Source organism: Mustela lutreola, chromosome 1, assembly GCF_030435805.1.
Source record: "Mustela lutreola isolate mMusLut2 chromosome 1, mMusLut2.pri, whole genome shotgun sequence".
NCBI lineage: Eukaryota > Metazoa > Chordata > Mammalia > Carnivora > Mustelidae > Mustela > Mustela lutreola.
Window position 1 is genome coordinate 22719802 of NC_081290.1, and position 72089 is coordinate 22791890.

At 42.4% G+C, this 72089-nt stretch overlaps 1 protein-coding gene, 1 long non-coding RNA gene and 1 pseudogene across 2 annotated transcripts; 1 reads left to right on the forward strand and 2 right to left on the reverse strand.

Moving 5' to 3' along the window:
- The first annotated feature begins 5099 nt into the window (after positions 1 to 5099).
- Positions 5100 to 12913, forward strand: SPINK2 (serine peptidase inhibitor Kazal type 2). The gene is made up of 4 exons (XM_059160520.1): positions 5100 to 5226; positions 6076 to 6128; positions 10683 to 10792; positions 12596 to 12913. The coding sequence occupies exons 1-4, from the start codon at positions 5172 to 5174 to the stop codon at positions 12639 to 12641; spliced, it is 264 nt and encodes an 87-aa protein (XP_059016503.1). The 5' UTR covers positions 5100 to 5171; the 3' UTR covers positions 12642 to 12913.
- LOC131823771 (uncharacterized) lies at positions 7040 to 52275 on the reverse strand. Its single transcript, XR_009350662.1, has 3 exons — positions 51886 to 52275; positions 51683 to 51757; positions 7040 to 7784 (listed from the first exon to the last, which is right to left on the reverse strand). It is a non-coding gene; the product is annotated as an uncharacterized LOC131823771 (long non-coding RNA).
- Positions 17456 to 22667, reverse strand: LOC131823763 (importin subunit alpha-1-like; annotated as a pseudogene).
- Positions 52276 to 72089: the final 19814 nt, after the last annotated feature.

Consider the following 72089-nt stretch of genomic DNA (forward strand, 5'->3'; position numbering starts at 1 on the left):
TTCTATCACATATATATATGATGGGTAAAGAAGATGTAATACATATGTTATATCTTCTTTATCTATTCTTCCACTTCTGGACATTAAGATGGCTTCCATACCTTGTCTTTTGTAAATAACGCTGGTATGAACATAGGGCTGCATATGTCCTTTCAGTTTGTGTTTTTGTTTTCTTTGGATAAATACCCAGCATATAGATTGCTTTAGGTAGGATGGATATTTTAACAATATAAACTTCCAATCAGTGAGTACAAACTATCCATTTCTTTGTGTCATCAGTTTCTTTCATTGTTGTGTTATAATTTTCAGAGTAGTGGTCTTTTACCTCCTTTGTTAAATTTATTCCTACATATTTTATGCTTTTTGTGCTTTTAAAATTCTTTTTGATGTAATTTAAAAATCTAGAAGTTTCACATTTTACATTTTACAAATCCATATCTTATTGGAACATAGCCATGCCCTTTATTTGAGTTTTGGTCTATGTCTGCTTTTGTACTCTAACGGCAGCCTTGCCTAGTTGCGACAGAATACATGATCCTCAGAACTCAGCCGGGCATGGTGCCAGGTGGGAGTTTAAAACTGCATATTGTCTTCTCTTCCCAGTACTCGAGCTTGCTAAAATCAAAGGGTGGGATCCATGACTGTGCCAGTCATTATTTTAGGTCAGCTCTGAAACCACCCTTTCTGGACCCTGTGATGCCAGAATTCATTTCCACGTTGCCAGCTGGCTTCCTGAGGTTTCCAGTAGGATGTGTTGGGAGGACCCCGCAAGGCAGGACCCAGGAGAGACTTGATCCCGGCTTGCTGGCTCTTTATTTCAGCTGTGCCCTCCCCGCCCCCTACCCCTCAAATTTCCCTTCACTGGAGGTAGCAGCTGTTTCCAGCCTCTGGCTTTGTCTCGTGCCTTAGACTCAGACGGCCTCATGGTGCTCCCTCACACCCGTCAGCACTGGGCTTGCAACATCCCTACTCAGAGTCTGCTTTCCCGCGACTCTCCTCCAAATTTCTAGATAATCTCAACCTCTTCTTTTCCCCCAGACTTAGGGGTGACACTTAAGGCTAGAATTTACCATCTTTGTGTGCTACCTCATGGTTCCCTTTCTGCTTTTTTGAGTTTTCCAGTACTGGCCTGGTCAATCTCTTATGTTAAATTCTCTTTGGGGGAATTTCTAGTGAGGCTTTTGTTTTCTAGACTGGACCCTGACCGATACAGGGACTATTTCATAGGGCCAACATCTGACAATTAGGCATAGGAGGCAAACAAGAAATGGATCTGCCAAGTCACTAACTTGCTGTGCCTCTTTGGCAAAATTATTTCTCTTTCTCCAAACTTCTCATTAAGATTTGCTGAATAGTTACCAAAATCTATATTCAGAATTAGTAAATAACTCAAAGGGTGCTTGCCTAGGGAGGAAAAAAAATCAGTAAGTCAGTATTATTCTCCAGTACTATATTAGTTGTTGTTAGAGCGTATTAATGCATATGTTTCTTTCAGAATAACCATTCTTTTTAAAAAATTTCTTAAAATTAAATCTTTTAAGACAAAATGATGCATTTGCTTATTTATGGATTTGTTTATTTATTTTATCACATACATAGACTAGTTTGCTAGGGTTGCCATAACAAAGTACCACAGACTGAGTGGCTTAAATAACAGAAATGTATTTTCTTGCAGTTCTGGAAGCTGGAAGTCCAAGACCATGGTGTTGGCAGGCTTGCTTTCTTCTAGGCCATTCTCCTTGGACTGCAGATGGCTGTCTTCTGGATCCTCCCAACATTATCCTTCTGTTGCGTTTGTGTCCTGATCTCGTCTTCTTGTAAGTAAGTACACTAGTGGTACTAGATTAGAATCTACCATAACAACTCTCCCTCCCGGGTTTGAATTCTTGTGTCCTGGATCCTCTGTCTTCCTCTTTTTGGTCTGTTTCCTTGTTGTGATGTCAGTTTAATGTTTCAGGGATTCACTCATTCAGCAATCATAGACTGGGCTTGGGTCAGGCACAGTGTTAGGCACAAAGGACAGGCAAGTAAGAGAAACAGACAATGTCTCTGTGTCCAGGCTGCAAGGGCTCTGTGGCCTTACAATGGCCAATGTGATCTGAGATAGGAGAAGGTGCCCCGTTGCCTAGGCACAGAATAACTGCCCTCTTTACAAAGGTCATCGTGGAGAATGTGGAAAGGGACTAAGAGGTACTGGATTCTGCCCTGTCTCAGCACATTTATGTACGTTACCTCATTTCATACTCAGAAGATCCTACTATCATAACACCATTGTATGAGGAGAGGGCAGAAGCGGAAGCTCTGGGGTGTAGAGCTCCTTTAGTGATTTGTAGAGCCAGTCTTTTCGCAGCCATGTTATGTGATGCTGCAAAAACACATACAAACCCAGGAATTAAGCTTTAACTCCTCCTTAACCCAAAGAGCCATTTTGCATATGCGCATTGGTGATTTGTTTTATTCTGACCACCCTTTCAGGTCAGGTCCTGATTCCCTAGGAATCCCTCATTTATTTATTCAATACTTGTCAAGCTGCTGGGATTCAGATGAGGCACTCTTCTAGGTGCTGGAGGTAAACTAGTAAACCAAAACAGAATTACTTCCCTCTTGGAGCTTAAACAGGTAGAGAGTGTCACAAAGTTAAAAATAAAAAGTCAAGATAAAATTCTGTGGCGGGGAGGTAAGGAGAAGAGGGAGGGAGGAGTACTAATTTTTTTTAAAGATTTTATTTATTTGAGAGAGAAAGCATGAGCAGGGGAGGGCAGAGACAGAGAGAAGCAGACTCCCCACTAAGCGGGGCTCAGTCCCAGGACCCCGAGATCATGACCCGAGTTGAAGTTGGACGCTTAACTGCCTGAGCCACCTAGGCGCCCTACTAACTTTATGATCAGGGAAGTCATTTCTGGTGTGAGGCTGTTTGCGCAGAGACAAATGGAAGGGGAGGAGGAAGCTATGTTGGCGTTGAGGCAGAGGGAGCAGCAAGTTTGAAGGCTCCAGGATGGGAGCAAGGAGGCCAGTGTGGCCGGGAAGAGTGAGTCAGGCACGAACAGTATGAGACCAGCAGAGGTGGGGGCACCTGGATGGCTCAGTGGGTTAAAGCCTCTGCTTTCGGCTCAGGTCATGATCCCAGAGTCCTGGGATCGAGCCCCGAGAGTCCGGGCTCTCTGCTCAGTGGGGAGTCTGCTTTCTCCTCTCTCTCTGCCTGCCTCTCTGCCTGCTTGTGATCTCTGTCAAATAAATAAATAAAATATTTTTAAAAAGAGAGAGAGAGAGAGAGAGAGAGAAGAGCAGAAGCTTTGGAGACCATAGTAAGGACTTTGGTTTTCACTCCTAGCAAGGTGGGAAGACATTGGAAAGTTTCGACAGGACCCTCATAAGACATTTTGGAAGTCTCATAGGCTGCCTCCTGCCCATACCTGGCTTCCTTTTTATACCAAAACTCACAAGAGTTATCTAAACTCTGTCTCAACTTTTTCACTTCATTCCTTTCAACCCTTGCTATGTGGGCCCTGGACCCCATCACTTCTCTGAACTAGTCCTTCTTAAGGCTGTCAGTGACTGACTACATCCCTCAGTCTGCCAAATTCTCAGCTTCATGGCAGCAGCGGACACGGTTGCACCCCTCCCCCGTGCTCTGTAACCCCAGACTCTGGCCTGGTTTTCTTCCTCCTTCACAGCTTTCCTCTCCACATGGTTCAAACCTCTGCATCCAGGGGTGCCCCAGCGCTCTGATCTGGATCCCTGCAATACTTTCTTGCTGGGCGTTAGACCTAGGATTCTGAAGTACCTTTGACATGCTGACGTTTTCTTCAATTGTATCTCCAGCTCCAACTGTAATTCCAACTGCCTTGTCCACATGTCCACCGGATCTCCCACAGGCACTGTCTCCAAATGGTCTCCATCACAGGGACCTTCCACCCTCACTCCCCGGGGCTGCTCACAACAAAAGTCCAGCAAACATCCTTGGTTACTCTCTTCACGCCACTTGGTTCCACCTCCAGAGTCAATCCTGAATCTGACTTCTCACCAGGGCATGCCACGCATTAATTTAAGCCTCCACCATCGCTTGCTTGGATTACCGCAAAAGCCACCTGATTTGTCTCCCTGCCTCCGCTCTTATGTATCTCTTGTCCATTCTTCATCCAATCTATCAAAGCACATGCCAGATCAGGGGCCTTCCCAAGCTTAAAATCCTCCATTGGTTTCCTGCTGCAGCCAGAACAAGTCCAAATTCCTTATCGTGGCAGGTACCTCCACACCGGATGTTGGCCTTGGGGCCCATCTCCCTTCCCCCTCCCTCTAATTCACCAGCAGCGGGCGGCTGGGCTGAAACCCTGAGCTGTCTGCTCCTGCTTCTGGGTCTCCGCGCTGGCTTTCCTTGAGCCTTTCCTCTTCACCAGGCTTCCTTCTCCCATTTCAGCTTTCAGCTCAAAAGCCACCTCTGGGGGTGCCTGGGTGGCTCAGTGGATTAAGCCTCTTTCTTCGGCTCGGGTCATGATCTCAGGGTCCTGGGATCGAGCCCCGCATAGGGCTCTCTGCTCAGCAGGGAGCCTGCTTCTCCCTCTCTCTGCCTGCCTCTCTGCCTACTTGTGATCTCTTTCTCTTTAAAAAAAAAAAAAAAAAAAAAAAAGCCACCTCTGAAAGGCTTTCCCGGACCTCCCCGGCGGAGTCTTTCCCCTTCTCCCACCACCTCTAGCACTTAATTCGAGAAATTACTGCCTGGATTCACTTGTTTCCTGCGTCTCCCCATCCCCAGCACCTACACGAGAAAACCTCCAGAGAGCAGGGGCCTCCCCTGTTTAGCGCCCAAACACCGCCTCGGACGGAGTGGATGCTGAAGAAATAGGGGCTGGCTGACGGAATCTGTAATTCCAACTCTGTAGTTGTTCCCCAAAGTTGTTCCCCCAGGGGCTCCCACGAGGTTCTTGTTTGCGGCAAGGAGAGATCGCGCCCTCAACAGCTCACTCCGATCCTGGGCGGGAAGGAAGGTGCGGGGTAACGACGGCCCCTCCCCTCGCGTCGCCCCTCCCCGCCCCCCGCCTCTCCCCCTCCCTCCCAGCCTGCCCGTCGCGGGTCCCACGCGGGCGCGCGGTGCTGGGCGCGCGGTGCTGGTCGCGCATCGCGGGAGCGGGCGGCGCTCAGACGGCGCTCAGACGGCTGACCGCGGAGGGAGCATGGCGCTCTCGGCCGTGCGCTTGGTGCTGTTGCTCCTGGCCGCGGACTTGGCAGGTAGCGCTCACCGCTCACCCGCCTGCTCGGCCAGGACGGGGTAGGGGGCGGTGCGGAGGACCATCGGGAAGTGGGTCTGGCCCCCCAGCTACCCACCCCGGGATCCCGGCCCCCTGGCGGCCCTCCGCACACCCGTTACTGGCGGTTCCCGCGGCCCGCGGTCGTCTAGGAGTGCGAACGTGGGGGGCGTGCAGGGCTGGGGGGTTGCGGGGGAGGCAGCGATGCTCTTTGGTTCCTGCCTGGCCTTGGCTCCCGGCTGCTCCGCAGTGACCCCCTGCCGTCTGCCCTTTCTCCCTTGAAGCCGATTTTCTGGAGGCCACTGTCAGACGTTGGTTTTTTACGGACACAGGGGCCCCCACTGAAGCTCTGCAGGAGAGCAGGGAGAGGGCTGGTGACCGCCGAGTGCGTCTGGCGCGCTGAGGCTTAGGAGAAAGGGGCTTGAGGCCCGCCCCATTACACGCCGGTTTGAAAACCGAGTTAAAACCGTAGCCCTTAACGTTAAGTGGTGCGTTTGTTGCCCCGAGCCCCAGAGGAGAAAAAGATCGAGAATCAGAGTTACTTCTCTTTTATTCCAAAGCTCCGAAGTTCTATCTCAGGCGTTAGGGTGGTGCATTACAGAACCGGTGCCAAATGTTCCTTCGCTGTGCCTGCGGGAGCGGTGCCAGAGGACGCCTGAATACCCTTATCTGGGGGTGTGGGGGTGGGCGGTGGGGGCTGTTCAAAGAAGCTAGGCATCTGAGACAACGGGAGAGGGTGGGCCGGGATGAACAACAAGCTGGATTTTAAAAGCCCCTAATGAGTAAGAATTGACCTTGACCGTGTACTTGAAGGTCTGTCTTCTTCTTGCAGCCTCTTTGGACTCTTTGAGCTCGGAGTTTGATCAGCCTTCGGAATACAGAACAGTAAGTAGGAAACCGCCTGTATTGTTTCCACTCGTAGGGAAGACCAGATGGGTTGGGTTGGGGCTAGTTTTCAGGCCGGACCTGCCACTTTTTTTTTTTTTTTTTTTTTTTTTTGACCTTCCACTTCTGAAACTGTTGACTGCCTCTTCAGAATTCAGATTCTAAGGCAGATCTTTTCATGCAGATCAAAATTGTAAATTTTGGTTGAAAATAGCTCAGTCCTTGAAGCCCTCAGCACGTAGTTTCCTTTAATAGTTTCTTTGATGATTCAAAAGGTCCTTGGTCTAATGGTTACGTCTTGTACTAGACATTTTATGAACATTATCTAAATAATAATGTCCACAGAGTGTCCTGACTGCAGCCTGTCTTTCTTCCTGTACCTTCCACTGCTTTCCCATAGCTTGTGCTCTTCTATCCTTATGCTATTGGCACACTGTTTTTGTTTTATTTTTATTATTGTTTTTAAGATTTATTTATTCATTTTAAAGATTTAATTACTTATTTGTCAAAGAGAGGGAGAGAAAGAGCGAGCACACGAGCAGGGGAAGCAGCAGCAGAGGGAGAAGCAGGCTCCTGGCTGAGCAAGGAACTAGATGCAGTCCCAGGACCCTGGGATCCTGACCTGAGTGGAAGAAAGACACTTAACTGACCAACCAAGACACCCAGGCGTGCCATTATTTATTCATCTTAGAGAGAAAGAAAGGGCATGGTGTAGAGAGGCACAGAGGGAAGAGAGAGAGGGGAAAGCAGACTCCCTGTGGAGTGGGGAGCCTGATATGGGGCTCCATCTCCCCAACTCTGAGATCATGACCTGAGCCGAACCAAGAATTGGACACTTATGACTGAGTCACCCAGGCGCCCCTTTTTTTTTTTTTTTTTAAGATTTTATTTATTTGTTTGACAGAGAGAGATCACAAGCAGGCAGAGAGGCAGGCAGAGAGAGAGCCAGGAGGAAGCAGGCTCTCCCCTGAGCAGAGAGCCCAATGCAGGACTCGATCCCAGGACCCTGGGATCCTGACCTGAGCCGAAGGCAGCACCTTAACCCACTGAGCCACCCAGGCACCCTTGTTTTGTTTTTAATTCCAGAGTAGTTAACATACAGTGTTATATGAGTTTCAGATGTTAGTGCTACACCATTTTAATTACTGTACCTTTGTAGTAAGTTTCAAAATGGGGAAGTGTGAATCTTACAACTTTTTCTTCAAGATTGTCTTGGCTTTTCAGGGTCACTTGCATTTCCATATGAATTTTAAGATCATTTTGCCAATTTGCAAAACAAAGCAGTTGGCATTTTTGATAGGGATTGCATTGAACCTATAGAGCCATTTAGGGACAATTGCCATCTTAAGAAAGTGAAATCTTTTGATCTATGTATATGGGATTCCTTTTCACTAATTTAGGTCTTTAATTTCTTTCAGCAATGTTTTGTAGTTTTTGGTGTTTAATTCTTACACTTCTTTTGTTAAGTATGTTCCTAAATATTTTATTCTTTTTAATGTTGTTATAAATGGGTCTTTTTTCTTAATTTCATTTTCAGATGCGTCACTGCAAGTGTATAGAAATACAACTGATTTTTGTATATCGATCTTGTATCCTGCAGCATTGTTGGACTTCATTTTTAGTTGTAGTCGTTCCTTTTGTATTCCTCAGACCTGTCTATATAAAAAGAGAAATTTTGTATAAATCAGAAATAGTTTTATTTCTTCCTTCCCAATCTGATGCCTTTTATTTATTTTATTGCCTAATTGTCTTTGCTAGAATATTCTATATCAGGTTGAAAAGAAGAAATGAAAATGGACATCCTTGTCTTATTCCTAATCTGGAGGGAAAAGCATTCAGTCTTTTACTATTAGATATAATGTTAGCTCTGGGTGTTTTACAGGTGGTTGAGGAAGATGTCTTTTCTGCTTAGATTGTTGAGTTTTTATTATGAAAGAGTGTTGGATGCTCCTTTAAATTAAACTGCTTTGCTCTCAGATCAAACACTTCCCTCACCACTGTGCTTTTGGTTAGTCTGCTCTATTTCCTTGAGGTAGACATTCTCCCAAATCCCTCTGATCTACATTCTATCTGCCACCGTGTATATTTCTTTTTTTAAAATTATTTTATTTATTTTTTTTTCCATGTGTATTTTTTGTTTTCTTACTCTACACTGAACTTCTTACAGGCAGGACTCAATTTGTCTTTGTCCTTGTTTATCATCTATCTTAAAATCTTTTCCATTTATCAAATACACAAACAAGGGAATATATCTGGTAAAGTATTTAAGAACTTTTCAGAAGAAAAGATTCAGAGTATAAAGCTCAGAGAATTATCTAGAAACATAGCACATCCTTCTACAGAAATTAAATTGATTCTAAGGAGTAAGTAAAAACGTGATGTGGCCCTCTTCCAGAATGAGAGTGTCTTCAAAAGCTCTGAGGAGCAGACTACCATGGGTAAACTCTCCTCTATAATTGGCATGTTGTGAGGTGTAATTTAGAGCCTCCCTAGATGGTGAACCTATTCTGAATTTATATATATATATATATATATATATATATATATATAATAAAACTAGGGTTAATGGGGGCATAATATATTAATGAAATTATTTGACATCATTGATAAGAGTGAAAAGTATTTGTTCATAAAGCCTCATGTCTCAGCTCAGAGAAAATCCAGGAAGTGAGTAACCTGAATTTAATAAAGTTAAATGGTAGATAGTCAAAGCTGGCTTTGAAATCATGAGAATTAGACTGAAAACAGCCTGGGATACCAACACTGTCTTCTCGCTGGATAGATCCCTTGGGGAATCTGAGAGACATCAAAGGTTTTCTGCTTAAAAAACAAAACAAAATAAACAGAACTTCCTCACCGGCCTGTTAGTCCTCCTCCAAATCCTTATATTAGTCATTCTTTGAGATGAAAGCATTTGAAAACTTCTGTTGAATACTAAAAAACCCTAAGATCTGCAGGCTAAATAGATTGATTTTGATTAGTTGTTTATCTAGTCCATCAGAGAATGTCTTCACATGATCGTTCCTCTGTTGGTGACTCTGTATTTAAATCCCCCCTTTTTTTTTTGTTAAAAGATTTTATTTATTTGACAGAGAGAGATCACAGTAGGCAGAGAGGCAGGCAGAGAGAGGGGAAAGCAGGCTCCCTGCTGAGCAAAGAGCCTGATGTCGGACTTGATCCCAGGACCTTGAGACTGTGACCTGAGCTGAAGACAGAGGCTTAACCCACTTAGCCACCCAGGTGCCCTCAAATTTTCCCTTTTTATAAGGATACCAGTAATACTGGATTAGGGTCCATTCTGCTGACCTCATTTTAACTTGATTCTCTATACAAAGACCCTATGTCCAATAAGGTCACATTCTGAGGTACTGGTAGTTATGACTTTAACATCACTTTTTGAGTGGGTACAATTCAACCCATAGCAACCCCTAAGGAAGGTCCAGTTATGAACCTGCTGCTTTCTTTGGTGCTGTTACATGCTAATACCTTAAAGGTCCAGACTAAAAGATTAGATTCTTGAATTTGTCTTGATATTATGCCAAGGGATTAAGGTGGAACGTAACAGCATTAATGTGGAGATAGTAGTAGGATGCAAATTACAAAGTTAAAGGATTGGAAAGTGAGTATGGTGTCCTGTCTTGGCCTTTCATTTCAAAATCAGCCAGGGCGCCTGGGTGGCTCAGTGGGTTAAGCCGCTGCCTTTGGCTTGGGTCATGATCTCAGGGTCCTGGGATCAAGTCCCGTATCAGGCTTTCTGCTCGGCAGGGAGCCTGCTTCCTCCTCCTCTCTCTCTCTCTCTGTCTGCCTCTCTGCCTACTTGTGATCTCTCTCTGTCCAAAAAAAAAAAAAAAAAATCTTAAAATCAGCCAGACTGGGGCACCTGGGTGGCTCAGTTGGTTGGGCATCTAACTTTTGATTTTGGCTCAGGTTATGATCTCAGGGTTGTGGGATTGAGCCCCGCACTAGGATCTGTCCTGAGCATGGAGTCTGCTTGAGATTTTCTCTATCTCCCTCTCCCCCTCCTACCTCCCCTCCCTTTCTAAAAAATTTTAATTTAAAAATAATAAATGAATGGGACGCCTGGGTGGCTCAGTTGGTTAAGCAGCTGCCTTCGGCTCAGGTCATGATCCCAGCGTCCTGGGATCGAGTCCCACATCGGGCTCCTTGCTCAGCAGGGAGCCTGCTTCTCCCTCTGCCTCTGCTGCCATTCCGTCTGCCTGTGCTGGCTCTCTCCCTCTCTCTCTCTGACAAATAAATAAAAAAAAAAAAAAAAAAAAAAAAAAAAAAAAAAAAAAAAAAAAAAAAAATAATAAATGAATAAAAATCAACCAGACTGAGGTCCTTTTCTTACATATTAGGCATTAAACCATTGCTTCAATGTTGCATCTGGGTTTTTTTTGCATTTGAAAAATCATTTTGTGTGTGGCAAATAGAAATATTTTTGTAGGATGTTTCTAGGAAATCTGGGAGACTTGAGACTTTGTCTTCCCCTCCACTATTTTGTGAAAAGAATGTCTTAGTTCTGTAATTTCTGTCTTCCTTTCTCTTTTCTAGCCAAACTGCAATCAGTATAAATTACCAGGATGTCCCAGAGACTTTAGCCCTGTATGTGGAAGTGACATGTCCACTTATCCCAACGAGTGTACTCTGTGTATGAAAATCAGGTAACATAATTTTACAGTACAGACTAGCCAAGTTTTCTTTAGTCTTTTTCTTGATTTTTGATTGCTTAGGAAGTAGCAACTCTTTTCTTGAATGTCAGAATCATATGTGACATAGTAGTTCTGTTTTCAGACAACATTTAAAAAGACAGAATCTTTTAGTGTATTTTCTAGGTCAAAGCTAGAGAATGGCATTTGTGATTAACCAACTATAGACTAGATAATCAGGCTATGTTACTAACCATGGATGGGCAGTTTCTCCAAATTAGGAGTATATTTAATAGTTAAACTTGTGAAATACTAAGTAGTTTTTATTTATTTATTTAAAAATTAAAAAAAAGATTTTATTTATTAGAGAGAGAGAAGGAACGGGAGAAGGAGCAGAGGGAGAGGGAAAAGCAGACTCCCTGCTGAGTGGGGATCCTGATGCAGATGTCCCTAAAAAAATTTTTTTAAGTAGGTTCCAAACCCAGTGTGGGGTTTGAACTCATGACCCTGAGATTAAGAGTTGTATGCTCCATCAGCTGAGGTGCCCCTTGAATAGTCTTTTAAATTCAGAGGCATGTGCAGGTAACCTGTACCTCCTTCATTATGAGTTGGGACATAGGTCTTAACAATTCTACCTAGGAGAATACTAAGTAGTATGTGTTCTACCTGATGTCCTTCATGTCCCAACAGGGGACTGTGACTCCTCCCGTAGGGGTAAAGCAGGGCGAATCGCAGGATTAGGCACATTTCAAATAACCACGTAGTGCCAATTTTAAATTCATGAATTCCTCAGTTTATTGCAAATTTTATCACACAAATTAGTCACACAAGAAAGTTAGTGGAGGGGTCCCCTGGGTGGCTCAGTCGGTTAAGTGTCTGCCTTCGGCTTGGGTCATGACCTCAGGGTCTTGGGATGGAGTCCTGCCTCAGGCTCCCTCCTCAGAAGGAGGCCTGCTTCTCCCTCCCCCACTCCCCCTGTTTGTGTTCTCTCTCTCGCTGTGTTTCTCTCTGTCAAATAAATACAAAATCTTAAAAAAAATTTAGTGGAGGGAATTAAGAAGCCCCTCTGAAGAGGATCCAGGAGGGCGTCACAAGGCGAGCAGGGAGACACCTGTCCTGCGACAAGCTTTGGCCTGGATTTCAGGCAGGTCACCTTCTATGCTGACAGAGCCTCCAGCAGCATCTGTCTTGACGTAGCATCTTCACACCTACAGCTTGGGTGGTCGATCAGCCTTCAGACGTCTGCTGGACAGCTCCCTTGCGTGAGAGTCAGCTTAGTTAGGTGTACTAGTTGTAACCAAGAGTCTCTGCCACATCAGCTGGGCCCACTTGGTCTTAGCACACGTTTTTCAAGCAAGTTCTTACTCATGTGTTGGTCACAGAGCTAATGTGTATGGGCATGCCCTAGGTCCTACGTCAGACATCGACAACTAATACGGGAGTTCACATTGGCCACTGACACCCTATGTCATCTTACTCTAGCTTAGCCTAATGTGTTCCATGGGAAGGAATCATATCCAAAGTATCACGCCAGGACAGGGTATTCTGCTTTGTAGATTGGGGGTCCATTCTCTGATGTCAGTCTTTGGTGAGTTACCTCAGTCTTCTCGGAGTGATTTTTCTGAGGTTAGTGCCCAGGATTAGGAAAAAAAAATGATAGAGTTGAGGCTTTCACACTCACTGTGTACCAGATTTAGCTTTAAAAATGATTAAGTCAGCATCCCCTGAGAGGAAATCTATGGGTCTTCTTGGTACAAAGGGCAGGACAGTTTCAGTATGATGGGTAATAAGTATGTCTTATGGTTGTTCAATTTGCAGGGAAGAAGGTCATGATATTAAAATAATCCGGAGTGGACCGTGTTGATGGAGCAGTTTATAGAAGAGAACTCGGAGGAACCACCTTCCACAGTATGCTAGATGAATTCCATTTCCCCTTTTCTCTTTCCTATGTTCCTTTGCATGGGATTTCTTAGCCCATGGGAGGTGTGGAAGAGGGCTATGTGCAGTGACGGATAATTAAAACAAACACAAAAAAAACCCCTTGTTTCTTGGCTTTTGCCCTTTGAGTTAAGCTTATTGCCTAGTGCCCCTGTGCATTGCTTTATTTAGCTGGAATAAAATCAGCCTTGTCTTCAAGTAGTGCTGTTCTCTGTTGAATACCCGTTCTTACTCCGCAGCCTGCTGGTGGCTCTTCTCGCAGGCAAAGATGACTTTCATGAGGGCGAAGTGGAGTCTTTGTTTAGAGGGCAAGATTTATTCTCTTTCCCCCTTCCTACACATCTTTCAAAGTTAAAGTATAGGTACCTAGACAGTGTTCTGCACTGGGCACATGCCTGTGAAATACTTGGAGCTGACTGTAACCTGAGCTGGTGAAGTCCAGGATCATGCAGGTAAAAATATTTCCTAGATTCAGTATCGTCTTCCAATAGTTTCCCATCAGGGCTCATGCAGATATTTGGGTTTTCACTCCTTTTAGAGCAGTGGTTCTCAGCTCTGGGGCGATTTCCCCCTCAGAGGACGTCTCTCGATACCGTCTGGAGGCATTTTTGGTGTCACTATTGAAGGGTGGGCACTGCTGACATCTAGTGGGTAGACGCAGGGGATGTTGCCAACCATCCTACAGCACCCAGGACAGCTCCCAGCAACAAAGAATTTTTCAGTCCAAAGTATCAGTAGTACTGAGATTGGGACATCCCGTTTTCGAGTTTGATACAAAATAAGAATAAACATTAGCAATAATAAAGGCGATGGCGGATTACTTTATTTTTTTAATTTTTAAAAAGATTTTATTTGTTTATTTGACAAAGAGAGAGAACACACAAGCATGGGTAGTGGCAGGCAGAGGGAGAGTGACAGGACAAGCAGGCTTCCTGCTGAGCAGGGAGCCTGATATGGGGCTGGATCCCAGGACCCTGGGATTGTGACCTGAGCCAAAGGCAGATGCTTAACCGACTGAGACACTCAGGGCTCCGGTAATTTTTTTTTTTTAAGATTTATTTATTTATTTATTTATTTGAGAGAGTACAAGTGGGGTGGACGGGCAGAGGGAGAGGGAGAAGCAGACTCCCCGCTGAGCAGGGAGACTTTTGTGGGGCTGGATCCCAGAACCCTGAGATCATGACCTGAGCCCAAGGTGACCTGCAACTGGCTAAGCCACCCAGGTGCCCCTTATCTCTGTTTATTTTAGCATAAAGAGCTTCATTCTTAGACTAGCTTCACCTCCTGTGTAAGAGACAAAAATCTGAAGTTCTAGATTCTGTCCTAGCAACTTCCTGAACTAACAGGAAATCATTCTTTTCCACGAGCTCCAGGTAAAAAAAAGAATCTGAAGTCACAGCCCCTAAAATTGTACTACCTGAAAAGAAAATGACTCTTCTGGACAAAGACTCATGATTGGTTCATTACACATCCACGCTTCAGGCCGATTGTTGTGGCCACAGGAAGTAAGGTGGTGTAGGGCCTGTTCAGCTGACATGGTACACTGGGTGCATTGTTCCCAGAGGGAAGAAAGACGAAAATCCAAGAGAAAAAAAAAACCAACAAATGTTAACTACAGGTTGTTTACAACTTCTAATGATTATAAAACTGTTTCAGAGAACGTTCCTCTACACACATCTTTGTCATTTGAATATAAACGTATTTACACATAAGATGAAGATAGCTCTAAAAAATTTTTGAGAGAAATTTATGCTTGTGTAGTACACATTAGTCATTGGGTGTACCCAGGACCTCTCCCTTCTGCCCTAAAGAAGCATGGTGACCCCTCACCATGGAGAAAGACTATAGTAAGAGGGCATGAGGCCAACACGCCGAGGAAGCAGAGACGGAAGACTCAGAGCATCTTGGTAAAAGTTGACATTCTGGGCTAGGGCTGAGGGATCCCTGTTTCCTGCCTTGCCAAGGTTTAGGCTTAGTTGGTCAACTTTTCCTTTGATTTTGTGAGCTGGCCCACTGTCCATTCAATATTCCCCACTACACACCTTTTTTTTTTTTTTTCTTATAGCACTGGGAGTTGTGTTGTTATCACATAAACTCTTCTAATAAATTCAAGCAATTTGGAAACATATAAAGTAAAAGGGTCTCTCTCTTTTAGTCTCATTCTTTTTTTTTTTTAAAGATTTTATTTATTTGACAGAGATCACAAGTAGGCAGAGAGGCAGGCAGAGAGAGGAGGAAGCAGGCTCCCTGCTGAGCAGAGAGCCCAATGCGGGACTCGATCCCAGGACCCTGAGATCATGACCTGAGCCGAAAGCAGAGGCTTTAACCCACTGAGCCACCCAGGTGCCCCTCTTTTAGTCTCATTCTTCTCTTATCCGCTCCTCCTACAATGACATGGAAGGCTTTTATAGTCAGAAAGAACTAATAATAATGATTTCAATAAATAATTTAAAAAAGATTCACCAGTGTAAAAATGTGTTAAAAGAATTTTGCTGCAGTATTGGTTTTATGACATTTAACTGTTAATACTTCTATGCTTTTTTGTGTAAATTTTTGTCTATTATCTTAAAGCATATATATACTTATATATATCTCCTATAAACTTGTTTTTCTTTTTAATATTAGGTTTATATTTATATTAATATATGTAGTTTCTTCTTTTTATTTAATTTTATTGTTTTTTTGAGTTTATTTATTGAGAGAGAGAGAGAGAGAGAGCGCGTGCCTGCGTGACAGGGATGGGGGGAGGGAGAAGCAGACTCCCTCCTGAGCAGGGAGCCCTATGCAGGGCTCCATACTAGGATCCTGAGACCCAAGATCATGACCCAAGCTGAAGGCAGTTGCTCAACCGACTGAGCCACCCAGGCACCCCTGTAGTTTCTTTTTTCTTAAAGCTACACAGTATATTATATTATTGTGCTATTATTTATCTAGTCTCAATTGAGCTGTATTTGGATTGTTTATTAGGATTTTCTTGGTTGAGAGTGGAAAAACCCCAACTTCAACGCGTCTAATTAAAGGGAGAAGTGGTTCCTGGATACAGCAGATTGACTAAGCACATGGGCTCAAAGTCACATACCTGCATTCATTGAGCAAGTTATGATTTAGCTTTCTTTCCTCCTCTGTAAAGTGAGGATGATAACAGTACCTATTTCACAGTGTTGTGAGGAGAAAATAATACATGTCAGGTGCTTAGCACACCTGAAACATTGGCTATTTTATAGAAAACCATACCTTTAAAAAAAAATCAGCCTGCTTTTTTGACTTACCTGGCCCTATAACGAGGTATGATGTATATTTTCCCAAGTCATTACATAGAGATCTACTTCCTTTGAAAAAGAACTGCATTATCTTCTATTGTATGGGCATACCAGAATTTACTTACAATTCCCTAGTGATGGACATTTAGGTTGTCATTTCCCACCATAACAAATAATGTGTCAGTGCCATTTTGGTACATGTATCCTTCTTTATTTGTGCAAGCAATCTTTAGGATAAACTTACAAGATTGGGATTACTTGGTTAGAAGACAGGCAGATTTAAAATGTTGAAAGAGGGGTGCCTGACTGGCTTAGTTGGTAGAGCATATGACTCTTGATCTTGGGGCTGTGAGTTCAAGCCCCATTTTGGGTGTGGAGACTACTTAAAAAAAATGTTGAAAGAGACTGCAAAATTTCTTTCTGCAAAGGTTATACTTATTTATGTGCCTTTTTTGTGGTAAAGGGAGTACCTGGTCTTTTTTCACTTCCATGGTTGTGTAATTGAGGCAGTGCTGCCCCAAAGATGCTCAGAGTCATATTACAAATTCAGATTTGTGACCCTTTATTAAGTAATTCCTTAAAAAATATTCTCTTAAAAATATTCTGATTATAAAAATGATATGTTGTCATTAAGTTACCCAAAGTGAGCAGTGAAAAGAATAATAGTACAAGTGTATGGAGAGTTCCAGAATAGAATCTCCCAGAGGTTAGAGAGCTTGCCAGTCTTACTCATCATGGTATCTTCCGTGCTTTAGACAGTGCCTAGCACAGGGTGTATCTGTTGACTGAAGGAATGTTTGGGAGGCCTCATGAAATAATGACAACAAAACCACTAACCTCCCTGAATTTCCTTCCTTCGCCCCAAAAGGCAAGACAATTCAAACACACAGCTCACGCCGCACAAGAGAAATAAGCTTTTGGATTCCTGCCCAACACTGAATTTAATTTGTGTCCTTACGTTACTCTGAAAAAGAGAACAGCATTAAATGCCCAAGTAATCTTGAACAATTCTAGGAGCATGTCTTAAACCTGGTTTAGGACTTTCTTTTTTTTTTTTTTTTAAATTAAGTATCTGCTCATCCACTGCTGGATGCCATAAACATTTGCGGGTTTCTATTACGTGCTGGGCACTGGTGTACAATGATGAATAAAACATGCCTCTGCCCATTGCGGCCTACAGGATCGCTCTTGTAAGTTTCTCTGAGAAGAGAGCACACAAAAAAGGGCACCAGGTGCAAGCATGTTAAATAAAAATGTGTATTATCCCTGATCAGAGACTTTGAGATGTTATATTTAAGAGTTTAATATTCAGTAGACTTTTTTGATAAAGCTATGTGGGTTTAGGCATTATTATTTTTCGTGTATGCATAATACTGGCCATTTGCAATCACCACTAACTGGATCATTTAAATGACCAAATTCCACAATTCCCATAGGTCATCTCTATAGAAGGAAGTTTTATTTTTCTCTGTTGAAAATGGTTAAAGGTCTACATGCATTTTTTTGTTTTCGGGTGGAATTTAATCTTTATTTACAGGACACTGCAAGACAGGAGATTTCATACAGAAATCAGAAACCCACTTAGAGGGCAGCTTCCTACAGTTTGTACAGTTTGGAACTGGTCAAATAGAGTTTTGTTGTAAAAAGTGCTGCAATAACAAAACACATTTAAAAAGAGTTCTTAGAAGAGAAACAGTAAGACAAACTTCTACCAAACAGAGCACATAACAACTTTCTGCCTCAGCTGTATGATCTAGAAGTTAAAGTTCCCAGGAGTGCGACCCTGAACTTGGGACGGATGGCCTTCAGAGATAGTTTCTGGCACAGCATTCTGATCTTCCTCTCCCACTACAGAGAAATCCTTCTCAATCAAGTTTAAGGAAGCTTCGTACAGATTCCTTTTCATGGTTTTGTAGAGCCTCAGTTTTGTCCAAACCTCCACATTCTTCAATCATTACACTAGGTTTCTCAGTTTCACCTAGTTTCTCAGCAGCCTGAAAGATGTTGGAAATGGCATCCAGAATGACCAGAATAATTTTGGTATTCTTTGCAGTTAAGAGGTTCATCAACGGTTCTATTATGCTACAGTGAATGAGGTATACAATCTGTTCAACTGTCCCACCACTTGTATATCTGGTCACAGCCCAGACAGCTTCCTTTTGTGTCTTAAAGTCTGCCTTAGAGAGAACACCAATGAGGAATGGGACTGATCCATGATTCACGACTTGCTGGATCTGATCCTCGTGGCTGGCTGTAATGTTTGACGTTGTCCACGTGACTTCCTTCTGAATATTAGTTTTCTAGCAGGGTTCGCGAGCAGGCTGGGAAAGACAGAAAGTGCTCCTGCATCTAGTACAACCTGAGTGTTCCTCTGTCCCAGTGACAAGATTTCCTATGGCTCTTAGTGCAGGAGTCACAGTGGGCAATTCAGTAGCTCCTAGAAACTTCACAAGCTGGGGCACAACTCCTGTTTTCCCAACCGTTTCAGTCCGTTCATTTGGACCATCAGGAAGGCAGGAGATGGCCCAGCAGGGATCTGCTAATACTTCTGTATCATCATGATGCAGGAGACGAACTGAGGTAGGACGAATCTGCTCAACAGCATCTAAGGGGCGTGCAGGATTCTTGTTGCTACAAAGGTTTGTGTCCGAGGAAGGTTACGGTCGTAGCCACATGCTAAAGACAGATGACGTATCAGGAACTTCAAGGAGAGCCAGTAGCGGGCCAACTGCACCGTACTGGATAACCTCTCAAAAACCTGCGATGTTGGGGCGCCTGGGTGGCTCAGTGGGTTAAGCCGCTGCCTTCGGCTCAGGTCATGATCTCAGGGTCCTGGAATCGAGTCCCACATCGGGCTCTCTGCTCAGCGGGGGGCCTGCTTCCTCCTCTCTCTCTGCCTGCCTCTTTGCTTACTTGTGATCTCTGTCAAATAAATAAATAAAATCTTAAAAAAAAAAAAAAAAAACCTGCGATGTTTCCTAGAGCCCAGACAGCTTGTTCACCGATGTGGGCGTGGGAAGATGCCAACAGGGAAAGGAGTGCTGGGCTAGCACCTCCATCTGCCGCAGCCTTGGTCTGTTCTGATGGCCCGGAAGCAATGTCAGTGGGAGGCCAAGCAGATTCATACTGAACGGGACTACCATCAGTTCTGCCCACAAATTTTGGAATCAATCCAGCCCGGATTATGTTGTATTTTTCCCTAGGAAGCAGTTTCCTAGCAGCTTGAGTAGCCTGGAGTTGGCTTTCTACATTGTTGCTATTTATGCCCTTGACTGTCATCAACAGACTGTTCTACAGTGCCCTGGGTGTTGGCGGGTTTCCTGCAGTGGAGGGGTAGCATCATCGGGAAACGAGCTTATGTTTCTCCTTTTCAGCATCTGGTCATCCTTCTTAGCTGTCCTCAGCGCCACGTGAACTTCTCTCTACGCCGCCTCGTTTCTGTACTGTCTTTCCACTTGTTCTTGAACCTGTTAAGGTGGGCAGCTGGTGAATTAGCATTCTCGTTGGTGGACATGGTTATGAGACAAAAGGAGAAAGCTACACAGCCGGCTCAGGCGTCCACTGGAGGCAGTCTGGGGTGTGCTGGCTGCGGGTCAGTTGCCCTCAAAATGTCCACCACCAATCACCCCAAAGATGGTATCTACATGCATTTTTTTTTTTTTTTAAAGTAGACTCTGTGCCCAGCGTGGCACCCAACACAGGGCTTGAACTCAGTACCTAAATTGAGATCAAGAGTTAGACGCTGAGCTGACTGAGTCACCTAGATGCCCCATCTACATTTTTTAAAAAGTGACATACAGGAAGTAGGTGGCCTGTGGGACTTTCTCTCTGTAGAATAAAGAGATCTACGGGTCAAAGAAATGGAGAACTACTGTTCCAGGGCTCTTTGGAAATAGCCTCTTAGTCACAAGGTCTCCAAAGAGAATAAAGGATCAGATAAAGCCACAGAGTGACCTTGAACTTCCTCTAAGCCCATTCCAGTTCTTAGCCACGACTCACTCTGACACCATATGTTTGTATTTATGTTGTATTGTACACACATCTAGATGATACAGACAAGAATTAAGATAAAGAAGAAAAGGAACGTGGAGAAATGGACTCCTTCTCAGCTAGTTCTGGCTTGCCCAGATCTGTGCCTTTGTTTCTATCTTCTCCAAAGTGGGGAGGAAGCAACATATCTACACAGCATTTAGAAATATGACACACCACACTGGATCATTTAGACTGCCAAATTTCCGAATTCTGGGGGCCCTGGGGGGCTCAGTCGTTAAGTGTCTGCCTTCAGCTCAGGTCATGATCCCAGGGGGATCATGGGGATCAGTGGGGAGCCTGCTTCTCCCTCTCCCACTCCCCCTGCTTGTGCTCTCTCTCTGTCAAATAAATAAATCTTAAAAAATCTGAATTCCACAGTTCATCTTTGGAACAGAGAATTTTATTTTTTTGTCTTGAAAATGAGATAATATTCAATTTAATGGGTCTAACAGTTGTATTTACCACTGTGTAATTCACAGAATTGGAACTATAGGCAAATTTTATAAGGCTCTATGATCTAAAGTGCTATCCTTTGTGTCTTATATTTTTTTGAGAGAAAAAGACAATCTGTTTCTTGGCACTCTAGTAAACTCAAAAGTTAATTTTCTTGTTGTAGAGAGAGATCATGTTTACATAACATTTATGATAAAATTAGATTTCATAGTTCTGTGGCTTTTTTTTTCCCTATCCCCAAGTAAACTTAGGTTGCCTTATATGGAAAGAAAAAACCATGGAAGAAATATATCCAAACGTTAACAAATTAAATCAATCTACATGAGTTTTTCTTCAAGAAGTATACACTACTTTGATAATTATAACAAAACATGCCTTTTAAAAATTCATGGGGAAGAAGAATTATAACCTAAGAAGCCATGAGATGAAAGGAAATCTTATTTGAATCAACAAATGTAAGAGCCAGGAATAGCCCACCAATAATCTTTTACAGACTTTTGTCGAATGTTCTTCCCCGTCCCAGAGTAATTCCTGGCCAGTGCTGAGACACAAGGGGGCAGTGGCTTCCTGGGAACGGCCAGCGGCTTGGGAGCTCAGCCAGAAATCAGTTAAGTGACGCGTTTCTCATTTGGTGCCACTGGCCTGGGAGAGTCAAATTTCACTTGCCAACTGCTTATTACAGCGTCTTTTCCTTTGATTCTCTGAAGACACATTTCTTCGGGGAAAAAACCCAAAAAACAAAAAAACACCACCACCAACAACAAAAAACCTGAGTGAATGGTCCATTTGGGATCCACATGGGGTCAAGGACCTAAGTGTCAAGATGGGAAATAAAGACACATAGAAACAGTTTTCCCCTCTGGAGGAGGAGTTAGCGAAACATCCCCAGATTGTCTGGAGAAGCTGGAATTTGAAAAGATGCCCCAGGAGGAGGGTTAGCTGACTCAGCTTAGCTGACCCGAGCAAACAGCTCTGACACGGAAACTAGCCTAAGAGAATTTAGGAGACCCCTTCTCTGTGGTGGGCAAGTATATGAGGAACTTTCCCAACTTTCTTCCCAAGCTTTTCTTCTGCACCATCCCCCTCTGGTAGCCTTCATCCTGATGAAAACTTCTACCCTTGTGAGCTTTTGCATTACTTCTGATAAGGCACAATATCTAATATTTCCTTGGCTATTTTCAGTTTACAAAGTCTTCTATATTTTAGGGGCACCTGGCTGGCTCAGTTGGAAAAGCATGTGACTCTTGATCTCAGGGTCACGAGTTTAAGTCCCATGATGGGTGTAGAGATTACTAAAAAAACCCAAATAAATATAAAAAATAAAACAGTCCTTTATATTTTAGTAGGCATTTTCATGTATGTTTTCACCCACAATTTGAAATGTTTTGACTTTTGACCCTCACTTTAGTGAATTTTATTACTGGAAATAAGAACATCACCATAAGAAACCTAATATATATTAAAACAAACAAACAAACACAACAACAACAGTGAAAGTCTGGGGACCAAGTGCCAAGGCCATTGCATTGGCCTGGCAACACGGACCAAGCTGAAGAATGGAGATGCTAGAATCTTGGCTATGGAGTTCCCCAACGAATTCTTCTCTGCAAAGGAAGAGACAGGCGGCACCAGAGAAGCATTTTCCACTCAAATACTTTCAGAGGCATCCATGCTCATGAAATTGGCAATGAATATCTGTGAGGCAGATGACCCTAGCTTTCCATGTTGTATTAGTCTTTGGAGGAGTGAAGAAATCCGTTGTTTGCTATAGGGTGATTTCTTAGGAGAAGCTGTCCTCATAAACCAAATATTTTGATAAGCTGCAAAAAGTCTGAGCTATGCAGAAAACCTCTCCAAAGGAGCATTTGCTATTAAGTTTTTAGGACTCTGTGGTTTTACATAGTTAATAAATGCCTGTAACCATATTCGAACTTTCTTGTTCGACTTTTTACAATTAGTTTCATCATGTTTGTGATAAGCATTGTGCTTGTAGGAAATAGGGGTTCAATTCATGATGGCTTCTCTTTTGTCGACCAGCAATGATTTGCTATAAGTTGGGGGTTGTTGGGTCTCTGTTTTATGGTTTAGGGAACAGTCTGAAACAGGTTAAATCACCTTGGCTCCTGGCCAACTAAAGAGCACAGCGTGTCTTCTGACTCCAAATGTAGTGTCCTTATTTTATTATTATTATTTTTAAATCATTGTGCTCTCAAAATATCTAACTCAGTGGGGTGCCTGAGTGGCTCAGTGGGTTAAGCCTCTGCTTTCAGCTCAGGTCATGATCCCAGGGTCTCGGGATCGAGCCCCGCATCAGGCTCTCTGCTCAGTGGGAAGCCTGCTTCCTCCTCTCTCTGCCTGCCTCTCTGCCTACTTGTGATCTCTGTCTGTCAAATAAATAAATGAAATCTTTAAAAAAAAAAACAAAACTAACTCAGTGAAGGGAGTCCTTTTGGCAGACCACCTCGGCTTCCTCTCTCTGTGGTGGATTTGGTGGCTGCCGTTTTCCATTCTGAACATACAAAACCACAGCCCTGAAAGAGTTTGGTGTTTGCAGTGCTGCTGAGTGAGGTGCTTCTTCCTTAGACCCAGCTGGGAAAGGAAGCTGGTGTCCAAACAAGCGGCAGCCCTTGGAGGGGGAGGTGGAGTTAATATTTGTTGAATGCCTAGGGTGTCTGATCACAACATAGGGTACATCTGTGCCTCTGTGAGCCCTCTTTCTCGGGCCCCTTGGCTGAAATCACAGACAGAGAATAAAATAAGCAACAGACTGATGAGTGTAATGTGAAGCATGGGAAGTTGTCGCTGTCGTTCTACAGAAACCGTATTAGCAGCAAAATAAATCACAGCAACTTGGCCACATTTTATACACTTAACTAAAATATAGTCTCAATGTTAGGTCCATGAAATGGGAGCTTGTAAAGCTGGGATGCACACTTTTTCTGTGCTCTTTTGAACCGAGTCTCTCTCTTGCTTTTTTCTTTGGCTGTTTTTTTTTTTTTTTTAAGCTTTATTTATTTATTTATTTATAAAGATTTTTATTTATTTATTTGGCACATAGAGATCACAAGTAGGCGGAGAGGCAGGCGGGGGTGGGGGGTGGTGGGAAGCAGGCTCCCCGCTGAGCAGAGAGCCCGATGTGGGGCTCGATCCCAGGACCCTGAGATCATGACCTCAGCTGAAGACAGAAGCTTTAACCCACTGAGCCACCCAGGCGCCCCTACGCTTTATTTATTTGAGACAGCAAGAGCATGAGCTGGAGGAGGGGCAGAGGGACAGGGAGAACCAGACTCCCTGCTGAGCATGGAGTGCCTCCCCCAGTGCTCTATCTTCTGACCCTGAGAATCATAACCTGAGCTGAAACCAAGAGTCAGATATTAACTGACTGAGCCACCCAGATGCCCCTGAGTGTCTCGTCTGGAACAGATCTTCCTTTCACTTTCTTCTGCTCTCTCTCTCTATGGTTTCCCCCAAATATATACCTCACCAGCCTTCTACCAATGTCTGAACTTCCATTCATCATCAGTGTTTTAATCAAGTGTCATCTCTTCCACATTCTTCTTCTAATGTGCAAACATCCCACCGAAAGGTAATGTGCTAAATTCTTAATGCAGAAATGGCTAGTTCTAGGCAAGTTTTGTGGCACGCTCCCAGCCTGTGGGGGATGTTACTAATCTGTCAGAGCTTGCTTTCTCATGCAGACCGGGGTTAGAACCCTCCACACAGCACGGCTGGCAGCCTCTACGGCTAATCAGAGCTGGCACAGGGGCTGAAGCCTACTTGGCATCCCTATCTTAGCAGTGTGATCTCAATGAGTTGCTAATATAATATCCCCTTGGTCAGGGTTCTAGAAACCAGGAAACTGTGAATAATAAGGGCATGAGAGCAGCTATTAAGGTCAAACTTGTCCTACATCACAGTTTCGCCCCAGGCTCCTTGCCTGATACCATTTAATAACAGAAATAAGAAATCAGGGTGGCAGACCTACAACACAATACTTTTAACAACATACACTTTACAACAGTGGACTCTTTTCCGTCCTTCCTACATGGATAACTATCCATCTCCGGATAGCTCATTCATCAAGTCTTGAGCACAGAAATTCGCCTATCTCTGAGCCAAGGGAGGACCACACATGGTGGGCCTGAAATTGCTAAGTGGAAAAACGTTAAGCAGCTACCGCCAAGGGGAGCTTGACAGTGTCACCCAGAAAATAACAAGTAAATGTCTCTCGCACACTTGGGGGAGATTTTCCTGGTCCTTCAGTGTCGCTTGAAGAACTGCCTTGAATTTCTCCTCCTAAACAAAAGTCAGTCTGAACTATCCCCATAATAGAGAAGCACTGGGAAAAACCATACAGAAAGAGAGAAGCCCTTTTAAGCGAGTGGCAGCTGCAGCTGGGCCGTGACATAAAGCACTGAACATGAATAAAACTCCTAATAAATATTAACAGCAGGAGGTAAAGCTGTGAGGTCATTTAAAGCTGTAGAGTCATTTCTGGTCTTGGTCTGACATTTAACCTATTGAGAGAGAAAAATCTTTGGTGGCGACCAGAAAAGTCTTGACAATCGTTCTTTCAAAATAAAAAGATTTTGATGTAGCTCTTAAAAAGTATTAGCAAAAAATATAGACTGAGGGGACGGAAAATGGGAGGGCGGCCATAGTTGAGGCAGGAATATTTACATTACCTTCAGCTAACTAAAGTTTCATTTATTCCTTAGTGATGGGTAGTCATATTTTATGTGTATAAAAATTATGTTTTTGAGTCATATTTTATTTTATTTTTAATTTTTTTAAAGATTTTATTTATTTATTTGACAGAGAGAAAGATCACAAGTAGGCAGAGAGGCAGGCAGAGAGAGAGAGGGAAGCAGGCTCCCCGCTGAGCAGAGAGCCCAATGTGGGGCTCGATTCCCAGGATCCTGAGATCACGACCTGAGCTGAAGGCAGAGGCTTAACCCACTGAGCCACCCAGGCACCCCTCACTTACTCATTTTTTAATAAATATGTATTGAGTCTCATGCCAGGGATGGGGCTGAGTGCTGTAGATATTCATTGTTATGAATAAGGACTAAGCTGGGCTATGTCACGGTTGGTACTGTGTATTCAGCCAGACTGCCTGGATTCGAATTCCACCCAGGGGCGCGTGGGTGCCTCAGCTGATTAAGCATCTGCCTTCGACTCAGTGGGGAGCCTGCTTCTCCCTCTCCCTCTGCTGCTCCCCCTGCTTGTGCTCTCTCTGTCTCTCTTTCTCTCTGTCAAATAAATAAAAATCTTTAAAAAAAAATTCCAACTCTGTCACTCGTCAGCTTGGCAAGCTAAATAACTACTTTGTGCCTCAGTTTCCTCATCTATAAAATGGGACTAGACATCGGCTCTATCCAGTAGGAGAGATGTAAGGATGAAATGAGTTAACATGGGCACCTGGGTGGCTCAGTGGGTTAAGCCGATGCCTTCGGCTCGGGTCATGATCTCAGGGTCCTGGGATCGAGTCCCGCATCGGGCTCTGCTCAGCAGGGAGCCTGCTTCCCTCTCTCTCTCTCTCTCTCTCTGCCTGCCTCTCCATCTACTTGTGATCTCTCTCTGTCAAATAAATAAATAAAATCTTAAAAAAAAAAAAAGAAATGAGTTAACATTAGTAAAAAGCAGTGAACACCGTCTGGCACGTTGTATATGTTGTCAAATAAACACAGCAGTCTTTGAGTAGCTCACCGTAGTGGCAGATGAAGAGTGACATGTAACAATGCAAGTTACAGAATAGGTAATAAGTGCTCTAACGAGGTAGAGTGAGGAGCTGGACTGCCTTTGCTGCACGACAGAACACAGTAAGCCCTCTGGGGTCTAAATGGCATGTGTTTGTTCCATACCGCTCCCTTCTGTAGATCCACGCTGGAGAAAACCCAGCAAGTTTTTATCACTCCTTTTTATAGCTGCTACCATGACAGCAACGTCCATTATGCTAATGAATAATTACCACGAATGGTTTTCAAAACCCTTTCTATCAAATTTAAATGATACTGAAACTTGTTTAGGGGACCACCTGCTAGAACTTTATAGGGCACAGGTGCAATTTATGTGAAAACAGGATTGGGCAGCTGTTCCGCAGTTTCTGCAGCTGGAACCCTGGGTGGGGCAGCATGGGAATTAGCCGTGGCAATGACCTATAGCAGAAAGGTGGCGGACGTTTGCATTGAGACGCTCGCTGTGTAGGGGTTGAAGGCGGACCGCCCAAGGTGAGCCACTTTGGCAGGAAGATTATTTTGAGCTGAAGGCAATAGGGGCCCTACAGGCTCAAGAGAAAGTTTTGTTCCTCCCTTAACTACACAGAAGAATCTAAGCTGGGAGCCTTTCCCAGAATAAGGGTTATCAGCAGGGATAGAGTGACCCATCTCTGTGGCGGGACAAACATCTAATTACCAAACATCTCCTCTTCCAATTGCCTTGTGAAATGCATTCCTGTCCTCTGCAGTCCCAGACCCCCACCTCCTTCTCCTTAGTTCAGAATCACACATATACCTTTTTGTCTATCTTTGGAACTTCGATGTCCGTGTGGATTCCCCAAATGTTGGCTATTACATTTGATTTTCTCCTGTTAATCTGCCTTGTGTCAATCCGATTCTTAGCCCAGCTAGGAGTCTTGAATGGGACAGGAATTCATTCTCCCTGACATCTACTTTATTTATTTTTTATTTTTATTTTTAAAAGATTTTTATTTGTTTATTTGAGAGAGAGAGCGAGCAGGAGTGGAGGGAGCAGCAGAGGGGGAGGGACTAGCTGATTCTGTTCAGCAGATGCGGGGTTTGATCCCATGACCCTGACATCACGACCTGAGCCAAAATCGAGAGTCAGACGGTTGGCCCAACTGACTGATCCACCCAAGAGGCCCCCTGACATCAGTTTAAAACAGAAGGTTCCACTTCCCAGGAACCCTTTCAGTCTTGGGCAAAAATGTAAAATTACAACCCTTCTGATAGGAAAGGAAAGCTTTAAAGAAGAAACACAAAACTAACAATGATAGATGTCAATTGTATCACAAAAAAATAAATTAAAAAATGTACATTGAAAAAGCATTATTTCAGACTTCATACAAGAAGAAAGAAAGAGGGGCACCTGGGTGGCTCCATGGGTTAAACCTCTGCCTTCGGCTCAGGTCATGATCTCAGGGTCCTGGGATGAAGCCCCACATCGGGCTCTCTGCTCAGTGGGGACCCTGCTTCCTCCTCTCTCTTTCTCTCTCTCTCTCTCTGCCTACTTGTGATCTCTCTTTCTCTGCCAAATAAATAAATAAAATCTTAAAAAGAAGAAAGAAAGAAAGGAAATGTAACTCTTGGGTCCTTTGAATTGGTGATAACTGGGAAGTACAGGAGAAATCAACAGACATTTACAGACTTTCTGCTGGGGGGACACCCACGTGTTCCTGTGCCTGATAAGCTACAATCTGATTCGGGGAGCAGGAAATAAACTGGCATAAAGTTAAATCAAAATACCTTTACATATCAGTTCAAGATAATAAGAGAAATGATATTACGAGATGGCTAATGGCCAAATGAGTTTCCCGTTCTAGAAATGCTTTGGGAATGGAGGTGAGAGGAAAGGATGAGTGTTCACTGGGAGCTGCAGCATTCATGGGAAACTCCTAGAGTGGTTCTATTTCACGATGGTCCGGGACAACTGGTGGGACTTTGATACACAGAGATGAGGGGAGGAGCCATCATACACATCATACGGAGATGGTACGGCACAGGAAAACCCACAGAAGTGGGACAAGCCTCAGGCGAATGCAGGGGATGCGAGGCAGTGCAGGGAGAGGAGAGGACAGAGGAGACACGCCATGAGATGAAGTTAGGAGTCACACAAAATTCTGCACTAACACACACAGCTCTGAAGCTTTGATTGGAAAACCATCTGTTAAAAGACCAGTCTCCCTGTGTGAAGAAATACTACCTTTCCCTCTAAAGCTATTTCTAAATATATATCTATATTATTATATACAATATAGATATATATAGATATCTATCTATCTATATACAACTCAACCATCAAAAAAAGAAATATGTCCATTTACAATGATGTGGGTGGAACTAGAGGATCTTATGATAAGTGAAATAAGTCAATTAGAGAAAGACAACTATCATGATCTTATATGTGGAATTTAAGAAACAAAACAGAGAAGCATAAGGGAAGGGAGGGAAAAACAAAACAAGACGAAACCAGAGAGGGAACAAACCATAAGAGACTTTTTTTTTTTAAATTTTATTTATTTATCTGACAGAGAGAGAGAGATCACAAGTAGGCAGAGAGGCAGGCGGGGCGGGGGGGTGGGGAGAAGCAGGCTCCCCGCCGAGCAGAGAGTCTGATGCGGATCTCGATCCCAGGACCCTAAGATCATGACCTGAGCTGAAGGCAGAGGCTTAATGCACTGAGTCACCCAGGTGCCCACCATAAGAGACTCTTAACCATAAGATACAAACTGAGGGTTTCTGGAGGGGAGGTGGGTTCGGGGATGGGGTAACTGGGTGATGGACATTGGGGAGGGCATGTGATGTAATGAGCGCTGGACTCTATATAAGACTGATGCATCACTGACCTCTACCTTTGAAACTAACAATACACTATATGTTAATTAATTGAATAAAAAAAAAGAGTCAAGGAGAAGGGGCTCTGCAAAGGTATGAATGCCAGGAGGCATGGCTCATGGTGGGTTACAAATATGACAGCCTACACACTCCTTCTTAGGCTTCTACTGCAAGGTTCTTTGGTCAAAATCCTCTTTCACGGCCCAGAGATTTTACTTAACATTTAAGTTTATGCATCTCTGCTTGGAGGAAGAAGCCAGCCAGCAATTTCCCCCCAGGGAGGACAGAACCTAAACAGGAAGTTAAGTTTGTTGAGTCCTAAAAGGGACAGCTGTGTAAAGACCATGATCAAGGCCCTGAAGCTGGGTAGGTGCCCAAAGCCAGGACAGAGTATCCGGAGAGGGAATCCAGTATTTGGATTTGAACCACAGGGTTCCTGTTCACATCTGCTGGGAAAGGTACTACAAGCAGAGAATTCCCCTAGTGATGCACAGAGCCCTGGCCCCCGGACATTTGAGCACTCCCAGGTGTGAAGTCAGACTCCACAACACTTAGGATGGGAGACCAGAGGAGTTGGCAAGTCAGCTGATGCCAGGTGAATGTTTCCCATATGTCATTCTGCAGAATTTCATAAGATCATTGACAACTTTCTGCACTGGCTCCTTTTTTGTTTTGGTCTTCCTCCTCCACTGCCCCCCCCCCACCTTTATTCAACATACCAGGTGCAGACTTGAGTTCAACAAACACCAGTCTTAGAATAACATTCTCATCAGCTCTCTATATAGAGCTCTTCTCTTCTTACAATTTACTTTTCCCCACCCACACCAGGCATGAGCCATGCCTAACTGCAGCCCTCCCACTCGGATGTGATTGAGATGTGGCCCTGAATACACATATATCCTTGAAACACATGTGTTGTGCTACATATACACAAGCAGGAAAAGGGAGGGGGAAGTGTATTAAGGGGTCTGCCAGGTGAGCCCTTTCCCCCTTTTGATGAGCTTTGTAGATGTCCTGCTCAACTTCCGCCTCCAGCTCGCCAGCCAGAGCGTGGCCCCCCACCTGTTCCTATGCGTCCACCTGAGAGGCTGGGAAAAGTGACAGACCACATTTACTGACCTGAACATATTGACATTTGCAGTTAAAGTGAAGCTTATTAGTGACAAAGAAGGGGTAAAAATGGCTGTGGGTAGACACGTATCTCCTTTTGTAGGCAGGAAGAAGGGACCGGCAGAGGTTTCTGTCTGGGGAGAGGGGCAGTGCCTATGCAAGGACAGAAGCAAGGAAACAGGAAGGCTCGGGCGAGGAGCCTGGTTCGGCTTCATTCCATCCGCATTCACTTCCTTAGGAGCGGAGACGATAAAAAGTGACCACAAAAGACATTCACTATAAATGTGTTTTCACCCTAGGGGGAACATGGCCAGATGATCTTGAGATAATTTTAGAAACAAGGGAAGAGCAGGGAGGTGGTGGGATGGACGGTTTCTGAACATGAACGGTAAGGGGAAGGGCGACTTCCCTTCACATTTGCCTTGCTTTCTACCTTCCTTACAAGAGCAGCTTGCCTACAGTGAAAAATATCCCTGCTGTGTTGTTTATTTATTTTTTTAAAGATTTTATTTATTTATTTGACAGACAGAGATCACAAGTAGGCAGAGAAGCAGGTAGAGAGAGAGAGAGGAGGAAGCAGGCTCCCTGCTGAGCAGAGAGCCCCATGCAGGGCTTGATCCCAGGACCCTGGGATCATGACCTGAGCCAAAGGCAGAGGCTTTAACCCACTGAGCCACCCAGGCGCCCCAGGTGTGTTGTTTAAATGCAAATATTTCTAAATTAAATCCCAACCCAAAGATAGTAAAGAAACCTTTGATGAATACTTTGTAAAAGCCACTGTGTAAACCCATGTGAAGGAGAAGACCGCTAGATATTTCAAGATGCTAAACTAAAAGAGAAAAATTCATGGGAAAAGCTCTCATGCATTAAATATACACATGTGTATGACACGTTTAAAGACTGGGATTGTGATGGTTCATTGTATATGTCCACTTGACGGGTCAAGGGTGCCTGGGATTAAATCTATTTCTGGGTGTGTCTGGGTGTTTCTGGATGAGATTAGCATTTCGATTCTTTGACTCAGTAAACTGAAGGCTCTCCCCAGTGTGGGTGAACATCAACCAGTCTGGTGAGGGCCTGAATAGGACAAAAGACAGAGGAAGAAGGAATTTACCTTTTATTTTTTCTGCCTCACGGATTAAGCTGGGACATCTCATTCACCTTCGCCTGTAATAGACTGGGCTTTACATCACTGGCTCCTCTGGCTCTAGGCCTTGAACTCCAGCTAAAAATGATACCACTGGCTTTCAGTCTCCAACTTGCAGACTGTAGATGGGACTTCTCAGGTTCCATAATCTTGTGAGCCAATTCCGCATGAGAAATTTCCACAAATCTATATCGATATCTGTCTTACTGGTTTTGTTTCTCGGGAGAAGTCTAATATAGTGACCTTTGGGGGGAACTGCTGATATTTCCATTACCCTGATTTTGAGATACCAATTCCGGCATTGCGAATGACTCTTGATTTCTTTTCAGTATTTTTTCAGTCTTGACATTAGTGTGGATTTATTCTTACACATTTATTTATTCTCGCAGCTGAAGTTGTCTCTCAGGCACAGGGAAGGGATGTCGCACCCCAGTGCAGTTTCTCCCCCCTGTGAAAATTGCCAGGAGGAATCCCTGAGGGCATGCTTACTCACTGGATTTCAAGCTCTAGCATTAAAGTTTTGCCCACTTAATACTGAAATAACCTGGTGACGAAGCCTCTAGAAGGATTTCCTCGTCTCCTGGCAAGAGCTACTTTACCATGCTAACCAAGAGGCTGAGCTGTCGGCAGAGCCATCGGCAGAAAGGATGAAGATCAAAGGGGAAGTAGAAAGTTCCATCTCTTACATTTTCTCCCTGACTCCATGTCATTCTAAGGTGCTACATTTCCAAAGACACTTAAATTACAATCCATGACTGCACACCTATTTCTGAGCTACTCCAAGCAGGTACATAACTTATTCAGTAACTGGACAGAAACCCAGCTGTGAGATAAACTTGGAAAGACACAGATCCTCTTCACCCCATTTGAGAAGACACAAGTAAATGAAGAGAACAATGGGCTACTCTGGCGGTCAAACCTTTCAGGGAATTCTGGGACACAGATTCAGAATCTGCCTGTCACAGCCCAGCCAGAGCCATCACTATCTCTGCTTTGGTGAAAGCAACTTCATAGAATAATCGGATTGGGTTCAGCAATATCTTCTCATCAGAAAATCCAGGCCTCTCAGTTGCTGGCCTCCATAAAATCCATTTGACTCCAACAAATCTATTTTTTCTCCTTGCTCTTGGCCACTGGGTATATGTATCTAATTTCTTTAAGCCAACTTCTATGTATTACAGTCTCATAATTACATAGTTCCCTGCATCCCAAGCCCAGGAAACAATTTGGCGAGTTGGCCTGTGTCCCAGGTTTACTTCTACTATAGTCCAACTCAGTTTTCTTTTTCCTTAGAAAAGCACCAGGTAGGAGCACCTGGCTGGCTCAGTCAGAGGAGTATGTCACTCTTGATCTTGGGGTCTCAAGTTTGAGTCACCTGTTGGATATAGAGATTATTTAAATAAATAAACTTAAAAAGAAAAGAAAAGTTGGGGGGGGGGGAAGCTCCCACTAATCTAAGACAGAAAACCACTGGCAAGCCAGACAGAGCAATTCCTATAGTGCCAATGGGACTGTGAGGAGGGTCGGGGGGAGGGGCAGTCTTCTTTGTTCTCTTTGTCCAGTCTTCCCAGATCCAGAGCCAAATTCCATTCTTGCAGAGGTACAGTAGGTCAAAGGCAGAACTGCAATGTCCACACAATCTGCATTCCAGATTTTTCCATTCTGACTCTTCTTTGTATGCCTGGAATACCTTTCTCGATCTCTAGATACCTGTTAATTACTCTCTTCTTCTCTACCTTACTACCTCTTACGTAAAAAATTCCTCAACTTTTTGGTCGCTTCAAGCATTGATAGCAATTCAAAGTATTATATCTCCCAAATGTGCCTCCATTTTAGTAAGGATCAAAATCTCAGGATTTTGATTAAGGAATAGAGTGCTGACAATTGAATAGCAGGCATCACCTGCATCACCTGAGGGAAGGGGCTGCTTGAGTCCCTAAAAATCATACCATGGAAGCAAAGGTATAACCCACCCACACTAAAACCAGTCCTGTCTTTAGGCTTTGGGGCAATAATGTCTGACTTTGTCTTGGGTTAGATCCTGAGCTGATTGCTCAGCCCCTAAAGGATTTCTCTGTGATCTTGTAACCTTATAATTTCCAGTGACTAAGAACACAGGTGTCTTTTCCACGGGCTATCTCTCCCTTACCCTCATCATCTCTTTGTCTCTGTCCCAAATACAAATGAAGTCTTGACTAAACAGATTGGACACAATGGATTAGTTTACCCCAGAGTGTTTGTCATCGTTGACTATGAAGTTCTGCTAGACATCAAATGGATGAATCCATTGAACATACACTGAGGCACTCTGTACTTCAAGCCTTGTGATAAGTACTGGGGAGCCAGAGATGAAAAGACATAGTCCTTGCCACGAGGAGTAGATAGTCTACTGGGTAGAGAGGCACATGAACAGGTTAAAAACTGTCATAACCTGTGATGGTTTGTATTGTGTGTCAACTTGACTGGGCCATGGGGTGCCCAGATATTTGGTCAAAATAAACATTATTTTGGAGTCTGTGAGGGTATTTCTATAAATAGCATTTGAATCAGTAGATGGCATAAAGCATACTCTCTCCCCAATGGGAGTGGACCTCATCCAATCACTGATGGCTTAGTAGAACAAAAGGCTGAGAGGAAGGGAGAATTCACTCTCTCTGCCTGTCTTTGACCTGGAACATTGCTCTTCTTCTGCCTTTGGACTTGGACTGGAACTTATACCACCAGCTCTTCTAGTTCTGAAGTCTTTAGACTCAGACCAGAGCTATACCATTACCATTGACTCCTGGGTCTCCAGCTTGTGGACTGCAGATCTTAGATATCTCAGCCTCCATAATCATGTAAGGTACCTCCTTATAGTAAATCTCTTTATATATATCTTATTGGCTCTGTTTCTCTGGAGAACCCAGACTAATATATAGCACAAGCAAATTTTAGTACACATTCTAGGGTGGGCAAGCAATGAAACTTTTCTAGTTTTTGCTGTAACTAAACTTGACTTTTAACTCCATTTAAGCCTCCATTCTGGCAGGTGGCAGAAAGGTAATCTTAATCAAGCTTTCTCAGCCAATCAGACTCTTTTCTCTCTCTTCTTCATGCTAGGGTTGCATCTCTATTCTGAGGGCTGGGTCAGGGCATTCTGATGAGGAGGGGGAAGAGTGGTTGGTGTGTGGGAATCAATGGCCATATTCTACCTGGTTTTTGGTTGTTCTTCATCTTTCTCACTGGAACCTCCTGAGGTGACTTTATTTTCTTATCAGATCATTGATGAGAAGATCCAGGCAATTATCTGCTGCTATGTTTTTCCTTGTAATCATAAGGTTTCCTCAGGCTCATCTGCTCTCTCAGTTACCTTTACATCTCTTTTAGGGGATGGGAAATGTTTGGCTCTTGTTCAACTGACTCTATGGCTCTGGGAATGCCAGTGAAATAGTCTCGGGTGTTCTTGGTTTCAATGCACGTTCAAGCCATTTATACTCTGTGTCCACTCCATGCCGGGTGCAGGCAGGTCCTGTCATACTGGTGTTTAGGAACAACTTTCCTCTCCTCTGGGAGACCTTAACCAACATGGAGGTTCTCTTTTTTTTTTTTTTTAAGATTTTATTTACTTATTTGACAGAGATCACAAGTAGGCAGAGAGGCAGGCAGAGAGAGAGAGAGGAGGAGGAAGCAGGCTCCCTGCTGAGCAGAGAGCCCCATGTGGGGCTTGATCCCACAACCTTGGGATCATGACCTGAGCTGAAGGCAGAGGCTTACCCCACTGAGCCACCCAGGCGCCCCCAATATGGAAGTTCTATCATTTCTCCTCACTCCACCCTCAGACTTCGTCTGGAGGAGGACTCATCAGAATTGTTCTTGATCCTCACCTCTGTTCCAAGGATCTTTACCAACTGTAGAGTAGTCTTATACTAAAGTCTTATACAAGCCTGCATTCTATCAAATTTGATGAAAAAATTTGGTGAAAAAATACTTAATGCCTTAAATTCTTTGAGATTTTAGCTTCTGGTACTCAAAATCCAGAAAGAAACTCGAGCTATTGCTTCTAAGCATGAGTTTCATAGTCTATTTTTAAGCTGAAAAACTAGGGGTTGATTCTCTCTTCTCTTGTCTGCATTTCTACTCTACAAAGCTGTACTGAGGGCAGTGAATATAGAATATTATCACTACTAGCCAAATGGGAGATGGGTGGAGGTGGCAGGAGATCCTAGAAACAGAAAACGCCAGATAACCATAGTGAGATCCACTGACACCTCCACTAGAAAAGCTAAAATTAAAAAGACTGACAATACCGAGTTGTGAGGATGTGGAATCATAGCCATCAGATAAATAGATCAATAGATGATTATCCATATGTCTATACTGCTTTGGGAAGTATAAATTGGAAAACTACTTATTTTCTACTAAATCTAAGCATAGGCATATTTCATGAACCAGCAACTCCACTTGGGTCTAAATCAATTGAATCTTTAGATTCACCAAGAGATAGCACAAGAATTTTCATATAGTATTATTCATAATAGTTAATACAACAAAAACAATAAAAAACTACCCCGGAAAAATTCTGATGCCCATCAACTGTAGAATTAATAAATTATGGTAATCCCACAGTGAAATACTCCTCAGCAATTAAAAAAATTACATCCCCATATAATAACACAGATAAAATTTAAAGAGATAATGTTGAAAAAAAGGAGTTAGACATAAAAAGATGTGATTTTACATGACTCCATTTATATGAAGTTCAAAAGTAGGCAAAACTAATCCATGGAATTAAAAGATTAGTGGTTACCTTTAGGGGGTCACTATCTGGGTTGGAGGGGGCATAAGAAAGCTTGCATTCATGCTGGATAGTTGTGTTCAGTACTCGCACATAAAAAAATCCACTGAGCTTTACACTTTAAGACTTGTGTACTTTCCTATTGCAAGTTATATCTTGTTATCATAGGAAAAAATAATTTAATATATGTGAGGTAGTAAAAAAAATATACCGGTGTCTTCTCTGGCTATAGGTAGCGCTCCTAAAACCCTTGCAATTTTCTAAGTGATAAGAGTGTCCTTTGTTCTAATGAGACAATTCTCAATGGGCTCCAGGATAGCTCCTGGATGGGGACTCAAAAAACCAAATCACAATAAGAAACTTGAAATTTTTGGCCCCAACCCACATTCTTTTGAGAAGGGTAAAGGGCTGAAAATGGAATTAATAATTAATCATGCCTGCACAATGAAAGCACCATAAAAATCCCAACAGCACAGAATTTGATGAACTTCCAGGTTGGTGAACCTATCTATGCCTAGGTGGTATGATGCACTCCAAGTCCACAGGGACAGAAGCTCCTGGATTTGAGACCCTCCCAAACCTCCCCCTATGTATCTCTTCATCTGGCCATTCATCTGTATCCTTTATCATATCCTTTAATAAATTGATGAACCTAAGTAAATGTATCCCTCAGTTCTGTGAGCTGTTCTAGAAAATTAACTGAACCTGAGGAGGGGTTGTGGAACCTTTGATTTGTAGCCAAATCAGGCAGACATTGTAGGTAAACTACTACTTGGTTGTAGGGAACCTATGACTTGTGATTGGCATCTGAAGCAGGGAGGGAGTAGTCTTAGAGGACTGAGCCCTTAACCTGTGGGATCTGACACTATCTCCAGGTAGATAGCGTTGGAATTAAATTAGATTGTAGTGGGGAGAGGTGCCTGGCTGGCTCAGTCAGTAGAGCCTGTGATTTTTTATCCAGGGGGAGGGGGTAACAGAGAGGGGGTTGTGAGTTTGAATTCCACGTTGGGTGTAGAGATTACTTTTAAAAAATCTTAAAAAAAAAAAAAAAGAATTGTAGGGAACTGCACTGGTATTACAGAGAATTGTTTGGTGTGGGGACTAACCTCCACACATTTGGTGACCAGAAGTGAAGTATTTTATGAGTTGTAAAAAAGACACATAAGAGGGATGGATTGAGTTTTTCCAATTCATTAAAAAATGATCCTGCTTCACAATCTGTGTTGTCAATGCTCAAAGAGTTGTGTATGGATGGTGCAATGGAGAAGGCAGGTCAAAACCTGCCTTGGGGAGTCAGGGAAGGCTTTCATAGAGGGGGGACTGCCTGAAGCAGGTCTTGAAGGGCTTGCAGACATTGCCAGCTAGACATTAGGGTAAAGCAGAGAGAATAGAACTTGGAAAGGCAGAGAGGCCTAGCATATTTGGAGGTTGCAGGGTTTGGTATTTCTAGAGCATAAATTGCAATAAGGAGGGATTTACAGAAGTATGAAATTGATGTAGAAGAAGACTATTTACATACAGTGGGTGGACCCAGTTATATTGTCCTGGATGTGGATCCACTGAAGGTGAACAAAGGATTGATGTATAGATCTGCTTTGGAAGCATTGTTGTCGATATGTGGCCAGGAACTGTGTCTGAAGTCAGACAGACCAGTAAAAGGGGCTGGTGTCTTGTCCATCAAAGACATGATGAAAACTTGAAAAGAAGAAGGCAACAACAGTAGGAATGGAGAAGCTAATGTAGATCTGAGAAAGATGTCAGGGGCTGATGGCCAGGACTTGAAAAAGGGCCAAGGAAGGACCAAAACCTCCAAGACTTAGGAGATATCTGGTTGGAGAGAAGCCTACAGAAGACTGAGAAGTTGACCAGAGAGAGAGGAAGAGAATTGAAGGGAGAGCAGACGTGGAAGGGGACAGGGGAGACATGAAGGAGACACATGGGGACATCAAGGAGATATATTCCCACTATGGAGGAACTGGCAATCCACTGAGCCAGTCACATCAGGAGGAAAATGCAGCTCAAATTACAAGGAAGGTGTAGTCTGAGCCAAAGAGATGATCTGGGGATTTCTCTCTGGTTTTTCAACTTTTGCACAATTCTCCCAAGGCTTGACTTCTCTTTCTATAAAACAGGCAACTATGAGATTATCTTATTATATATAATAATATAATTATATATAACATAATTAGCAGGGTTGTTTTCTTAGATGAATGAAGTTATGTCTGTAGGATTCTTTGAAGTCATAGGGAAACAGAGCATTCTCATTTTCCTTCTCACCATTTTTCCATCATCTGTAAAATTGGTAGCTTTCAACATTTGTTAACTTCACTCTGGTCTGAAAAATAAAACTAGATCTTAAATTTCTTGACCTCAAGAAATAGCCTCTGAGAACAAGTTTCAAATGACCACTATCATTCAGCCACCCATATCAAATGTGTTACAATTATTTTTCACATATTAAAAGAGACGCATTTGAGCAAATATGAATCTCATGCCCACATTTTAAATATAAGAAATCCACACTACTCTTTGAATAGTTTTGTTTTTTAGCCTTGAAGCTTCTAGAACATACCTATCTTTAGAAAATAATGCCATGTGTTCAAAATGCTTCTCTTAGTACTGATAAAATATTTAGTAATATCATTTGCCTGAGCTTGTTCAATAATTTAGCAGGGCCATCTAAAGAAATCTGGACAGTGTCCTAAGGCCTATAGAATAATACTGTCTGACCACCTTTAAGAGGAAATTTCTGAGAAGTACTCAGGAACCAGAGAGGGACACATGTGAATATAGTTTCTCTCCCCTAATTTTTCACCTAAGTTTACGCTGATGTAAGTAGGTATTTATAAAACACTTATTATCATAGCACATTGTCCGTTTATTTCTTTATGTCAGCTTGCATTATTTCTGTGATTCAGAGGTGCATTTAGTTTTTCAGCGCATTGTATTATTTATAAGTGGTGATTCTGCAGTGGCATCATCGCCTACCTTTATGACCACTCATCGATAAGAAATTGTTATGAGATCTCTCTCGGCAGAGATGTCATCGTCATTGTTTATGTTTGGAATAATGCAGGGCCACAGTCGCCCTTATTAAATGGTGCCAAAGTTATGAAAACAAAACCTACCAATCTAGAGATGTGTGGGTGGAATTAACCCCATCTTCTCTGAGAGGTTTGTATGGTGACCGATTTACTGCAGCAGAGGAGGTAATGTGTTTGAATATACTTGAACCTACAAAATGTTCTGTAATTGTTGTGGCAGTTATAAGGCTGCTAGAATTGAGTTTTTATCCTGCTTTCAATGTTTTGAAGAGTATCTATCTTACAGTGAATATTCACTGAATATTTTGGAACAAATGGATGATTGAATGAATAGATAAAAATTGTGTTCCTAAGACCTTGTGAATTGTGGGGTAAGAGTAGAAGGCCATTATGAAAGCCAAGATAGTCAAATGAGGGATGATGAGAGGTTGCTAACTGGCAGAAGACAACTTGTCAGCAACCTCTGGTATGCCCTTGCTATTGTTTTGGGGGAACTTGGTTGTTTGGGTAAGCAGTGATTAAATACTATCCTCTTGTTCTATGTTGCAAGAACATATTTGGTGTAAGACAGCGCATGATATAACCATTGCTTCAGCAATGATTCCCTTAAACAGTGGTCAAGATGCCCTTGCCTTATACCAAATGCCATGTTGCTAGGTCAGATTAGAACAAAATTTTAATTTACATCTAGCTGTGTAATACATTCTGTTCTGGTATATTAACATCTCATTTCATGCCTGCATTTCTAGGTTAATATTTTCAAATTTCATATATGTATGCTTTTCTTTCCTTTTTTATACTTGTAACACCTTAAATGTAATTCATGGTCTTTCATAAGTGGGTTTGTTTAATTTGATTCATTTTCTGTGGTAGAGAAAGGCCCTGACCCTTGGAGTTAAGCATGGAAAGAGGAGATAGATCTCCCTGTACCCTAAGTTCAGGCCTAAACTGCCCTGGGAAGGCTATGAGCTATACTGAGATGTCTAGGGGAATGAGAGAATGGTGGTACTTCAGGCTTGAGCCTTAAATATAAACTGGCCCTGACATATCTGAAATGTCAAAAGGAAAACAAACATTATAATATAAAATATAATTGTTTTATAGCATATAAAATAATTATAAATTATTTTATATCTTTAAGCAGAAAAAAGATGAGGGGTAGTAATTTCTCCTTTGGGGTAAACTATTCTTCTTTTTCCCTGTGAATTTCATGTAGGACAACAAGCTATATTTCCATTATATATAGTTGTGTAACAATGAACTTTAAAACATAGTGGTTTGGGGCCCCTAAGCAGCTGTAGTCAGATAGTGACCTGGCTGGAACCATCAAGATGGCATCATTCATATGTCTGGAGCCGTGGGAGATTCGACTACAAGACTGGAACCTCTATCGACATGACCTCTCCTTCTATGTGGTCTCTTCAGTAGTGCAGCCTGACTTTTTATGTGGTGGCTCAGAGCTCCCAAAGGTTCAAGCAGAAGCTGCTAGGTCTTCTTAGGCCTAGGCCTAGATCTGGCGCAATGTCACTTCTGGCATTCTATTGTATACGTGAGTCCCAAGGCTAGCTCAGATTTCATGTCAAAGAGGACTACACGAGTATTTTACAGGAGGAATGGTTCTTTGGGGGCTATCTCCAGAGATAGGCTACCACGTCTTCTTTTGGAATGGATGGATTTGATACATGTGTCTCTAAGGAGCTAAACTGCCCTGAATGATAATGTGTAAGGGAAAGACAGGATATTATTTTTAATTTTTGATAAAGGGATACAGGTGTATTGCTGTACAAATAGATAGGAGATCAGGACAGAAGACTATGAAAATAGCTGGAGGGTGGTTCTCTTGAATGAAAGGAGATTGTGAAAAACAAACTGGATTGGGTTTGCTATGCCTGAGCTGGGGCTACCCTGTGATCTAAATAAGACTGAATTGCCTCGACCTCCTGAGAAACTTTACCCAGAGGGGCAAGTTTAGCCCTGTTGGTTGGGAATGCGACATTTCAGCCAATTATTCTGGGAAAAGTTAGGCCCTGGAACTTAACACAGGCCTGCTGGAAGGGAGTTTTAGTAAGGGTCTGAATAGGGGCAGTTTTTTCCTCTACTTGGGTCTGAATTCTTGGCAGATAAGATGTGACCAAAGACTCACTCATGAAGTCAGAAAAGAAGTAAAATCTAGTGGCCTCACTGTGTGATTGCAGGCTGGGGTTTAGACTAAGCTGTGCTCCACAAGGGAGTTGTGCGGAAGGTTCAAGCCTTGTGAAGATTCTAAGCCCATGTCATAATTCCTTCAAATTAACCATGAGCTTCCAGAAAATCTCCGTTGATTATCACAGCCTGTAAGCGACGTAAGTCAATCAGAGAAAGATAACTATCATATGATATCACTGATATGTGGAATTTAAGAAACAAAACAGGATCATAGGGGAAGAGGAAAATATAAAACAAGATAAAATCAGAGAAGGAGACAAATCATAAGAGACTCTCAAATATAGGAAACAAACTGAGGGCTGCTGGAGGGCAGGGAGGTAGGGGGATGGGGTAACTGGGCATGTGATGTAATGAGTACTGGGTATTATACAAGACCAATGAGTCACAGACCTGTACCTCTGAAACCAATAGTACATTATATGTTAGTTAATTGGATTAAAATAAAAACATTAAAATTTTTAAAAAGTTAAAAAAAATAAATAAACATCAGAGCCTGGTTTCAGCTAGTACTCTGTAGAAATAAGGGAGAGGCTGTGCTGGATTGGGATGAAGCAGCACAAGGGAAAGCGGAAGTAACCAGAGGGAGGGCGTTTTAGGAATCTCTGGGGGAAGGATCTGGCAGAGCAAACAGTGGCCCAAGATAGCTCAGAATTGGCCGGATCATTGCTGAGGAGGCAGGGGACAACTTGGATGGACTTTGGAAGCAAGTAAAATTTTCTAGAAATTTCCATAGTACTTTGGTATGTATCAAAATTAGGTTTCCTAAAAGCAAACTAAATGAGGGCTTAAGCTAATATAATTAGGCAATGAGAAGGAAAAGCAGCATTATGTGTAGTCTCTGGTGGGAAAGGCCTAGCCTACGTATTTAGTTTACAGGATACATAAGACCTGTGTTTGTCTGTCTATCTATCTATCACACACATATATGTAAAGGGATTTAAAAAATTCCTATAATATTTACCTATAATAATAATCCTTTGGCATGATTTATTTTTCAAATAATCTATGCCCAGTATGGGCCTTGACCTCATGACCTCAAGATCAAGACTTGCATACTCCAGTGACTGAGCCAGCAAGGCACCCCAGGCATGATTCCTCCCCCCCACCCCAGGCATGATTCCTTTAAATTAAACTCCCCATGCAACAAATAGTCTGACAGCCAAGAGAGACTTTGGCACAATCTGCTCTTCTGAACTTTGAGCTCCATGAATACATGATATCAGTTGAAAGTTGTAGTTCGAATTTGCCCTGAAGCTGACCAAAAACTATAGCAGACCACCTTGGATTTCTGGAGATAAGTTCGCCTCGCCCCAAATATCCCCTCCAATCATGCTCTGGTCACAAGAAAAACTTACACTGTTTGCATTTTCCATCATCATCCTTTCTGGCTTCTACTAGGAGATGAATGTATGAGCTCGGTCTCCTGGCTGGCACTGACGTCCGAGCTCCGCCACTTCATGTGGCCCTATCACCTCCCTGTATCCTTCCGAGCCTCAGCATTGTTGGCTCTATGTTCTGGTTTCTTAGTGGCCATTGCTTCATTCTGTTTTATTTTTTATTTTTTTTAGATTTTATTTATTTATTTGACAGACAGAGATCACAAGCAGGCAGAGAGGCAGGCAGAGAGAGGGGGGAGGAAGCAGGCTCCCCACTGAGCAAAGAGCCTGATTCGGGGCTTGATCCCAGGACTCGGAGACCATGACCCGAGCCGAAGGCAGCAGCTTAATCCACCAAGCCATGTAGGCACCTCTTCATTCTGTTTTAAAGAGTCATGATGGATTTTGATCCCAATTATTAACTGCTTCATAGAAACATTATTCTAGTGAATATTCTTTGTCTACCAGTTGGTTTCTTGCTCTTTTTCTTTTTTTTTGGGGGGGGGGGAGGTGTTCCTAAGAGGATCTTTGTGTAGTTCCTTGCACTGGTTTCTTTTCTATTTTTCACCATTGCAGGAGATGAGTTTTTGTCTTGGTGAACTCTTTACAGAAAGTTTGTAAGGGGAAGTGTCAGGCTACCTGAAATTTTTCTTGATTTGGGTCAAAACAGAGGAGTATAGAGGAAGGGAGGGAAAAATAAAACAGGATGAAACCAGAGAGGGAGACAAACTATAAGAGACTCTTAAACATAGGAAACAAACTGAGGGTTGCTGGAGGGCAGGGGTTGTGGGGGATGAGGTAACAGGATGATGGACATTAAGGAAGGCATGTGATGTAATGAGCCCTGGGTGTCATATTAAACTGATGAATCACTGAACGCTACCTCTGAAACTAATAATATACTATATGATAACTAATTGAATTTAAATTAAAAAATAAAAGAATTTATTTATTTATTTACTTTAGGGGAGGGGCAGAGGGAAAGAGAGTCTTAAGCAGACTCCTTGCTGAGTGCTGACCCCAGTCTCACGACCCTGAGATCAGGACCTGATCTAAAACCAAGAGTCAGATGTTTAACTGACTGCCCCACCCAGGGGCCCCTGATTTGGGGTTTTAAGTGAGTTTGTTGAGTTTTGCTTCTCCCTAAGCAATGAAGGTAAGCAGCTGTGAAGTTCTTACAATCCAAAGAATTTTGTGCTACTGCAGACACACAGTTTCTTGCAAACATGGCTAGTTTCTGGTTCCTCGGAAGACTCCTCTCTGTCTTTTAATACCAAACAAGGTCCAGGGAAACTCTTGGTGCCAGTGAGTGCACTCTTGCCCCAGTACTGTGAATAAGGGGAGTTAGGTGTTTTTTTTTGTTTTGTTTTTTTGTTTTTTTTAAGACTTTCATTCAGGGGCGCCTGGGTGGCTCAGTGGGTTAAGCCGCTGCCTTCGGCTCAGGTCATGATCTCAGGGTCCTGGGATCGAGTCCCGTATCGGGCTTTCTGCTCAGCAGGGAGTCTGCTTCCTCCTCTCTCTCTCTCTGCCTACCTCTCTGCCTACTTGTGATCTTTCTCTGTCAAATAAATAAATAAAATCTTTAAAAAAAAAAAGACTTTCATTCATTTATTTGACAGACAGAGATCACAAGTAGGCAGAGGGGCAGGCAGAGAGAGAGAGAGAGGAGGAAGCAGGCTCCCTGCCGAGCAGAGAGCCCGATGCGGGGCTCGATCCCAGGACTCTGGGATCATGACCCGAGCTGAAGGCAAAGGCTTTAACCCATTGAGCCACCCAGGCGCCCCAGGGAGTTAGGTTTTGCCCCTCGATTTCAAGAGTTGCACCCAGCTCTCTCTGAGATACACAGCCACAGTGTTCCCTTGCTGTAGGTTTTTATCTCTGCATGCTCCCACATGCCGCCTTTCTTAATCTTTACTGCTTTGGGCAGTCCTTCCAACAAAGTGAGACCTGGGGCTTTCGTTATCTCCTACTTTCTAGGAAAAAGGAATTTGTGTCTTTGTTTTTCCATCTTTTTGTTGCCTTTGGCTGATTTCAAGGAAGAGAAAAGAAATGCTACTATGTTCAAGCCAGAAATAGAAACTTATGGGGTTTCAAGTCAGACAGACTTGGATTTGCATCTACTACTTGTTGTGTGATCTCTGTAAGCTATTTAATCTTTTTGTTCTTCAGTTTCCTTATCTATAAATTGGCCATCTTGGGATGGCTGGGTGGCTCAGTCAGTTAAGCGTCCACCTTAGGCTCAGGTCATGGTCCCAGGGTCCTGGGATCAAGTCCTGCCCTGGGCTTCATGCTCAGTGGGGACTCTGCTGCTCCTCCTGCCTGCCGCTCCACCTGCTTGTGCTCTCTCTCTCTCTCTTTCTCTCTGGCAAATAAATGAATGTCTTAAAAAATAAATAAAATGGCCATCTTTATAAGGGCTGTTAATAAAATGAAGTGATGCTTGTAAATCTCTCAGGAAAATACTTAGCACCTAGTAGGTGCTCAATAAAGAGTAGTCATGACTATTAGAGTCATGGCCAAAAACTGTTTAACTTCTAGCCTGCTATTATTTGGGAAAAAATATTCTCCTAAATTAAAATAGTCACCTTAAAGAGATCAGAGTTTCCAAAGAATGTGGTCAGTAGATAAGAAATAGTTCCCAGGTATGACTCAACATCAAAGGGAGAGGGCGGATTTCATGGACAAATAAGCCCAAGAGACACCATGTACTGTAATCCACCCCTTTCAGGAATCACAAGACACATACCTCTGTGATGGTGTTGCAACAGGTCCCATCACGGAGGAACGCAGTACGCATTATCATAGAGCACAGAGAGTGTTCTGACACATTTGTGGGAGACAGCCTCTCCCAAGCATGCAGGTGAGTATCTCAAAAGACGATGAAAGAACTGGCAACTCTCCTCCCCCAGAGGAAATGGGCAGAACTTTACCATTAGGTCTGGGAGTCCTTCTGGGATAACAAAGGAAGCTGCTATTCACAAACACTCTGATTTCTTATTTTGGTAAGCATAGTTCCTACCACAGGCTGGGCCCTGCTCTAAATGTCGTCACATATACTAATGCATTGAAGGTACAACTGCTTGAAGAGTTTATTTATTGCCCTTTACAGAGGAGGAAAGAGTTCTCTTCTAAAGAATAAAGAAAGTGTTCCCTTCCCTGATAATAAGGTTCTAGATGGAAAGAGCTGTTGAAAGAGGAATGTTGCCTTTCTGGTGTGGGTGTTAATGTTCTTGGTTTCATTTATGTATTCCCTGGTAAAGGACAGTGTGTATGCAGCTCACACTGGTGGAATACTGAAAGAGAAAAATCCTATAAGGACAAGCTTGGTCCCACTGACTCTGGGATCTAAAGGCCTCAGCTATCTACCCCTCTATGTCCTTGATGTTTTGTAGTGGGTCCCAGCCCCTGGTAAAGGAAAGGAAAGAAAGCAGGATTGAATAAAGGGAGAAGTTCAGTTGTTATGTAGACCCAGCAAAAGGCTTCAAACCCTTCCCTCACAGAGATCTGGATCCAGAATGGCTCTGCAGAGCTGACCCAAGTTGTAGTGAGGGGTTGGGTCTTTACACTCCTGTGTTGATGAGTCCTTGAAGAATGTGAACTATCCCTAAAAGAAGTTGACTTTGGGCAAGGCAATTTTATGATCAAAGGCAGTCTGCAGAGAGGGCTGACGGTTGAGCAGTCTTCTCACCACATTTCCAGCAGCTGGGAGACTAAGTCTTTCATTCCAGTAGAGGACCCAGGTAGTACATTTCCAGATAGGAAGTTGGTTTGTTTTTGCTTTTTGTTTTTTGTCTCCCACCACAGACAGGAAGTTTTAATGTACTGAGTATGGCAGGGTGAACCCCAGGGCTCTGCATGTAGACTGGCTTGATAGCCAGGAAGTCGTGTTCCATATCAGCGATAGCAAAGCTTGCAGGAATGGAACTGGCTCAACAGGAGGCAAAAGTTTTTAATTTTGATGAAGTCCAATGTATTTATTTTTCTTTCTTGTCATTTGTGTTTTTGGTGTATATATAAGAAACCATTGCCAAATCCAAGGTCATGAAGATACATACCAGTTTTCTTCTAAAAGTTTTAAAATTTTAGCTCTTACATTCAGGTCTTTGACCAATCGTGGATTAATATTTTATATGGTATGGTGTTGGCACTCAACTTAATTCTTTAGCATGTGGATATCAGTTTGTCCCAGCCTGATCTGGTGAATCTTATTACCATTGAATTATCTCAGGACCGTTGTTGAAAATCAATTGACCGTAAGTGTAAGTGTTTTTTGCTGGATTCTCAATTCAATTTCATCAACCTATATATCAATCCTTATGTTAGTATTGCACTGTCTAGATTACTGAAGCTTTGTAGTAGGGTTTTTTTTTAAGTTTTAAATTTAAATTCCAGTTAGTTAACATACAGTGTAATATTATTTTCAGGTGTACAATATTACTGATTCAACACTTCCATACAACACCCAGTGCTCATCACAACAAGTGTACTCTTTAATCCCCATCACTTATTTCACCCATCCCCCACCCACCCACCTCCCTTCTGCTAATCATCAGTTTGTTCTTTGTAGTTAAGATTGTCTGTTTCTTGGTTTGCCTCTCTTTTTTTTCCTCCCTTTGATCATTTGTTTTGTTTCCTAAATTCCACATATGAGTGAAATTATATGGTATTTGTCTTTCTCTGACTAACTTATTTTGCTTAGCATAATGCTCTCTAGCTCCATCTACATTGTTGCAAACGGCCAGATTTCATTCTTTTCTATAGCTGAGTAATATTCCATTGTGTGAATGTGTGTGTGTGTGCGTGCATGCGTGCGCACTTATGTGTGTCTGTATACCACATCTTCCTTATCCATTCTTCAGTCAGTGGACACTTGGACCATTATCATAATTTGGCTATTGTAGATAAGGTTGCTATAAACATCAGGGTGCATGTGTTCCTTTGAATTAGTATTTTTGTGTTCTTTGGGTAAATACCTAGTGGTGCAATTGCTGGATCTTAGGATAGTTTCATTTTTAACTTTCTGAGGAAACACCATACTGTTTTCCACAGTGGTTGAACCAGTTTGCATTCTCATCAACAGTGCAAGAGGGTTCCCCTTTCTCCATATCCTTGCCAGCATCTATTGTTTCTTAAGTTGTTGATTTTAGTCATTCTGACAGGTGTGAGATGATATCTCATTGTAGTTTTGATTTGTATTTCCCTGATTATCAGTGATGTTGACCATCTTTTTATGTGTCTATTGGCCATCTGTATGTCCTTAGAAAAATGCCTATTCATGCCTTCTGCTCATTTTTAAACTGGATTGTTCATTTTTTGGGTTTTGAGTTTGATAAGTTCCTTATAATTGTGGATTTTAATTCTTTATTAGGTATGTCATTTGCAAATATCTTCTCCCAAGGTTGCCTTTTGGTTTTGTTGATTGTTTCCGTTGCTGTGCAGGAATTTTTTATTTTGGTGAAGTCCCAATAATTTATTTTGTTTTTGTTTCCCTTGCCTCAGAAGACATATCTAGAAAGGGTAGCAAGTTTTTAAAATCAGCAAGTCTTCTAACTTGTTCTTTTCAAGGTTGTTTAGCTTCTTTGAGTCCCTTGAATTTCCATATGCATCTTTAGGATCAACTTACCAATTTCTGCAAGAAGAGAGCCAGGATTCTGATAGGGAATGTGTGGAATCTGTAGATCAATTTGGGGGAATATTGCCATCTTAACAATATTAAGTGTCCTGATCCATAACCATAGATGTCTTCTCATTTATTTAAATCTTTAATTTCTTTTAATAACATTTGTAGTTTCAGTATACAGAACATCCTCACTTAAACTGACTAAAACAGTAAGAGATCTTACTGTGTCCCTGGAGGGTTAGTTTAGAGTTAGGATGGGCTCCAGTAATGGTGTGGATCAGTTTCTCAATGATATCCTCAAGCACTTAGGCTCTTTCCACCCCTCCACTCTGCTGTTTTTCCATAGGGTTGTAAGTTACCTGCCAGGATCATCAGAACTACACTGCAGTGCTTCCTCTTTGAGGCTCTCCTGGCTTACCTTAGAGAGGGGTATGAGGGAGACACAGGGAGAAAGGAAGAGAAAATGTCTCTCCCAAACATGGACTCAACTCTTCATCCTCTGCTCCATTTAATTGGGCCAAATACCCAGTTAGGTTGCACAGCCACTCCTGGATCAATAACAGTCATCAGGGGAAACAAGGTGTCTCTGATTTCCCTAGTCATCACTCCTCTCAGTATATTACAGAACAGGAAACAAGCTAGGGGACCATTCTCATTTGAGGGAAATGGAAAAGCACTATAAATATTATTTTTTCTCCTATTAAATCCTATCACGTGTTGTGGTAGAACAGTTCTGTATCTTGATTGTAATGGTGGTTACATGTAATAAAATTGCACAGAACCACACACACACACGTACATAGACACAAACACACACACAAAACACAAGAATGCATGTATAACTGATAAAATCTAAATGAGCTTTGTGGCTTGTACCAATATAAATTTCATTGTTTTGATATTATCTTAGAGTTATGCAAGATGCTAACATTGGGGAACGTAGGGGGAAGGGTGCACGGGACTTCCCTATACAGTTTTTTTGTGATTTCCTATGAATCCATAACTATATTTTAAAAATTATATCAAGTGGATTACATATTAGAGTTTTAGGCAATGGTCAGCAATATGGAAGGGAGATCCACGGCAGATCTAGGAGTAGAAGGGAAAATTTGTTTATGTAGAGTATCAGGATCAGGTAGCTTAATCTCATAGGACCCTTTTGAAAAAAAAGAAATTAAGGTATATTCTACATACAGTAAAGTGCAAAAATCTAGTGTAGCTTGAATTTACACACACACAAGCTCTTTACCAGCTGCAACCTAAGAAGCGACCCTCTCTCTCCAAGGAGGTCGGAATCTCTCCTTGCTTCCTTCTTTGGAAGACCCACCATCCCCCACGTTGAGCTAATGCAGATGAAGCTGCACTGACTGGCCAGAGACCACATACCCGGCTTGCACCTGCCACCCTGACTCCACTGCTCTCCAGGGCTGCCCGGTGCCCACAGTCCCTGTGCATGTCAAACTTGCCACTCACAAATTTTTTTTTTAATGCACCCAGTATAAAAAGTTGATGGTAGAGATTCCTCAACCAGCAGGAGAGGGAGTCCATAGTAAGAGTGTTGAGCATATTCCAAGAGACACTAGCTAGGTATGAGAGACCAAGTTTAAGAGATAGGTGAAGGAAGATAGTACCTCTAATCTTTTGTCATCTGCTGTCATCTTCTGAACTGCAGAGGTAGAGAGTGCCTTGCTTGGGGCCTGAAATCTCTGCTCTTCTCAGTGTTTTAAAACGTGGCTGAAAGCTTAATGGTAATCAAATTGCTCAAGCTGCATTTACTTCGCTGACTAGGGGCTTCTCTTTCTCAGTGTGATTGGATATCTTAGGGCGAGAGGTCAAATTTCTTGTTCTTGAACAAATATTTTATTTTATTTAAGATTTATTTATTTACTTATTTGACAGACAGAGATCACAAGCAGGCAGAGGCTGGCGGAGAGAGAAAGGGAAGCAGGCTCCTGGCCAAGCAGAGAGCCCATTGCAGGACTCGATCCCAGGACCCTGGGATCATGACCTGAGCCGAAGGCAGAGGCTTAACCCACTGAGCCACCCAGGAGCCTCTTGAACAAATATTTTAAATCCAAAGAGGCAGAGAAGCTAATGGGGGTTGCCCTTTTTTTTGGCGGGGGGGGGGGGGATTGCCCATTTTTAAAACTTCCTGCAGCTCACTCAATTACAGGTGCACTTAACTGAGCACAGGACCCAAGGTCAGGAAAAACCAGGCAGGGCTGCTCTATTTTCCAAATGGAAAGGCAATTGCCAGAGCCAAGGACTGGACCACGCATCACCTCTGCTGAGGGAGAGGCTCCTATCACTTAAATCGGTCCAGGTCCTGCAACAGACAGACGCCACACCAGTGAAGAACAACGGAAGTGGATTTAATAAAAGACTATTTTTAAAGGCGTTGGTAGGGTTAAGGGAAACCAGTAAGTGATGCTGAGGACCACGACGCATGCGCATAGAACTTTACCTGTAGGTCTAAAGAAACTGGGGAAGGAAGTGGTTACAAAGGTCGGACAGAGAAAGAGGAGGAACTGACTGACTGGCCAGCCTGGGCCTTTAGCAGAGGAACACGGTCAGTCTGAAGCCCAGCAGGAGGGACCCAGGGGACGTCGTGCCTCAACTGCTCTCTTTTCCCACTTTTAATCTTCTGCTGTTGCCTCCCGGTTTCCTAACCCAACTCAAGTCATGGCACCAGAGATCCTTGTTGATACAGTTCCTCAAGATCATGTCCTTAAAGCCCAGAGTGGGACCAAAAGCAGATCTGGTGGGATAGAGTGGAAAACACGCAGCGAGCACTCCTCTGTGCATCATGGCCAGCTGCTACCCCAGGGAGCACTGTCTGCCGGGAGAGGGGCACTTCCTACCCACTGGGGAAAAAGAACCAAGGAAGGAAGGAAGTTTGTCAGTGGTTCTCCTTGAGAATGTTAATCCAGGCTCACACACAGGGTCCAAATGGATTGAATCTCCCATTTTCTTTCTGCTGCTATACTCCTCGGTCCCCACATGGGTCGACACACAGTGTCCCACATGTAGGTTTGATGAAAACAATTTTACTCTATTTCTGGTGGCTTCGAGGATGTGAGGGTCACCAACACAGTCATCCGGCCCATAGGTCTATTTGTGAGGGACCATAAACATCATTTGAAAGTCCATCTCAGGGAGGTTTTCAAATCAACCCAGACAACACTGATAAGGATATTAAGAACATGGATTAAGAACTTCTAGGCAGTCCCTGGATACCTGAGCAGTCATTAAGGTGGTTCTATGCAGACCAAGGGGTGGGGTAATTTTGAGTAAAGCAGGCAGAGATGAGGACACCATGGGGGCTGTTCCCTACAAATTTCTCTTCATCTCCCACCCAGAGAAGTGGCCTTACCTCCACTTGATGCACTTGCAGATATAAGTGCTTGGTACCTCAGAGAAGATCAAGGCAGGGACCAATCCTTCCTTTCTGTAAAAAATGAGAATTTGTTCATCATGGACTTTTTTTTTTTTTTTTTTGCATTAATTGATTTGGTAAAATACTGCATTATTATTCATCTTGATTCTGAGGGTTTGGCATCTTCTCACTTGCCTCACCTTAGTCCGTCGGACTCCCAACCCTGCAGGGACCGCCTTTTATAAAACTTCTGGGAGAGATTTTTCAGTGACCTTGCCTGTTGCATTGTGAGTGGGAATCAGTTTGGAAATTTTTCACGTAATTTTTCAGGAACATAGCTAGTATACAACAAAAGGTCAACTCCTCTATTTTCTCTCTTGTGCAAAACTCCTTGATGCAATCTAATGCCTCCAATAATACCTCAGGGTCCGGTCTCCAACTCCCTCCCTCCCCAGCTCCGAAACTCCCTCTCAGCAAATGGGCAGTCTTTATCCTGAAGAGAATTTTGTTTAACCCTGAGAGGGCATTAAATTCGACTTATTAAAAAAACAAAACATTTTTTTAAGTCTCCCTATTTTAGTTTCAGCCTGGCCTCTGCTATTTACTCAAAGTGCTTTTTTAACAAACTGGTCTGACAGAAACTGATACTGCAGGAAGCTGGAGCCCAAAACAAACAACCATATTTTTTTTTAAAGGAAGCACTTGGGTTCAGCCCATGAATTGAATTGCTGAACAGGCTCCCAGCAAGTAAAACCCAGTTCTTCGCAGCCAATGCACTCCCTCTCTATCTTATCAGAGAACATCTAGCTCTGGCAGTGCGTTCCCTGACCCTCCGCCCTGGCCTTCCACCGTAAAGCTCCCCTTCCCCCAACTTCAGCGCCAAATGAAGGCTCCAGAGAGGCCGGCCTGCCTTCTGTCCTGCCTTGGATGGCCTGAGCAGGGGCCTCACCCTGACACACTGAAGGAGAAGTTCTTTCAGGGAGGCAGGACATTCCTCGACTACTTGAGTGTTTGAAGTGGCGAATTGGTTTCTACAAGTAGCAGATGGGGTGGGGGGGTGCCTGGTTGGCTCAGTGGGTTAAAGCCGCTGCCTTCGGCTCAGGTCATGATCTCAGGGTCCTGGGATCGAGTCCCGTATCGGGCTTTCTGCTCAGCAGGGAGCCTGCTTCCCTTCCTCTCTCTCTACCTGCCTCTCTGCCTACTTGTGATCTCTGTCTATAAATAAATAAATAAAATCTTAAAAAAAAAAAAAAAGTAGCAGATCAGTAAGGCAGGTCAGCAGGGAAAAAGACAGTAACATCATTTGTACTTGTACTTTCTTAAAGACAAAACAGAATGAAATGAAATGAAACAAAGCCCAGGTTCTGCTTAGAGATCTCAGGCCTTGCCCGAAGGTACTCAGCCAGGCACTTGACAGCACTGAAGCCCTGTTCAGCCCTACCTGCATGCCTTTCCCTGCACGTAGCTCTTAGAGAGCTTGATACGCTGGTGCTGCCTGGAAGGCCTTGGTCCAAGGGAACTGCTGTACCCTGAACAGACGTCTTAGTCTGTACCTGGGGTACAAGCCCCAAAACTGACAGGATTCTGCCTCTGACTTAGTATACCTTCTGGGTCTTTGGTCATTCACCTCCGATGGAGCCCAAGCTTGTTTGAGACACACCAGGCATGACCTTTGAAAACTGGCCCCAGGCTGGGCCCGGAGCAGAGATAGAGACCCAGAACAACCTGAGGGGCAGAGCCGCCTTGGACTGAGCGGTGAAAACTTGACAAGCACCAAGCTGGCTATCTGTCAAGGGGCAGGAGTTGGGTCCCCTGGAATGGGCGGACCTGTCTGATTCACGGCTACAACTGGAGGTGGCAAGAATCTCTTCCTTACTTCCTCCAAGTCAGCTGCGGACCCTGTGTTCTGGTCTTGGATACAAAGTTGTTCACTTAATGCAGTCACCGGATGTTTCTGCCCCGTCCTGCGAATGCGGGATCCCAGCTCCCTGCAAAGTCCGCCATGCTTGTGATCTTAAAACGTTCTGGCCAGCCCTAGGGAGTTTCTCTTGGGCCCTTATGATTGATTCAGTTCAATCACAGTATTATATCCCTGACCTCTGCCGCCCGGGTCCTGGACAGTTACTGTGTGCTGCTGAAGTAAAGGTACAGCAGGGGAGAGCACTTGTCCCCCACACCCTCTTAAGATTTTGCTTCATTATTAGCATGTGACAGTCCTGTGGTAGGCATCCCCCCCGGCCAAAAAAAATGCCTGTGGAAGGAATGGTATTTGTGAATGTTACCTTATTGAGAGAAAAAAAAGATATTTATTTTTATTTTATTTTTTATTTTTTAAAGTTTTTATTTTACTGACAGAGAGAGGTACAGTGAAAGAAGGAACACAGGTGGGGGAGCAGGAGAGGAAGATGCAGCTTCCCCACGAGCAAGGAGCCCAAGACAGGGCTCGATCCCTGGACCCCGGGGTCATGACCTGAACCAAGGCAGAGGATTAATGACTGAGCCACCCAGGTGCCGCTATTTTATTTTATTTTTTTAGATTTTATTTTTTAAAAGTACTCTCTACACCATACATAGTGCTTGAACTCAGCCCTGAGATCAATAGTCACATGTTCTTCCAACTGAGCCATCCAGGCACCCCAAGAATAAAAGTCTTTATAGATATGATTAAGTTAAAAATTTTGAGAGGAAGTGCTCATCTTCCACTATCCTAGGGAGCCCCAAATACTATTATTTGGGGGGTTTGGGGTTTTTTGTTTGTTTGCTTTAAATATTTTATTTATTTCTTTGAGAGAGAGAGAGAGAGCTTGCACAAGTGGGGGGAGGGACAGAGGGCAACGGAGAAGCAGACTCCCTACTGAGCAGCGAGCCCCACACGGGGCTCAATCTCAGGACCCCAAGATCATGATCTGAGCCATCCAGGTGCCCCTAAATACAATCATTTGTACCCTTAAAAGATAGACATACAGAGAAGTCCCAGACACACAGATAAGAAACATGAAGACAGAGATTTTGGATGATGTGGCCACAAGCCCAGAAATTTCAGGGCAGCCGTCAGAAGATGGAAGAGACAAGGGATGGATGGTCTCCTTGGGCCTCTGGCGGGAGTGCCATCCTGATGAGAACTTGATTTCAGACTTCTGGCCTCCCGGAACTGTGAGACAATAACTTTCTGTTATGTTAAGCCACCCAGTTTGAGGTAATTTTTTGTAGCAGTCTCAGGAAACAAATACAAACAGTGTCACTTATAGTCTCCTGCTATCCCACAGTGGTTTTTTGTTTTGTTTTTTAAATGAGGTGGGTGTTCTGTCACTGAAAGCGCTTTTGGTTGTCTCCCACCATAGGACTAAGGCACGAATGAATGGGGATCCTGGGCTGAGAAACTAAGCCAAGTAGCCGCCACCAAACTCGAGAACACATCTCTCCTCTGCACAAGCTTGTTCCATGGGGTTCTTCTTCCTTTAGAAAGAGTGCTCTCCCAAAGGTTCCTCAGCCCTGCCTGGAAGTCATAGAGACTTCGGACGGCTCACCCCCACCTACTCATATGACAGGTAAAAATCTTGCTGTTGGAAGGATCTCAGACTCAAATTGGGAATAACACAGATACACAGGTGTGTGTACACAAAGTGTATAGAACTTATCTACCAGAGTTTCTAATGGATTCAAACGCATACGGAGAGCAGGACAAGCTTTTCTTTTTAGAGGACGTAAGGTAAAATTCCATTACACATGGAATCCCTATTGCATTCCAGTTTTTTGAAACAGTTGGTGCTTTCCAAACCATTCCTCCCTCAATTTCAAGAGGCTCAAAACTCTGCTGTGAAAATCTCTTTTATGTTGACAATTTATATTGTTGTATATTCTTCACCAGGAGAACAAGTTACCTCAGAGTGCAGCAATTTTTAAATAAAGCCACAGCTTACAGTGATGCACTTTTGAGTGCTCTAGATAATTCCCAAATAAAACATTGTCTTTATAAAAACATAATTGCACTGGGCAGCAGGCCCAGTGTAAATTTACTCTTAAAAATAATTTAAAAAACTATCAGAAAAGAATTTTTTGAATAAATTAAAAGGACTCAAAAGTGTGAGGGGGGGACGCCTGGGTGGCTCAGTTGGTTAAGCAGCTGCCTTCGGCTCAGGTCATGATCCCAGCGTCCTGGGATCGAGTCCCACATCAGGCTCCTTGCTCAGCAGGGAGCCTGCTTCTCCCTCTGCCTCTGCCTGCCATTCTGTATGCCTGTGCTCGCTCTCTACCCCCCCCTCTCTGATAAATAAATAAAATCTTTAAAAAAAAAAGTGTGAGGGGGTCTAATGTGAAAATTCCCTTCCAATTCTATCCCCTAGTCACCCAGTCTCTCTCTCTACTATACAGTTTACTTGTTCATAGGAAATAGAGAGGAAATTTGTTTCTTACTATTTCCAGAGATGTTTGGTACATAAATCGTAGCATGCTACATATACTTTGAAAACTTTTTAAATTGACGTATAATATGCATGAAAAAAAGTACATGACATTGAATCAGTGATCAAAAAACTCCCAAGAAACAAAAGTCCAGGGCCGGGTGGCCTCACTGGTGAACTCTACCAAACATTCAAAGAAGAGTTAATACCTTCTCAAACTATCCCCAAAAATAGAAGAGAAGGAAAACTTCCAAATTCAATCATGAGGCCAGCTTTACACTGATATCAAAACGAGATAAAGATACTACAAAAAAGGAGAACTACAAGCTAATATTTCCAATGACGTAGATGTAGAAGCCCTCAACAAAATATTAGCACATCAAACCCCAAAACACATTAAAAAAATCATTCACCATGATTAAGTGGAATTTATTCGTAAATCAATCAATGTGATACATCACATCAATAAAAGAAAGGATAAAAAACCATATGATAGGGCACCTGGGTGGCTCAGTGGGTTAAAGCCTCTGCCTTCGGCTCAGGTCATGATCCCAAGGTCCTGGGATCGAGCCCTGCATCGGGCTCTCTGCTCAGCAGGGAGCCTGCTTCCTCCTCTCTCTCTCTGCCTGTCTCTCTGCCTACTTGTGATCTCTCTCTCTCTGTGAAATAAATAAAATCTTAAAAAAAAACCAACATATGATCATTTCAGTACATACAGGAAAAGCATTTGACAAGTTACAACATCCATTCATGATAAAAACCCTCAACAAAGTAGGTTTAGAGGGAACATACCCGACATCATAAAGGTCTTTTTTGAAAAACCCACAGCTAACCCCACAGTCAATGGGGAAAAACTGAGAACTTTACCCCCGAGATAGGAACAAGGCTAGGATTTCCACTCTCACCACTTTTATTTAACATAGCACTGGAAGTCCTAAGCAGAGCAATCAGGTAACAAAAAGAAATAAAAGGCATCCAAATTGGTAAGGAAGAAGTAAAACTTTAATTATTTGCAGATGACATGATACTACATATAGAAGACCCTAAAGACTTCACCAGAAAAAAACCCTAGAAGAGATAAATGAATTCAGTAAGGTTACAGGATACAAAATCAATGTGCAGAAATTCGTTGTGTTTCTATACACTAATAACAAAACAGCAGAAAGAGAAATGAAGAAAATAGTCCTATTTACAACTGCACCAAAATAATAAAATACCTAGGAATAAACTTAACCAGGGAGATGAAAGACTTGTATTCTGAAAACTAAAACACTGATGAAAGAAACTGAAGACAACAAAGAAATGGGAAGATATTCCATGCTCATGGATTGGAAGAAAAAAAATAATGTTAAGATATCTATACTACCCAAAGAAGTCTACACATTTAAAGCAATTCTTATCAAAATACCACCAGCATTTTTCACAGAACTAGAACAAATAATCTTGAAATTTGACCCCAAAGAGCCAAAGCAATCTTGAAAAAGAACAAAACTGGAGGTATCACAGTCTGGTACTGGCATGAAAATAGACACATAGATCAACAGAATAGAGTTGAGAAATAAAGCTGACGATTATATGCTCAATTAATTTTCAACAAAGGACTCAAGAATATGCAAAGAAAAAAAGTCTCCTGAACAAATGGTGTTGGGAAACCTGGATGACTACATTCGAAAGAATGAAACTGGACCTCTTTCTCACACAATACACAAAAGTAAACTAAAAATAGATTAAAGACCTAAATGTGAGCCTTGAAACCATAAAAATCCTAGAAGAGAGCTATAATTTCTCAGACACCGGCTGTAGCAACACTTTTCTAGTTATGTCTCCTGAGGTGAAGCAAGTGAAACAAAAGCAAAAATAGACTATTAGGACTACACCAAAAGAAAAAGCTCCCACACAGCAAAGGAAATAATCAACAAAATTCAATGACAATCTGAATGGGAGAAGATATTTGCAAATGACATATTTGATAAAGAGTTAGTATCCAAAATATATAGAGAACATATACAACTCAACATAAACCCCCCAAATAATCCAATTAAAAATGGATAAAAACATGAACAGGTATTTATCCACAGAAGCCACACATACGGCCAACAGACACATGAAAAGATGCTCAACATCACTGACTAGCAAGGAAATGCAAATCAAAGCCACAATGAAACACCCCCTCACACCTGTCAGAATGGTTCAAATCAAAGACAAGGAACAAGAGGATGTGGAGAAAAAGGATTCCTCACGCACTGTTGGTGGGGATGGTGGGAATGCAAACTGGTGTAGCCACTGTGAAAATAGTATAGATGTTCCTCAAAAAATTAACAGAACTACCAAATGATCCAGTAATCACACTACCATTCATATGGTCAAGGCCAGAGCCAGTTTAGGGCAAAACCATGAAGTTCATAAGTTGAGGGAGTTCCTGACCCTTGTTGAAGCAGGGGTCAAGAAGAATGACACTGTGATGAGGTGGATAAAATTGACCTTGGAGTTAGAAAACCTGTGTTCAAGTCCTGTGTCTGGCACTTACTAGCTGTGTGACTTCGGGAAAATCAGTTAACATTTCTGAGCTCCAGTTACTTTTCTACAAAATGAAGCTAATAGCAATCAACTTTCAGTGTTGTTGAAAGTATTAAATTACATACAGTAGGAACTTATCACATACACAAGTAACTTATGTAAATTCAACACTTGCTCTTTATACATTTTATAGATTTCTCTCTCTCTCTCTTATTTATTTGACAGAGAGAGTATGAGTTGGGGAAGGAGCAGAGGGACAAGCAGACTCCCAGCTGAGTGAAGATCCTCACATGGGGCTTGATCCCAGGACCCTGAAATCATGACCTGAGATGAGGTCAGATGCTTAACCCACTGAGCCACCCAGGCACCCTTATGTTTCTTTCTTTTACATAATAAAATATCCTGAAATATTTTTATATGTAATGCTTATCATATATGCAAGATGTATGTTTCACACTAATGAAATATATAGATGACTCGCTATATACAGTATTTTCTGAGTGACTTAAGGAGTTTCATTTTGATCATATGCAACTTCTGCTTGACATGGTTATTTTGGAATCTCATCCACATAAGAGACTGGGTTCATTGTCCTCAGGAGATGCTCAATAAACTTCAGCTTCTTTCCTACCTTCTGCCTGTATTTGTTTCTATGTTTTAGAATCTTACTGAAGTACTTAATGTTCTCATGCTACCACATTCAACCCTTGTGAAAGGAAAGCATCCAATACCTTTATCATAAGGAGATAAAGATAGTTTGTTATAGCTTCCCAGGGTATCACTGCAGCGGAGAGCACAGGAGCAAGGATCAACCTAAAGGGCTGTGTAGGAGAGTATCAGGTATGAGTGGGAAAGGTATTTTGGAGCGAAAGTGGGCAGGGAGCTTCTCGGTGTCTCAAATGTCATTAAGAGGCAAGCACCAAATTTACCTCCATATAAGGCCAGCCCTATAACTAGAAAGGCATTATCCTGGTTTCATAATGGACCCGAAAGTCTTTCGTGTCAGAGAGTTTAGGTAGCCATGATCCTGTTTGTTGGCTGCACCATATAGAAGTAGTATAGTTTATTTAAGTAATACCCTCTTGATAGACATTTAGGTCACTTCCAGTGTTTTATTGTTATAGACACCACAATGGTGAATATTCTAATAGACACTCTTCTACATTTCTGAACTCTGAGATCATTAGGATAAATTCTTAGAAGTTGAGTTGCTGTCAAAAGAAAGGTATGTTTAAAATGTGGATGCATGGGGCACCTGGGTGGCTCAGTGGGTTAAAGCCTCTGCCTTTGGCTCAGATCATGATCCCAGGGTCCTGGGATCGAGCCCCACATCAGGCTCTCTGCTCAGCAGGGAGCCTGCTTCCTCCTCTCTTTCTCTCTGCCTGCCTCTCAGCCTACTTGTGATCTCTGTCTGCCAAATAAATAAATAAAATCTTTAAAAAAATGTGGATGCACATTAATAAATTATTTTGTAGAAAACATGTAGCAACTTATATATTTAGGAAGAGTGCATGGGTTTTTCTCACACCCTTGCCAAACACTGCTCACTGACAGCTTCTTCCTCTACCCTACCCTCTTCTTGTATAGTGTATAAAGTATGGTAATTAAGAGCACAGACTATGACATCAGGATACCTAAATTAAAATCACAGTCTGCCACTTTCTACCTGTGTGTGATCTTGAGAAAATTACTTAACTTTTCTGTGCTTCAGTTCCAACATCTTTAAAATGGGGTCACAATAATATTTACCTGATAGGCTGTTGTGTAGATTCAGTGAGTTAATATTTGTATAGTGCCTAGCAAAATATCTAAATATCTTAGGTTAAGCCAATTGAAAGCAACAGTTTTAAGTTTAAAAAATAGTAAAAAAAAAAAAAAAATTAGCAATTGCATAGTTTTTAATGCAAGCACCAAAAAATGTAAGTTATTGTAGTTTTTGCTGATCTGGATAGGGGCACATAATAGGGTACTTTCAATTTAATATAGCTGTTATCTAGTTGAAATAGGTTAGTACTGGACCATGAACAGAGTATCAAATCAATGACTTGGAAAAGAAAACTTGGAAATCATCCTAAAAACTGAAAATGTAGGATATAGGTGCCATTTCAAATAAGTGCTTGGAAAATTGGGTTACAAGAAGACCAGGGGTGTCTGAGAGTGGCAGAGCTCCCAGATATCAGTGTGGGGAAGCTGGCTGCAGAGATGGAGCCAAGGGGGGTGGTCCTCAGCTCAGGGTTACCTTAAACTGTGATCCAAGGCACAGTCAGGCCACTGCTTTTCAGATAGGGACCCAACAAGCTGCAGATCTGGGGAGACTCACTTTTCTCCTCCTGGAGGAGCAGTGCAGGAATCTGCTGTGTTTGGAGACTCCAAACGGGGCAGTGCACCAGAGATAGAAATCCTTGGTCACAGGCTGGGTGAGCATGGAGCATGACTGAGACCAGGGAGACAGGAGGCATTTACTACTTTTCTCTGAGGGAGCACAGAGGAGTGGGGCCCTGAGTGCTTGGCCCCTCAGGGTGGAGATTGGGAGCCTGCCATTTTCATTCTCCTCCAAATCTGCACGGAAAGCATTTAGGGAACAAAAGTTCGAAGAGCAAAACCGAGCAGATTACTTAGCCTGGGCCCTAGCAAGGGTAGTGCAATTCTGCCTTGAGCAAAGACATTTGAGGCAACGGGCCCCTCCCTTAGAAGATTAGCAAGAACATCCAGCCAAGACGAAGTTCATCAATCAGTGAGAACTCCGGCACTCCAGAGCTAGTGGAAAGCAACACATAGAATTCATGGCTTTTTATCCTTGATTCTTTAGTCTTTCATATATTTAGTCATTCATATATATATATATTCATATATTTAGTCATTCATATATATATGAATATATATTCATAGTCATATATATTCATATTCACATTCATATGTATTTATATATTCATACATTTAGTCATTCATATACATATGAATGACTATATGAAAAAAAATATATATGAATGAATTCTTTTTTTTCTCTCTCCCTCTTTTTCTTCCTTTCTTCTTCCCCCAGTTTTGGGTTGCTTCTGATTTGGTTAGTGTATATCTTTCTGGGGTTGTTTCTACCCTTTTAGTATTTTGTTCTCTCATTTGTCTATTCTTATCTGGTTAAAATGACAAGGCAGAAAAACTCACCACAAAAAAAAAAAAAGAACAAGAGGCAGTACTGAGGGCCAGGGACCTAATTAATACAGACATTAGTAATATGTCAGAACCTAGAGTTCAGAATGACAATTATCAAGATGCAAGCTGAGCTTGAAAAAAGTGTGGAATATACTAGAGAATCCCTTTCTGGAGAAATAAAATCCCTTTCTGGAGAATAAAAGAACTAAAAACCTAATCAAGTTGAAATTTTAAAAAAGCTATTAATGGGGTGCAATAAAAAACGGAGGATCTTACTGATAGGATAAATGAGACAGAAGAGAGAATTAATGATATAGAAGAACAAATGATGGAGAATAAAGAACCTGAGCAAAAGAAAGACAACAAGGGGAGAATTCGATAGCTAAGTGATACCATAAAATGAAACAATATTGGAATAATTGGGATCCCAGAAGAAGAAAAAAGAGAGAGAGGGTCAGAGGGTATATTGAAACAAATTATAGCAGAGAATTTCCCTAATTTGGAGAAGGAAAGAAACATCAAAATCCAGGAGGTACAGAGAACCCCCCTCAAAAATCAATAAAAATAGGTCCACACCCCATTGTTTAATAGTAAAACTTATAAGTCTCATGACAAAGAGAAAATCCTGAAAGCAGCTTGGGACAAGAGGTCTATAACAATGGTAGAAGTATTAGACTGGCAGCAGACCTATCCACAGAGACCTGCCAGGCCAGAAAGGACGAGTATTGAATATGAGAAACATGTGCAGCCAGAATACTATGTCCAGCTAGGTTGTTTTTGAAAATGGAGAGATTAAAAGCTTCCAGGACAAACAAAAACTAGAAGAATTTGCAAACACCAAACCAGCTCTATAGGAAATATTGAAAGTGGTCCTCTAAACAAAGAGAGAGCCTAAAAGTAACAGACCAGAAAGGAACAGAGACAATATACAGTAATAGTCACCTTATAGGCAATACAATGGTACTAAATTCATATCTTTCAATAGTTACCCTGAATGTAAATGGGCTAAATACCCCAATCAAAAGACACAGGGTATAAGAATGGATAAGAAAAAACAAGACCCATTGATATGCTTTCTACAAGAAACTCATTTTAGACCCAAAGACACCTCCAGATTTAAATTGAGGGGATGGAAAACAATTTACCATGCTAATGGACATCAAAAGAAACCTGGGGTGGCAATCCTTATATCAGACAAATTAGATTTTAAGCCAAAGACTATAATAAGAGATGAGGAAGGACACTATATCATACTTAAAGGGTCTGTCCAACAAGAAGATCTAACAATTTTAAATATCTATGTCCCTAACATGGGAGCAGCCAATTATATAAATCAATTAATAACAAAATCAAAGAAACACATTGACAATAATACAAAGTAATAGGGAACTTTAACACCCCCCTCATGGAAATACAGATCATCTAACAAAAGAGCCACAAGGAAATAAAGGCTTAAATGACATACTGGACCAGATGGACATCACAGATATATTCAGAACATCCCATCCCAAAGCAACAGAATACACATTCTTCTCTAGTGTACATGGAACATTCTCCAGAATAGATCACGTCCTGGGTCACAAATCAAGTCTCAACTGGCATCAAAAGATTGGGATCATTCCCTGCATATTTTCAGACCACAATGCTTTGAAACTAGAACTCAACCACAAGAGGAAAGTTGTAAAGAACTCAAATACATGGAAGCTAAAGAGCATCCTACTAAAGGATGAATGAGTCAACCAAGAAATTAAAGAATTTTTCCTTAAGTTATTTAAGGAAAAATTAATTAATTAAATTAATTTTTCTTTAAATTAAAAAATTTAAGGAAACAGGGGTGCCTGGGTGGCTCAGTGGGTTAAAGCCTCTGCCTTCTGCTCAGGTCATGATTCCAGTATCCTGGGATCGAACCCCACGTCTGGCTCTCTGCTCAGCAAGGAGCCTGCTTCCTTCCTCTCTCTCTGCCTCTCTGCCTACTTGTGATTTGTCTGTCAAATACATAAATAAAATCTTTTAAAAAAAATAAAAATATTCGGGGGCGCCTGGGTGGCTCAGTGGGTTAAGCCTCTGCCTTCGGCTCAGGTCATGATCTCAGGGTCCTGCGATCGAGCCCCACATCGGGCTCTCTGCTCAGCAGGGAGCCTGCTTCCCCCTCTCTCTCTGCCTGCCTCTCTGCCTGCCTCTCTGCCTACTTGTGATCTCTCTCTCTGTGTCAAATAAATAAATAAAATCTTAAAAAATAAAAAAAAATTAAAAAAAATAAAAATATTCAAGGAAACAAATGCACAACTGTTCAAAATCTTTGGGACTCAGCAAAGGCAGTCCTAAGAGGAAAATATAGAGCAATACAAGCCTTTCTCAGTAAATAAGAAGGTCTCAAATATATAACCTAAACCTACACCTAAAGGAGCTGGAAAAAGTACAGCAAAGGAAGCCTAAATCCAGCCAGAGAAGAGAAATAGTAAAGATCATAGCAGAAATCAATGAAATATAAACCAAAAGAACAGTAGAACAAATCAACAAAATGAGGAGCTTGTTCTTTAAAAGAATTAGTAAGATTGATAAACCCCTGGCCAGACTTATCAAAAAGAAAAGAGAAAGGACCCTAATTAATAAAATCATGAGTGAAAGAGGAGAGACTACAACCAACACCAAAGAAATTCAAACAATTATAAGAATGTATTATGAGCAACTATACACCAGCAAATTTGACAATCTGGAAGAAATGGATGTATTCCTAGAGACATATTGTTGGGTCAGCAGTTCCAGGAACGCAGGAGGAACAATAGAAATAACCACCAGGGCCACCATCTTCCAGTCCCCTGCCCCCCTTAACCCTTGACTCTCCGGCCAAAAGGGTGTACGCCCAGGTCACATCTCCATAGGTAACCCGATACCTATGCAGGAAACAGGAGTATCAGGAACCCTTACCCCATACCTTCGATCACCAAATACCTTACCACATATGGATGTAAGCCCATGCCCTGCCTTGGCCTGATAAAAGACCTCCGCCAACTCCCTCCCAGTGCAACTTCCTTGACTCCCCCTTTCTGAGTTGTGGAACCTTGCCTGAGAGTGCCCACCTCTTCCTGGTGCGACTTTCCTTGCTCCCCTTCTCCCGAACCCTGAAACTTCGCTGGAGAGTGCCTTTAATAAATCTTGCCTTGCGCCTACCTCACCTGGTGTTGTGTTTACCTCACCTGCAAAAATTTACACATATAAACTACCAAAACTGAACCAGGAAGAAATAGAAAACCTGAATAGCATAACCAGTAAGAAAATTGAAGCAGTCATCAAAAATCTCCCAAAAAACAAGAGCCCAGGCCAGACAGCTTCCCAGGGGAATTCTATCAAGTATTTAAAGAATTAATACCTATTCTCCTTGAAATTGTTCCAAAAAATAGAAATGGAAGGAAAACTTCCAACCTCATTTTATACGCCAGAATTACCTTGATCCCAAAACCAGACAAAGACCCCATCAAAAACGAGAATTACAGGCCAATATTCTTGATGAACATGGATACAAAAATTCTCACATACTAGCCAATAGCATCCAGCAGTACATTAAAAGGATTATTCACTATGACAAAGTGAGATTTATTCCTGGACTGCAAGGTTGGTTCAACATTCATATATCTATCAACATGATACAATATATTAATAAAAGAAAGAACAAGAACCATATGATACTCTTGGAAGATGTAGAAAAAGCATTTGACAAAGTACAGCATCCTCTCTTGATCAAAACTCTTCAAAGCATAGGGATAGAGGGTACATACCTCAATATCATCAAAGCCATCTATGAACAGCCCACAATGAATGTCATTCTCAATGGGGGAAAATGGAGAGCATTTCCCCTAAGGTCAGGAACACAGCAGGGATGTCCACTATTACCATTGCTATTCAGCATAGTACTAGAAGTCCTAGCCTCCATGATCAGACAATAAAAAGAAATAAAAGGCATCCTAATTGGCAAAGAAGAAGTTAAACTCTCATTCTTTGCAGATGATATGATACTCTATACAGAAAACCCAAAAGACTCCACTCTAAAACTGCTAGAACTCATACAGGAACTCAGTATAGTGGCAGGATATAAAATCAATGCACAGAAATCAGCTGCATTTCTATACACCAACAAGACAGAAGAAAGAGAAATTAAGGAGTCGATCCCATTTACAATTGCAGCCAAAACCATAAGAAACCTAGAAATAAACCTAATCAAAGAAGCAAAGAACCTGTACTCAGAAAACTATAAAATACTCATGAAAGAAATTGAGGAAGACACAAAAAAATGGAAAAATGTTCCATGTTCGTGGATTGGAACAAAAAATATTGTGAAAATGTCTATGCTACCTAAAGCAATCTACATGCTTAATGCAATTCCTATCAAAGTACTGTCCATTTTTTTTTCAAATAAATGGAACAGATAATCCCCAAATTTTTATGGAACCAGAAAAGACCCCAAATAACTAGAGGAATGTTGAAAAAGAAAACCAAAGTTGGTGACATCACAATTCCAGACTTCAAATTCTATTACAAAGCTGTCATCATCAAGACAGTATGGTACTGGCATAAAAACAGACACAGAGCTCAATGGAACAGAATAGAGAACTCAAAAACAGACCCTCACTTCTATGGTCAACTAATATTCAACAAAGCATGAAAGAACATCCAGTGGAAAAAAGACAATCCCTTCAACAAATGGTGTTGGGAAAATTGGACAGCCATATGCAGAAAAATGAAATTGGACCATTTTCTTACATCACACACAAAAATAGACTCAAAATGGATGAAAGACCTCATTGTGATAAAGGAATCCATCAAAATCCTTGAGAAGAACACAGGCAACAACCTCTGCAACCTCAGCCACAGCAACTTCTTCCTAGAAACATCACCAAAGGCAAGGGAAACAAGGGCAAAAATGAACTATTGTGATTTCATCAAGATCAAAAGCTTTTGCACAGCAAAGGAAACAGTTAACAAAACCAAAAGACAGCTGACAGAATGGGAGAAGATATTTGCAAACGACATATCAGATAAAGGGCTAGTATCCCAAATCTATAAAGAACTAATAAACTCAACACCCAAAGAACAAATAATCCAGTCAAGAAATGGGCAGAAGACATGAACAGACATTTCTGCAAAGAAGACATCCAAATGGCCAACAGACACATAAAAAAGTGCTCAATATCACTTGGCATTAGGGAAATATAAATCAAAACCACAATGAGATAGCACCTCACACCAGTCAGAATGGCTAAAATTAACCCGTCAGGAAATGACAGATGCTGGCGAGAACATGGAGAAAGGGGAACCTTCCTACACTGTTAGTGGGAATGCAAGCTGGCACAGCCACTCTGGAAAACAGCATGGAGTTTCCTCAAAAAGGTGAAAATAGAGATACCTTATGACCCAACAATTGTACTACTGGGTATTTACCCTATAGATAAAAATGTAATGATCCGGGGCGCCTGGATGGCTCAGTGGATTAAGCCGCTGCCTTCGGCTCAGGTCATGATCTCAGTGTCCTGGGATCGAGCCCCGCATCGGGCTCTTTGCTCAGCAGGAGCCTGCTTCTCTCTCTCTCTCTGCCTGACTCTCCGCCTACTTGTGATTTCTCTCTCTGTCAAATAAATGAATAAAATCTTTAAAAAAAAAAAATGTAATGATCCAAAGGGGCATCTGTACTCAAATGTTTATAGCAGCAATGTCCACAATAGCCAAACTGTGGAAAGAACCTAGATGTCCATCAACAGATGAATGGATAAAGAGGATGTGGTATATACATATATACTATGGAATACTATGCAGCCATCAAAAGAAATGAAATCTTGCCATTTGCAATGATATGGATGGAACTAGAGGGTATTATGCTGAGTGAAATAAATCAATCAGAGAAAGACAATTATTATATGATCTCTCTGATATGAGGAATTTGAGAGGTAGGGCGGGAGGTCATGGGGGTACGGAAGGAAAAAAAAATGAAATAAGATGTGATCAGGAGGAAGACAAACTGTAAAACTCTTAATCTCACGAAACAAACTGAGGTTTGCTTGGGGTTTGGGGGGTAGGGATAGGGAAATTGGGTTATGGACATGGGGGAGGTTATGTGCTATGGTGAGTGCTGTGACTTTTGTAAGCCTGATGATTCACAGACCTGTACCCCAGGGCAAATAATACATTATATGTTAAGAAAAATAATAATAAAAAAATTTCTGCATGGAAAAAGATGCCCTTAACAAAGTAGAAGAACCCCAGAAAAATACTTAGAACACCTATGATAGACAAAATGCTAATTTCCTTCATATATAAATAACTCTTATAAAACAATAAGAAAAATACCAACAACATAAAAAGAAAAATAAAACCAAGTGAATGTGTGAATAGACAACTCACAGAAAAAAACTTTTAAACATTGGAAGAGATGCTCAACCTCATTCATCATTAAAGAGGTGCAAAAAAAACCCAAAAAACAAAAAACCACCAAGGTACCATTTTTCACCCATCATATTGGCTAAGATTTTACAGTTTGATTCTCTTACCACATTTATATTTCTCTTTTTTTTTTAAGATTTTATTTATTTATTTGACAGAGATAACAATTAGGCAGAGAGGCAGACAGAGAGGCAGGCAGAGAAAGAGAGAGAGAAAGATGAGGAAGCAGGCTCCCCGCTGAGCAGAGAGCCTGATGTGGGCCTCGATCCCAGGACCCTGAGATCATGACCTGAGCCGAAGGCAGAGGCTCAAGCCACTGAGCCACCCAGGTGCCCCTATATTTCTCTTTCAATAAAGCAATAGTATCGTTTTCAATAAAATAATGATTGAAGAAAATCTACAAGTGAAAAATAAGAACTGATGTTGAAACCAGAGATCTGATCTCAGATTATGATAAATTCTCCAGATTATTTAAAGTTTATCACAAATCTTGTTTGATTTCAATCCCTCCAAGATCTTCAGATAAATGAATGCTTCCTGTAGTAGTCACACCATGAGTATTACACACTGCAGGCTTCAGGAGAGCCAAGTTCCGCTGTCCTCCACCCTTCTCCTCTTCTCTCTGCTGCCCCTCAAGAAGACAGATTGTCATGGAGTGTTCAAATTCTAGGATTCTTATTGGATCAAATTTGCTAGTGATCGATGTGCTTTAAAGTGTCATTCATTTGGGGTGTGGGAGGATTGGAGCTTTTCAGCACTCTCTTCTCTCTCCTTGCTGCGGAGGTGGAGGATGTCAGGGCTCAGGCCTAGCTGCCTCTCTGTGTTTGTGTGTGTGGTGTGTGTGGGGTGTGTGTGTGTGTGTGTGTGCACGCACATACACCTCACCCATGTTGCAGAAGTGGACAGGTGGCGGCTTCTCCTTGTTACCCAAGGCCAGCCCCGCCACCTCTTTTTTTTCCCTTCAAATGCTGATGGGCCAAGGGCTGCTCTCTTTCCTGCACCTTTTCTTCACAGACACACAGGGCACACTACCCTGGTAGTGGTCCAGTCCAGCTCAGCACGAGAGCAAATAAGCATTCTCTATCGTGCTGCTTATGTGCTTCTTTTCTTTGTGTCTTGTTGGGTATGTCGGGTTGGATTTTGGTCTAAAGTGTCTCTTAGTCCTGGATGTCTGGGTGGTTCAGTCAATTAAGTGTCTGCCTTTGGCTCAGGTCATGATCCCAGGGTCCTAGAATCAAACCCCACTCAGGATCCCTGCTTGGTAGGGGGCCTGCCTCTCCCTCTCCCCTTCATATTGCTTGTGCTCTCTCTCACTTGCTCTCCCTCTCTCAAATAAATAAATTAATTAAATCTTTTTTTAAAAAAAGTATCTTAGTCCTAATCAGGTTGGCAAAAAAAAAGGCTGAACCATTGTGGTTCTATTGGGTTCCAAGACCAAACCTGGCCAGCAACGAAGCCACACCAGCTACTCCTGGGCATGAGGCTGCTTGAGAAGGGGCCTTGCTTTAGACTTGGCTAAAGAGCAGCAGAGCTTGCCGCTGAGGAAATTGAGGAACTCAGGTAGCCTTGGATTTTTGAAGGGATGCTTAGCCCAGAGCCAGGGCATAGTAAGGAGGCTCAGTAAATATTGACTGATGACTGAGGTTGGAAAGACAAAATCAACACGAAGGAAAAATTTTTTTCCCACAATGTAAGAAGATGTCATCAAACCCTACATTGTGAGGCATGGTCACAGTTATACAGGAGGCTGTATTAGTCAGGATAGAAACGGTGCCTATTTGTGGCACAATTTTTGTGCCACATAATTTGTGCCAAATTTGACTGAAAGAAGATAGAAGATTTTTCTCTTTGACAGAACAATCCACGGAGCATAGGCTAGCGAGACAGCACCAACCTGCAAGGCCACTCAGAATCAAGGGCTTCTCTCACCATTGCTTAGGGCTGTAGTTCCCAAACCATGCACCAGATTGTCCCAGAGAGCCTCAGCCAAATCTGAGGGGAACCACAGGATGTGTACCACTTCTGAGGCAAACAGAGGATCCTCTAAATCTGACAGACACCACATAGGCTAACAGCTTTAGTTAGTTCACAATTTCAACACTGAGAAAGAAATACACCACTCCCCTTTGATGACATCTTACCTTTGGGAAGCTAGGTTTTTGGTGGTTGCTATGACAAAAGGCAAGTATTATGAAAAAATCAATGTGGAACAGGAAATGGGGTGGTGGTGTCCAACCTGATTCCAAGGTTTGAGGAGCTGAGCATTGCCCAGCAGGTGCACACATCCCATCACCAAGGGACTGTAATTGTTTGGAAGTAAAAATATATTTTTTTGATTTATGTATATTATTTTTTTTCAAATGGCTTCTAAATGTTGGGAGATGATGCTCCATGTATCTCTCGTGGTTTTGCATATATTGTAAGTAGAGACTCTTATTGCCTTTGATCAAACTTTTCAAGAATATGTGTATAGCTAATAGTCTTAGAAGACAGAAATAATGACTCTCTCTGGAACCAAGAGCAGGTCTATTTACTGTCTAGTTTAATAGAAATAATGTTTCCCTCTCAGGCAGAGATCAGGCAGGCTTACTGCCCATTATAAAATACTTGGATTGCCAAAGCGTGGCAATCTGGGATTCAGGTTACCTCTCCTGTAACACAACCACCTGTGTGTGCTGGTGTCACACAGCTCCATGGAATGAATGCTCGGGAAACCAGAGCTAATGCTGTCACATGGGATATTGCTACTGCTGTGAGTAATGCATTCCTTTCTTTCTCACCCAGGAGTCTCGTGTCTTCTGCCAACCTCCATGAAGTGTGGCTGGCTAACTCATTAGCTTACAAATAGGATGAAATCTCAGACCCCTCACCGTTCTTGACACTCAGTTGTTAGGATTGAAGTACTTATTAGGTTGTTTGGACAAAGCTACTTAAGAAACAGAACTATTAATTCTTGCTTTTGTGATAAAATTACTGAGATAGTAAGGGTACTATAAACTGAAAAGTTGGACACTTCTGGCTCAATTCATTGTTCTCATCAGCATGTTTGAAAATAAGACTCGTTCACTTTCCAGCTGGCAGAGAGGAGAAAAGAAAAAGTCCAAGGAAGCAATTTCTTTTCCAAAGCAAGACAGGCACAAGTCACACACAGCTCTCCTGTTCACATCCTGTTGGTGAACTTAGTCACGTGGCCACAGCCAGTCACAAAGGAAGCCGGAAGAGGAATCTCTACACGAGTGTCCATATGCTTGGCTTAAAATCGACATCTATGGAAGGAGGGAGATGTATTTTGGCAGACAGCTAACATTCTCCACCACAGAGGTATTTCCCTCTGCCTAGTTATTGTTGCTGAAATAAGAGTAGGGTGAGATGTATAAACAATCTCGTAATATCTTCACTGCAAGCTGGCTCTGTATGGCTTTTATAGGAGGGGCATTTGCCTTGGTAATCACTTAAGCTTCCTTCCTTCCTTCCCTTCTCTTGGCATCCTATCCCAGTCCTAAATTCCAGGAACCCATTAGTTAGAATCTTTTCATTGGCAGACTCTGGGATGCTCTGCTTCCTGTCCTGGGTGGCAGGCCTATCCTCTGTAGGGTGCACTCTTGGCGTCAGAGTTCTTGCGTGAAGGGTGGAGCTGGGAGTTGGGTAGGGATCCTGCACTTGTGTTTACAGCAGGGTGGAGGAACCACATTTTTCACCAAATCAGGCAGGCTGGATTCAGGCTTTGATATGCCTGGAGTTTATACAATTTGGGGACCCTCTTTTAAGTACGCATAAAAAGCACAAAATAAATATCCAGAATGAGAAATCATAGTAGTTTTCAACTGAAAACTTGCGCAAAAGCTTTGAAAAAGCTGGCAAATATTACAAACATCAATTTTAAAAATATAACATTTTATTTATTT

Bases quoted from the DNA above. Each gene is read 5' to 3' on its own strand.
- SPINK2 (XM_059160520.1), top strand. From the start codon at position 5,172: ATGGCGCTCTCGGCCGTGCGCTTGGTGCTGTTGCTCCTGGCCGCGGAC. The intron at 5,227-6,075 runs GTAGCGCTCACC...TTCTTCTTGCAG, and splicing joins CCTGGCCGCGGACTTGGCAG to CCTCTTTGGACTCTTTGAGC. The intron at 10,793-12,595 runs GTAACATAATTT...TTCAATTTGCAG, and splicing joins ACTCTGTGTATGAAAATCAG to GGAAGAAGGTCATGATATTA.